Source organism: Hyla sarda, chromosome 2 (assembly GCF_029499605.1).
Source record: "Hyla sarda isolate aHylSar1 chromosome 2, aHylSar1.hap1, whole genome shotgun sequence".
NCBI classification, from domain to species: Eukaryota; Metazoa; Chordata; class Amphibia; order Anura; family Hylidae; genus Hyla; species Hyla sarda.
Window position 1 is genome coordinate 108,841,853 of NC_079190.1, and position 72,089 is coordinate 108,913,941.

General features: G+C 41.7%; 1 protein-coding gene across 11 annotated transcripts; it reads left to right on the forward strand.

Annotated features, from left to right (window-relative positions):
* Positions 1–24,899: 24,899 nt before the first annotated feature.
* On the forward strand, positions 24,900–57,423 carry SMUG1 (single-strand-selective monofunctional uracil-DNA glycosylase 1). Of its 11 annotated transcripts, XR_008889684.1 has the most exons (6): positions 26,526–26,592; positions 50,352–50,623; positions 52,894–53,417; positions 54,029–54,153; positions 55,941–56,047; positions 56,255–57,423. XR_008889684.1 is itself a non-coding variant. In XM_056562801.1 (4 exons), exons 1-4 carry the CDS (start codon positions 24,915–24,917, stop codon positions 54,072–54,074), a joined length of 861 nt encoding a protein of 286 aa, XP_056418776.1. In that variant the 5' UTR covers positions 24,900–24,914; the 3' UTR covers positions 54,075–55,161. The 11 variants fall into 11 exon arrangements, 7 of the variants coding, with proteins under 7 accessions (XP_056418776.1, XP_056418778.1, XP_056418777.1 ...); XR_008889685.1 differs by lacking the exon at positions 55,941–56,047; XR_008889683.1 differs by lacking the exon at positions 56,255–57,423 and having other exon boundaries at positions 55,941–56,182.
* The last annotated feature ends 14,666 nt before the right edge of the window (positions 57,424–72,089 follow it).

Sequence of the window (72,089 nt, forward strand, 5' to 3'; positions counted from 1 at the left end):
CATCAAGACACCTAAAGATGCAAACAAGACACTGCATTCTAGAACTCATCTCTTCATATGGAAGCTGTAGATGACGGGATGGCAGTAAATAATAATATGAAAACAGAGATGAACAAAATGATTTGGAATTTATCTTGTTCGATCGGATTTTTACATTAAAATTGGTTTGGACAAATCTATTTTTTTTGGGTCACACTTAGGGTCTATTCACACAGCAGAATTTCCGGTTGTGGAATTCTGCCTCAAATTAAAGCCCATAGACTTCTATGGGATTCTGCACTCCCATTCACACTTCTGAATTACCACAAGTGGAAATTCAGAATGGGAGTGAATGGGAGTGCGGAATCCCATAGAAGTCCATGGGCTTTAATTTGATGCAGAATTCCGCAAGCAGAAATTCTGCCTTGTGAATGGACTATTAGGCTAGGTTCAGACTACGGAATCTCCGGGCAGAAAATTTCCGCCTGGAGATTCCGAGTTCCGCCTGCGCCGACTGAATTAGTCGGCGCTAGGACCGTGCGGACACTGCAGTCTCCTATAGACTGCTATGTGTTCCGCTAGGATTTCCGCCTGAAGAAAGAGCAACCCCTTTCTTCAGGCAGAAATTTTCTAGCGGATTTCTCATCCGGATTTTCCGCTTCACAAATTCCGAAGTGTGAATTTGTGAACGGAAAACCATTCACTACACTATGAATTATAGTAAGCGGAATTTCTGCCGGAAATTTCAAAGCGAAAATTCCGTCGGAAATTCCGTAGTCTGCACCTAGCCTTACAATCACTGATTCAGGCACTCTACACCCAACCCAGCAGGTGTTCAGCAAGCAAAACAATGTATGCTTTTCTAATCAGTAGGCTGTCTCCATTGTGCTCTAGTGTGGATTGCCGCACAAACTAAATAGAGGAGCAGGAATTCCTGTAAAAAAAAAAGTAAGCAGCAATGCTCTATGCATTACTCACTGTCTTGGCTAAGTAGGGTGTAAGCAGTGATTCTGTGTTAGTATAGGGGGCAACGGAAAACTATATAGAGGAACAGGGACTACTGTCAGAAATCAATAATGCGCTACAGTAATCAGTGATGCGCTATGCCTTCTGCTTAATGTCTCTGGCTAAAAAGAGGTAACTGATGAGGAGGTAATTGGTGAGGAGGTAAGTGGCTGTTCCAGCATGTGTAGGGCCAAATCCAAAACAATTGTTAAATCCAAATGGAATTCTATGGGTGATTCCAGCCATTACTCCCAAAACAAATTTTGGAAGGTTTGCTAATCTTTAATGAAAAAACATAGTCTGAAAAACATAGTCTGCTATTCTGTCATTAAAGTTAAGTTTTTGCCGCATTTGCATGGACTTCTGCAGCCCCTTTGAGGTTAATCATACAGTTGCAAACATATCTGCGAAAAATATGGGCTTGTGAATATACACTAGCACAGCCTAAGAATTAAAAGGGTATTCAAAAGTATAATGATTTTCGTTGTATTTCGGCACCCATTGCTCACCTGCCTGCTTAGTGCTTAGTCAATTATAGCCCACAGCAGTGTCCTTGCCTCAGAAGCAGGGAGAAGAGACGAGCTGCAGCAGCAACTGCAGGGAACCATGGTAGGTATCGCTTTTTTTTTTCTTAATTTTAATGTGAGCCCCAATGAAATATATACAGTGATCCCTCAACTTACAATGGCCTCAGCATACAATAGTTTCAACATACAATGATCTTTTCTGGACCATTGTAACTTGAAATCAGACAGTCCAGATTTGCTAAACATGTCAATGGCTGGAAGAACTGACCAATAAGAATGGGCATTCACTGATATAATGCCTGTATTACTGAAGTGCATGCACTGAATTCCTGTCTGGTAGCGCCTCCCTACCGTACAGGGTGGCATTATATGTTCTGTACTACTCTTAACCTATGCCACAGTTAGCTGCTCCATGGCGGCTCCTTTTTACTTTTTTAGGACATTGTGTGTACTGTACAGGACCCTGAAGAAGCTCCTGTCCTCTACAAAGACAGTGATTTACATCTCCCAGCAGATCTTTCTTATTTTTAAATGTAAGGACTTGCTTTATCTATATTAGTTATCTACTTATTGTTGTTTAATCCTCACTTTTTCCTATTTTGGATGACGTTTTGGTGGCTTCAGAACCAATTACCAGGTTTAAAATAGAGTTATGGTCTCAACATACAATGGTTTCAACATAAAATAGTCATCCTGGAACCAACTAATATTGTAACTTAAGGGACTGCTGTATATATATATTTTTTTAAACAGAAAATGATTTCATGAAACTGCATCATCTACAACAATGGTCTCCAACCTGGGGTTCTCCATTAATATATTGTCAAGAAATGCTGTTATTAAGTGCTTTGCAGCTGCAGGTTAAATACCACTGCTCTACAATCATCATGGTGATGTATTTCACTGCATTTAGGTCAAAAGCTGTAAGGCCTTGATACACCAAAAGCATGTGTGCTTGGATTTGCTTAGCATGCATGTTTACTAGAAAATACATATGTAAGATACCAACATTTACTAATACAGAAGACAGGACAGCACTCACCATACAACGTAGCTTTATTCAGGCATTCCGGTTGTGACAGGCTGGTACAGTGGTGGAGGTGGGGGGCAAAACCGGGACAGACTGTTTCACGCTTTCACAGCGCTTCTTCAAGCCGGTGTGCGCACACCGGCTTGAGGAAGCGCTGTGACAGCGTGAAACAGTCTGTCCCGGTTTTGCCCCCCCACCTCCACCACTGTACCCGTCTGTCACAACCGGAATTCCTGAATAAAGCTACGTTGTATGGTGAGTGCTGTCCTGTCTTCTGTATTAGTAATTGTATTGAACTTTGTGGGGCATTGTACCACCGCTAATAAATGCAACCTGGGCGCTACCATCACACTCCTCCGTTAGTCATATCCTCGCAGCCTTAGTACTGTAGCTACCGGACCATCTTCTCTTCTTTCATTTAAAGATACCAACATTCTCCAGCCTTTCATCTCTCTACAGAAGACTTACACATTCAATATCTTACATATCCCAACCAAATTGATAGAATCTGACATCAGCACTGCTCTATCGAAGAGGGTAACTCTTATTATTTGGATGAACAAATGACAGATTTGAAACAAAACAATGATTGTGTCAACAATGAGTGTTTAGACCACGACTGATCACTAGAGCTGGGAGAAGATAGTGTAAGCCCGTTCTCTCTGGGGTCTGTGACATGGGACAAGACTACCTTGTAATGTAAGTCTATAAAGCCCTCTTGGAGCAAGTGAGCAGGGAGAAGGAGCACTTAGCTGTGAGCTTCTTCCCCTAGTTCTAGTGATGAGTCAGGGTCTGAACACTTGGTTACTAACTGATTAAAACTTCTGACATTTCCATTTCCACTGGCAGGATAAACAGTTGCTATTGACTATTTCATTGTAATGTCTGGTATTTTACTAGCATTACTAGGCTAGTATTTTTTGGAAAATCTGCAATGAAGGCTTACAATGGAATTCCCAAATCAGAAGAAGTCTTAGTCTGCAGTTACTAAGGAGTGCTTAAAGAACTTTAAAAATAAAAGCAACCATGGCCCCAACAACAACGTTGTCAATTAAAATAATAGAAGAGATAATAAAACCCATTTGAGATGGAAATCCAACAAAGAGTGTAGCAAAAGATGCTGGTTGTTGCCAGCAAGAGGTGTTAAAATTTGGTTCAAGAAAAAAACAAGGGGAAAGGTTATAAAAGGAGAACAAACAGATAGAACAAGGAAGGTATCAAATGGTCTGGAAAGAAAGCTCAAATAAATATGCCTTGAAAATGAAAAATGTCAAACGAAAATAGGAAAAATGGTAACAGAACTAACAGGATATAGGAAATCGTTTGAATGAAATGGGATTTACAAATAGATAAACAAATAGCTGAAAATCAGCACTAACACCTAAAAAACATGGCTGAAAGGCTAAAGAGAAGAGATCACGAGGTGTGGATGGTTTGATATGTGATATGGTTGGAAAGTGATATAAAGGAGCCTGAAGAAAACATCACATTATCCTCTCATTTATGATATGGGGTTACATGAGGTAAAGGACCGGGGGAAATAACAATCATTACCTCAGCAGCCACTTTACAGGTGAACACACTGTGAACAAACTGTGCACACTTCTCTTTCCATTTAGAAATAGATTTGGTGACGATGAAGTTGTTTTTAAGACAATTTGCCACAGAACAGAGCGTTAAAGGGGTTGACCACTTTATCTAATGATGACAAATGTGTTAGAAAGATGAATATGTGCAACTTTACTAATGTAAATGTTTTAGTTTTTAAAATTCTGTGCTGCTTTCCCTATTTCTAATATCATGCCCATTTGTTGACCAGGCCTTCTGTCTAACCAATAAGGCTGCTTTCACACTATAAAATTCATCCGTTTTAAAGATCCGTTTGATGTTCCGTTATGAAAACCCTGAAAATCGGCCATTAAACATCCGTTAGAAAATACCATTATAGTCTATGGGATTTTTACATTATCCATTTTAATCCGTTATAGTCCGTTATTAATAACGGCCGTTATTTTGTGACAGGAGAATGAACGGAAGAAATAGTGCATGCACTATTTCTCCAGTTACTATCTTCCGTCACAAAAAAACGGCCGTTATTAATAACGGACTATAACGGATTAAAATGGATAATGTAAAAATCCCATAGACTATAATGGGATTTTCTAACGGACTTATGGGATTTTCTAACGGACGTTTAATGGCCGATTTTCAGGGTTTTCATAACGGAACATCAAACGGATCTTTAAAACGGATGAATTTTATAGTGTGAAAGCAGCCTAACACTGCTGTCTAGAAAACAAACATACTGGGGGAGATTTATCAAAACTTGTCCAGAGGAAAAGTTGTTGAGTTGCCCATAGCAACCAATCAGATGGCTTCTTTCATTTAGGTCTCTGAAAAATGAAAGAAGCAATCTGATTGGTTGCTATGGGCAACTCATCAACTTTTCCTCTGGACATGTTTTGATAAATCTCCCCCACTGTGTTTGAGCTTGTTTCCGGGACATTCAGGACCTGCACAGTTGAAGATGAATGTATTACACTTTCAATGAAGGAGGTGGATGGATGTGTCTTGTCACCTGCCTCTCCCTCTCTGACTATTTTTTGGGAAGTGGGTTGGCTGTCAAGGGGGCGTGGTTTTACAAATAGAGAAAACAGAGCAGACCCGTAGCCAGACACTCACCGCTAATGACAGGCAGTGGCAATCCTGCCGATGCTTGTCATTAAAGAGGTTATCCAGGAAAAGAACTTTTTTTTTATATATCAACTGGCTCCAGAAAGTTAAACTGATTTGTAAATTCAGAGAATTTCAGAGAACCAGGAACCGGAAGATGCGTGGATAACGCGAAACGGTGCTGTTGTTCCTGACAGCCGCTCCTAGTCTCCTTGCCTGGAGCAGTTCCCCCTCCCTGCACTCGGGTGTTTTTGATACTGCTTTTATATGGAATTCTGAAGACTTCAATAAAGCATATTCGTTGTTACGGCATGGTGAGTGCGGACATATTTTCCTTCTCTCTGCTATGATTTGTAAGATTACTTCTATTAAAAAATCTTAATCCTTTCAGTACTTTTTCGCTGCTGAAGTTGAGTTGTTCTTTTCTGTCTAAGTGCTCTCTGATGACACGTGTCTCGGGAACTGTCCAAAGTAGAAGCAAATCCCCATAGCAAACCTATTCTACTCTGTGCAGTTCCCGAGATAAGCAGAGATGTCAGCATAGAGCAATATGGCCAGACAGAAAAGAACAAGTCAACTTCAGCAGCTAATAATTATTGGAAGGATTAAGATTTTTTTTATAGAAGTAATTTACAAATCTGTTTAACTTTCTGAAGCCAGTTGATATATAAAAAAAGTTTTTTTCCTTGAATACCCCTTTAACCCATTAGATGCCGAGATCAATGCCCATCATGGCATCTAAAGCATTAAGTTAGATATGCTGGTTAGTTCAGGGAGCTTGTCGGACCCTCGCTAAGTCATTGCAGGAGTCCAATGAGCTAAAATGTCAGCAAAGGGTCCCCTTACCTGCCTCCTGCTGATGGATTGCTGATGATGCAGCCTGGCTGCACTAGTGGAACACCGATCTCACTATATAATGCTATGCAATAGGCATAACATTATATATTGAATGCAATTTAATGATTGCATATAAAAGTCCCGTATGGGGCCTTAAAAAGTGTAAAAAAAAATTATTATCAAACCTCTCCCTCTAATAATCATAATGAAAAAATCACCCTTCTTTTCCCATTTTACAGAAGAAAATGTAAAATAATTATATTTGGTATTGCTGTGGGCATAATCATCAGAACTTTTAAAACATAATGCTTGTGATTCCGCACAGTGAATGGTGTAAACTTAAAAATACCAAACGCCAAAAAAGCTGTTTTTAGGTCACATCATATATAACAAAAAATACATAAAAAGTCCAATAAAAACTAAAGATCACAGCACAAAAAATTAGCCCTCATACAGTCCTGAGTATGGAAAAATAAAAGAGTTATAGAGATCAGAAGAGGACAATTTTAGCATATTGATTTTGTTAAAAAAAACGCATTTTTTCAAATGGAAAAAAGTAAAACTTTAGAAATTGGATATCGATTTAATCCAATTGACCTACAGAATAAATAAAACATGTCACTTTTATCATAAAGTGCACTGGGTAAAAACAAACCTCCCAGAAGTTTCAAAATTGTGGTTTTCTTTTCAGTTTTTCCCCACGAATAATAATATTTTTCTTTTCGCTGTACATTTTATAGTAAAACAAAAGGTGTCATGACAAAGTACAATTGGTTGCGCAACAAACAAGCACCAATATGGGTCTGAAGGGGGGAAAATAAAAGAGTTATGACTCTTAAAAAGTGAGGAGGAAAACGTGAATAAGCAAAAATGAAAATTGTTTGTGTCCTCAAAGGATTAAAAATGGAAAACAGAGGAAGATTGGCATTTTTATTATGGGGGATTTTTTTAAAACTCTTACAGGCTGTAATAGGAGATTTAACACGGTAGTCAGACAGAAATTTAGAAGGCTACGATCTACATGACAACTGTCACTTCACAATTCCGTCACTGTCATGTAACTCTCTCGATTGTGCTGTTGCTGTTGGCAGTGACATCTAGAGAATAAAACAGCCGGCATTAGTGTGATTTCCAATACCAGTCATGATGGCATATATCTGCTGCAGACAACAGCTGGAAAAATATTTTGGGGGGAAAAAAAAAACGCTAAAAAAAAAAAATCATTAATCAGATTGGACGAAAAAATAGCTTAACTTTGGCGCATATTTGGTGCATGCCATTACTAAATGGGTGAAATGCCTTTCCCTTTTTCTTCAAAATTTAGACTGAAAAACAATAGTACACCAGCCCCCATATGTAGGAAAGGGATTAATTATATTCAGGAAAGACATATCAACTAATAGCATGGCCACTGAAGGGTCATATTCAGATGCCATTAAACCCAAGGAAGAAGAACATAGTAAGAATTGGGATTTTTTGTTATTGTAATTTATTTCCTCTATACTGGAAAAAAAAAACTCTTTCATTCATTTCCATTTCTATGTTTACGGGAAGGTTCACAAAGCCAGACTGTCCACCTATTATACAAACATTGTTTGGTCTTATGTATTTGCCATCAAGTAAAAGAACACCTGGGTGAGTATCCTCTAAGTGTCCATAACCTATACCAGGGATACACTTATAAAATAAAAGTGTAGAAAAGTAAAATCCAAACAATGCTATATTTATTTTTAAAACCATTTAGAAACTTGACTGGTTGCCATAGACAATCTTTATATTTAAAACTCAATGTAAGTATGTTCCTCTATAACTTCTAAATGGCTGCAGATATTTAGATGAACCTTGGTACATGTTACTTATATGTCAACTAAAATATAGTCAACAATAAATATAGTGGAATTATATCAACTCTAACCCACCCTCATTTGCGAGGCTGGTGGGTATTTATCCGAAGTCTGATGCAAGTCTATAGGACTTCCGGTACAGTGCCTGATCAGGTTACTCTTTGGCTGCTGAGACTACCTGGGACTTTAAACAATGGGATATCAGGATGGGATATGAAGTCAGAATAGGAGGACTGGAGAGGAGGTCGAAATATGAGGATGGATGTAAGGTTGGTTAGGAGGATGGGATATGAAGTCAGAATAGGAGAACAGGAGAGGAGGTCGGGATATGAGGAGTGATGTAAGGTTAGTTAGGAGGATAGGATATGAAGTCAGAATAGGAGGACGGGAGAGGAAGTCGGGATATGAGGAGTGATGTAAGGTTAGTTAGGAGGATGGGATATGAAGTCAGAATAGGAGGACGGGAGAGGAAGTCGGGATATGAGGATGGATGTAAGGTTGGTTAGGAGGATGGGATATGAGGAGTGATGTAAGGTTGGTTAGGAGGATAGGATATGAAGTCAGAATAGGAGGACGGGAGAGGAGGTCGGGATATGAGGAGTGATGTAAGGTTGGTTAGGAGGATAGGATATGAAGTCAGAATAGGAGGACGGGAGAGGAAGTCGGGATATGAGGAGTGATGTAAGGTTAGTTAGGAGGATAGGATATGAAGTCAGAATAGGAGGACGGGAGAGGAGGTCGGGATATGAGGAGTGATGTAAGGTTGGTTAGGAGGATGGGATATGAAGTCAGAATAGGAGGACAGGAGAGGAAGTCGGGATATGAGGATGGATGTAAGGTTGGTTAGGAGGATGGGATATGAAGTCAGAATAGGAGGACGGGAGAGGAAGTCGGGATATGAGGATGGATGTAAGGTTGGTTAGGAGGATGGTATATGAAGTCAGAATAGGAGGACTGGAGAGGAAGTCGGGATATGAGGATGGATGTAAGGTTGGTTAGGAGGATGGGATATGAGGAGTGATGTAAGGTTGGTTAGGAGGATAGGATATGAAGTCAGAATAGGAGGACGGGAGAGGAGGTCGGGATATGAGGAGTGATGTAAGGTTGGTTAGGAGGATAGGATATGAAGTCAGAATAGGAGGACGGGAGAGGAGGTCGGGATATGAGGAGTGATGTAAGGTTGGTTAGGAGGATGGAATATGAAGTCAGAATAGGAGGACGGGAGAGGAGGTCGGGATATGAGGAGTGATGTAAGGTTGGTTAGGAGGATGGGATATGAAGTCAGAATAGGAGGATGGGAGAGGAGGTCGGGATATGAGGATGGATGTAAGGTTGGTTAGGAGGATAGGATATGAAGTCAGAATAGGAGGACGGGAGAGGAAGTCGGGATATGAGGAGTGATGTAAGGTTGGTTAGGAGGATGGGATATGAGGAGAGGATGTGAGGTAGGGAAATGAGGTTGTGATATGAAGACGAGATATGAGGATGAGAGTGTCATTGTTGCATTTCCTCTTTCACAAGGTGCAGACAGGAAGACCAGGTAATGCCAGATAATCTGCCAATTAAAAATAAAAGCAGAAATTTGACTGGTTGCCACTGGCTCTTTGCTCTAGTTTTGATAACTAGTCCAAAATCCCAAATATTTAACATCTGGGACAATAATAACAATATCATATTTTCAAAATATCTTCTTAAACCAATTTGGAAGCAAAAGGTCTTATAAAAATAATAGTAGATGTCGCTGGTGCAGAGAGAATCTCTCGAAGCCTGCAACTGCTTCCATTTTGCATATATTACAACACAGGTGGATCAGTTTTGACCTGTCAATCAGCATTTTTAGCATAATATTATCTGAGCATGCTCACTATACGAGAGTGCAAATTAAAGAGATTGCTGCCCTATGCAGAAAATACTTTAATTCTGAGCCAAAGCAAAGTAAATAGCACATAGAAACATACCGATTATTGCTTCTCAGGCCAGTCTCGCACAGCAGTCTGCAATCTTGCAGAGTCACTTCACAGGAGCAATATGGAGGTTAATTTCCTGGCAGGTGCTCTTTAATTGTAGATTGCATTTCTATATTTCTAAATAAAATGATTTGTTAACGTTCTATAATACTTGAATAAGAGAGGAATGTTTCCTCTCTCAATCGGCACTATCACTTCTACAGATGTATGGTGAGCATTGCATATATTTTCGATCGGCAATGAGATGTGTTTGTATATTGGAGTATCTTAGTTAAGCCATAATTTCCATTGTGTGTTATTTTTAAACCACATCGCTGAGAATCGTCACAGTTTCAGCTGCCAGCAGTAATTACATTTAGCACATTATAAAGAAGACATTATGCATGCTGGGGCATAATACAGCAATACAGTACATTACAAAAACATAAAGTGTATGACACATCATTGTACACTAGCAGAATGCCATTCCAGGCATGGCCAGAAGAGGGAGGCAGTTCAGCTAAAAAAAAAAAAAAAAAAAATGAACCATTTGGAAACCTTTGCATATTTTCTATATTGCGATCAAGTAATATCATCACAGCAACAGATATAGTAGACTTTTTGGTAAAGGAAAATAATACACCCTTGAAAAAAAAATTATTTGCATATATATATATATATATATATATATATATATATATTATATACATATATGCCACAGAGTTCTGTTTTTTAGATATAGCAGAGCCGAATTATTCATAATTCAGCCTAACTAATTCTAGGATGGGGTGTTAGTGTTATCTGTGGCTTTACATAGGACTGCAGAAAATCCTAGTGCATTATCTTAAAGAATTGACAAAATGCATAAATAAAGAATTCAGCTCTGCTATATCTCTTTATATATGGATTGATGGCTCATTATAAAATATATGAGTATATTTATAAAATATATAAAAATATTAGAAATAGGCACCTAAAAAATAAGTTATAATCCAGAAGAAAATTTTAAACCTAGCTTTATTTACAGTTTTATCTATGCAACAGTCTTCATCTCTTTACATTTCGTATCGCACAAATGTATTCTGTTTTAAAGCATCCATTTCCAACCAGGGAATATAAGAAATAAATTCGCTCTTGCTGGTCCCGGTCATATTTACTTATCATTAAAACCCTTCTTCATTACAGATAGTATTAATTATTTTATAATTGTCCAATCTGAACGGTAACTTTATTAGTCATTTTTAAAAAAAAGTCCCTCTTTGCTATTTGAAAGAATCCATCTTCGCGCAACCCGGCTTGTTTGTTCCTCAATATCTCATATATATTTGTCTCTTTCCTCTATTTGCCTAGTTGTTTTCCACTTACGCTATTGTGAACTCTCCCATCCCTTGTCTATTAGGTCTCGATCATTCTCTGTGACCTCGATGTGAACCCAGGTCCTGGTTCAGAGGTCAGCACTGGAGGGAGGATCCCCTAAGCAGACATGACACGTGCACAGCCAGTTACAATGACTTTTTACAACGCACTCGATGTCTGGCTGAGAAGGGGTTAATGACTTGTTACTGTATTCTATCAAAAAGATAATAATTGGTTCATTTTAATAAATTTGGTACAAGAAAAAAGTTAAAAAAAAAAAATTATTCAATCAGAGAAAGATAATGAGACAGTCGCCTCTCAATGTTCATTAATTATTCGCCGTAATTTCACCTCCCAGTGGCTTCGCACAGGCAGCCGGCATTAGCTGGTGACAGTGTGACAATGGTTTTAGAGTCAATATTTTGGAGCAATTGCCCATTTCAGATTTTTTTTCAGCAGGAGAAAAGTATAAGATGTTGCAGTACAAGGGAAATTTTGATAAATGTAGAATAAAGCAGGACTGTTTTGTGCGACGTTTTAGATTTAAGACCACTGAGAAATATACAGAGCATCCTCATTATGTCGAGAACTAATGCTGACAAAAAACAAAAACAATAACCCAAGAAAAATAGTTTAAGTTTATGTCTTAGTATAGGTAGAGATGTTTCATCCGCAGATGGTAACCCTCTCAGAATTCAGTTGCAATATCTGTGGAGTTGAACTCCCTTTTCCTGACATGTTTCCTACACTAGCTTCAGTAGGGTTCAAATTCTCCAGGGCAGGAAGTGCAAGATGTCGCTTGACAGCATGTAAGTGGCAAATCTAGCCATCAAATGGATCAAAGCAATTCAAGATTTGTATTTTTAGAAACAACTGTTTAACACACAAGCAAGAGATAGTAAAAAATAAAATAAAAATGTAAGTAAAAAAAAATAATTTTGTTTAGTACAGTAGCTAAAAACATGCAACAATTGAACACCAGTTCTAATGTTAAATTGCCGTACTAGAAATGCCGCAAAAAGCGCAAAGTTTAACTCTTTAGCTGAACAGACTGTTCTAGCTTTACCGATTGAACATGAAAATATTGTGTATTATAGAACTTTGTCATTTATCTCACTAGGCTCTATGCAAACTCTCCAGACAGACAAGTCCACTTCTGACTACAGTCAGACAGTTATAAGACTAATTGAAAGCTCCATGCATCTCAATGTGTCTCCAAATGACCACTGACTGATGGAAGACCTGCTTCATAGAATTAAAGAAACGGATGCTTAGCGATAACACATTTTCTGCCACTCATATTCATTTGACTGCTATAATTGATAGAGGGATAAAACAAACATTATAAACTTAAATAATCCATATAAATAATAGTAACAATGTATTTCTATAAAGGTGAAATACTTAACGTAACCATTGTTTCACAATGCAGTCACTTTGATTCTTGTTTTGTTTTTTGCCAAAATGTTGAAGGTTCTGAATAAAGATTAATCTAATAATCTTATAATACAATTGAAATAATATAATAAATATAAAACAAACATTATTTTGTAAACTTTATATGAAGTAGCGAATAGCATAATAGACACACTGATCCGCAGTTTGAGGTGTTAAGAGATTGTGGGTCGGAAAAGTTATACCTATGATAAAGACTTTAAAAAGAGCAATACAAAGATCTAATAATAAAACAAAATATAATAAATCCTCTGCTTCGAAGGATAAGTTGCGAAAAGTCAAATATGTCAGGAAGGTGGAGGGTAAATTCATGTTCAGATGGATCACAGCATTAATCATTTTCAATGGGCTTTACCTGGATTCTTTTATATCTGCCTAAATATATATTGTATTATATATGTTGCTATAAACCAGTCAATGTAATATGTAATATACTGTATACACCTTCAATAGAGAGAATGCTCTAAAGAACTCTAAAGTATGGAGATTGCAATGGTTGGCTGTACAATGGTCTGACAATATTGCTCCTCAAGTTTCATGAACCAAGTAAAGAGCAGACTTATCCACTTCACTTCTCAATTACCTCCAAAAAGTGATTTCACAAGGATTTCCATAATCTTGCACATGAGGATTAATCTGTTTGACTGGGTCAGAAATTAACCTATCTGTTCTCACAGATGGCAAGCCTCAAAATGTGACCTGTTAGGGGTACCTGGGGTCCGGAGATGAAAACTTCTGCTCAAAAGACCTAAACAGAGCGTTTGTCAGAATGGGAAACTAATATTTACAAGACTGGGGAAAGGAAACTGATCACAAAGTGACAAAAGAAGCCAAAATATTTATACTTCACGAAAAGCACAATAATAGCTATATACCACACACCTGTTCAAACTCTGCATTCAAGGCTATGAGGCGGCCAAAAATCAGCGCCCGATAGGACATGACTTTCTTGGACTTACACAATCACGACAACACAACACTAAGGGTCCATTTAAGGACATCTCATTTCTACAAAGTTTCAGAAAAGTTTTCAATTTCTGCTCTGAAACATCAACGCCTGATAGAGCCATTATACCTGTGGACAGCATCAACAATCTTTTAGCAGCATGAACAATGAGTTTCGCCCTCTCAAACATGTAATAAAGATCCAGTAATGACCTCTTAAGTGCTACTGTCATCATATATCATATTTGTTCTCTAATTTCATGTTGCACTGTCCACTAAACTCAGGCGAGGTGAGTAATATGTAGAGTGGAAGAATGATTGTGCTGCTCCATAAGGCTTTGTTTTCAGTCCAGGCACATTAAGGCAATGACCTGGAAGTCAATATTACATTATACCTACCTGGTAAAAACCCGGCAGGTGGATGTAAACCAAGCTACATAGTAGCGGCAATGTTGGGTCATATGACCAATGTAAGAAGTCTTTCACCTGTTCTATGGCGATATACAATCACATAATGAGCTCTGGCTAATTCTCAAAGCAAACAATGAATTTAAATGAATGGCCGCTTTACTGTTTCTGCTTAGTGTACGCCTTTAATTCAAGTTATGGAATAACCCATGTCCCTTCTTTAATCGACAGTAGTCTGCGTTAGCGGCACATTTTCCATTTTCCTTTCCACTGATCGAGATCGCTTGACAAATTAAAAAAGATTACTGCAATATCTACACCATGCGACAAGGAATTACTAATACATTCGAAACAACTACATTTGAATATATTGTAAGCACAAGGATGAGGGTCTTAAATGTGACAGTGTAATGCTTATTGGTTGTATTAGCTATGAATTCTGCACTGTAATCCTCCTAAAATTACGTTTTTTGTCAATCAACACAAAATCAAGAAAATAGTGAGATTCTATTTTGAGAATAGAAAGGATTAACAAGAGTATATGTGAGATGGATAAAAGAAGACAAAACTTGACATATTTACTCCAGGTCTAATTTTTGTACGAAGCAATTGTCGTCAATCGTTCCAATTAAAAGGTTAAAAATCACCGAAATTATAAAAGGGGAAAACATTTAGCATTGTACAGGGAAAATAGAAGAAACAGGAGGTAGAATGGGGGCCGCAGGGCCCTGTTTAATGGATCCAAGGAAGAAGAGTAATTAACCCCTTTGCTGCCAGAATTTACACGTTTATCCCTAATTAACCCCTTCCAGTCACACCGCTCAGCTGATACTCACAGCAACATTACACTTGTTCCCTGCTTCCCCTCCCATCTATTTCTGCTGAAATAATCCCCTCCAGGGGCAAAGCGAGAGAAAAATGAGCAAGAGAAAGAAGCAGGAGCGATGGGTCCCTGTACCACTCACTTATCTTCTGTCGGTTCAAGAGTTCAGTCATGGCCTCGGTGCAGAGACCCATTCCTCTCCATTGGGCAAACACATGGGCACTGACATAAGAAAGAAATCAGGGCAAAAGGGGACAAGAGATACTGTACCCAAGGACTTTGGGGAGATGAGAAAATAAAGAACAGAAATTTAATTATAAAAGGAAAAGGCAGCAAAATAGTAATGTCAAATAAAGGAAAAGCAGGGAGAGGCCAACACACCGCAGACACAGCCACATAATAACAAGAGGGCAAAGTCATAGACACTGACTATAACTAAGATGGATGAATATAAAGCGATATCTTATTGTTTATATTTCATACACATATATTGAAGCAGTGTTCCTTCATACACCAGATAACACAAGCCATGAATGATACCGTTATACATTGACGTCTTATCAATAGATTCATACTCAATTAATAATGTTGATTGGTAGAATTCATTTACAATGGCAAAGCACCAGAGATTATACTTCTGGATAAAGAGAAAAAAAAGAAAAAAAGAAGAGAATGAGAGAGAGAGAGAGAAAGAAAGAATGAAAGAAAGAAAGAAGGAAGGAAATAAAGATGGAAAGAAAGAAACAAAAAGAAGAGAATGAGAAAGAAAAACAAAAAGAATGATAAAGAAAGAGAGAGGAGGAAGGAAGGAAGGAAGGAAGGAAGGAAAGAAAGAAAGAGGGGATAGAATGAGAGAGAAAATAAGATAGATGATAGATATAGATAGTTAGATGATAGATAGATAGATAGATAGATAGATAGATAGATAGGAAGAAAGAAATTTCTAATGACCTTTGTGGCCTCTGCCAATTCTAAACATTGCAAAATATCACCGAGAAATTCCTAAAAACAATTGCTACATCTTTGGCGCATGACTTACGCCTAATGCTAAGTATGATGCCTATACAGAAAACATGTCTCAGCTGAAATTCTGATTATTACACGTCCATCGATTTCTTCTGAAAAAATTTCAGAAGGTAAACCATGTGATAGGAGAGTTCTAGGCATGCTTAGCTAACATGTCTGAGCCATGGAGACACATGCCCAGGCTATCAGTCAGTTTGTGCCACCACAACTATATGCCCTAATTGTTAACCCTCCCCACATCATCTACAGATGCACTTTACACCCATTATGGCACAACAAAGATTATCCCCTGATTTAGTCATTTTTGCATCACTGTAATATTTGAATAGGAAAGGGCAAGAAGGTCTGAGGGTGAGCAACCATTGAGAAGTCACTTACTTAAATCCTGAACCCAGCGCTGTTTTGCAGATTTTAAGAAGGACACCCACTAATGCAGTGCCTCAGTGCTGTGTAGTGTCTTAGTCACAAATCTGCTTAACAGTGCCTTGACTCAGGGAATAAGTGGGTTAGTGCTTGATGGCCTTTAAACCCTAACAATCTAACAAAGCTTAAATACCAAAAAAAGGGGGGCAGCGTGCCCCAAATGCAAAAGGGTGTCCATGGGTAAACTGAAGAGCGGATCTGTTCCCTCCGCCCTCTGAGATATAAATGAGATTTGGAGGTAGGGGAGCAGCACCTCAGGGAAGCGCAGGGACGTGTGTTGACTGATGAATCCTTCATAACTTCCTCCGTGTTGCCGGGCGGGTTCATCTGCAGGACAAAGCTATCCATCTCCTTTCCGCTCTCCCTGCAGCGCTCACCCCCACCTCTCCTGCTTTCCTCCTCACTTCTCCTCTTCTGCTTTCCTCTTCGTTTTTTCATTACGCTCATCTCTCCCTCTACCAACTTAATTTTCTCACCTCTTTCTCAATTTTCTATCCCTGCCCTCCCTCACTCTTTTTTTTCTCTAATCAACTTCAATGAAGGCTCCTCTGTATAGCAATCAATGGAAGACAAAATGACTGGAGCTGCAGAGAGTGATGCTCTGTATTGTTACCGCTGCGAATGGGTTATCTGTGAAATGCTCTGCTGTTCCCCCTTCAGAGCTTTGGATGAAATATGTAGAGTGTGCTATCCAATACATATGCATTTCAATTTTTATGAGGCACAAAACACATTTCCAGACACTGGCCTGTTCTTCAGATAAGTCATGGACATGTTCTCCTCATTCCACCTACAAGGACACATCCTCAAAGTGTACCTGAGTCCCTACCAGATCCATCATTACATGGTCACACCCAGGGTGCACACAAAGTCTATATCCCCCTTAAGTACACACTGGAGACACAACTAATTTCTTTTAACCCCAACACTAAAACGTTCACTCAGATGACAGCAATGATGTTGAACTTGACAGACACTTGTATAACTATAATTTACACCTTTCCCCCAATACCAGCAAGTGCCTCCTCCATTGGTATGCCCATGACCTGCTAAACACTCAACTGCCCTTCTTTTTTCTAAAGGGGTCACATAGTTTATGATAACTGCATTGGCATGCTTTCTTAGGAAGACTGTCAAGGATATATTCATATTAGTATTTGGCCTAATAGCCTATTAAATACCATCCACACCGTTTATTTGCCCCTTAGTTATAATGGCTATATACTACTGTACGTGAGGAGACAGTACAGAGATAACCATTAAAGCCAACGTCTGCCATGGACCCAGTGACACTGCTGGAGTTACATTTTACATGACCTTCCTTGACTATGGACCTTCTCAGACCCATCACTAGCTTAAAATGGGGCTGCACTACTATTTTCCTTATTACTATTATTACAAGTGTTTAGTGGCAATAATGGTAAAGCAGAATGTCTCCGAGAACTGAACACAGATAAACCATAACCTCGTCACCCTCCAAGGTCTCTGGATCTATTGGATCCTGCTTTATGTTGGCCCTTTGCAACTGCGCCCTTGATGGTACCTAATGCTTAGAGATGGGCAGTAAAAGGGACAAATGCCATGACAGAGACAGGGACAATACATCGTAATGAATACATCTTCCCATAATATCACTCACAAGTAGGCACAGTAGTTCTTCAACAGAGTGCTCAACAATGCCACCACATATCCCATAAATATTCAAATAAATATAAAGAAAGCTACTGATCAATTATCAATAGAGACAGTAGAAGTGACTTGCTAGGTCTTGGATTTGCAGACGGAGAATAGAATTTTTAAAGGATTTGCTTTTTACACTTATTATATGTGTCAAAGACAGATTAGATGTTTTTTAGGAAGAGTCCTTTACAGGGCAGCCACCACACCATCCCCTAGCCTTTCTCAGGCAGAGGTCCCTGTGATCACTTGCATACAGACGATTCACAAGCGCCATTAAGATTTTTACAGCTCTGTGCTGCTAGTCAATAGATGGCGCTCTATGCACAATGCAGTGTCTCACTGTTCATTGCATCTGTAAGTATAGTGTGTAGGGGGAGGGGTTAACCCTTCCTCTGTCTTTCTAGATAGTAACCAATTGCATTCTAGGACTGGAAGATAACCTGCAAACCACCCCAACACATTACATTCAGCATTATACAAGTACGGGTACTGTACGCTTCAGTACAAACTGTTACCTTGCTAGGTAATGCAGTATGTCAAGGAATTCACCACAGAAAAATAAGTTTGTTTTAAGAATGTCCTGTCACCTAATTTTTGTTCACATCTAAGAATAGTGCATGACAGTGTATGAATGTAAAACAGGAATACCTGGAAAGACTCTTTAGCGATGTATACACTGTATTCGGGGGTACTATGAAATTCCCTGTAGTACACACTAGGATCCTGTAATAATGGTACACAAAGTATTGCAAGGTGCAATGTATTATTTCGTATGGGACAATTGAGCATTTTAAGTGTTATGCTCTGAATGGACACTCCCCACACCTGCTGTATTTTTTGATAGCGTTGGATATTAGCGCTGCAGTCTTTTATGTCCGATACCTAAATAACCGTTTTTATCGTATGCTTAAATTTCCATATAGTCACATGTCATTGCTGAGACTATTAAACACATCTTATAACATTTGTTTAAGTTTCACAAAATTGGCAGGAAGACAACACTTTTTCCAAATGTTTTTTGGAGCGTGGCAGAAAAAGCAAAGAACCAAAAAAAAAAAGCCCCATAAGCATGATATTGCCCCAAGGGAATTTTAACCAATATTATGAATTCAATATAATATTACAAAGTATATATAGAATTATACAAAATAATAAAGAAACCCTTTATATTGAATAACGACATATACGAAATATAACAGCATTCCACTGTCACAGACTTTTATATGAATACTGCAGACGCTGGGAAACAAAACAAGTCAAAATTCTGTAAGATCCTTAAACAAGACAGAAAACTAGCCTTAGGTAGAACTGTATATGCAATATGAATAAAATGGGCTATGACTTTCGATGAATTCACTATACCATCCTGCTAACGAAAGAAGGAATTTGGGTTCACCCTCCAGCTATATTACACAAATCATCTCCAATTTTAGTAGAAAATGTTGTTTCAAATGCAAGGTATGCCATCAATAAGAGGCGAGACAATTTGGAAACATCTCTTCATTCTCGTAGTCCAGATATTGATACATTCGTATATGTTCAGGAAATGTCACAGGTTATCTTCTAGTTTTTTTTTTGCTTCTCATGCCCTTCTTGGAAATTTAGAGGCCAGGTCAACACATTGAACTCTTCGTCAAGTTCTTCAAACCATTCCGGAACAGTTTCAATTTCTTTGTGGCAGGGTGCATTATTCTGCTGAAAGAGGCCATTACCATTACCGTACCATTGGCATGTATTTTCTCTGTAACAATGTTTAGGTAGGTGACTATGAGTAAGAATTTAAGTTTGAAACATGTGTCTTTTCGGATCTGTAATGGATTTTATGATTTACTTTACTAAAATCATGTTGGAATTGGACCTTGCCATGGTGCTGGACATTCCTCAACTGTGATTTGCTTTGCTTGGCATTATCACGCCTCTGTGCACCAAAGCAGAGGGGAACATTGGACACAGATGTTGTGAGCTAATTTCATGTTTTTCAATGTTTAGGTTGGTGCTACATGCCAAAGTAACATCCATATGAATGCTAAAAACCTAGGTTTCCCAGCAGAACTTTGCCTAGAGCATCACACCGCCTTTATTGGCTTGTTTTCCTATTGTGCATCCTAGTGCCATCTTTTCACCAAGTGATGCCCATGCACCCAGCTGTTCACATGATGTAACAGTAAACATAATTCAATAGACCAGGCCACCTTCCCATTGCTCCATTATTCAGTTCTGATGCCCACATGCCCATTGAAGGCTTTGTACTACTGGGTAGGGATCAGTATGGTCACTCTAACCGGTCTGACACTACACAGCCTTAGACACAACAAGCTATTATGCACAGTGTGTTTTAACATTGTCCAAATTAAAGGGTTTTCCAGGCCTATCCAGAAACCATCAACTTGTTGATCGGTGGGGTTCATACACCAGGCATCCCCACACGCTGATCTGCTATTCTGCACCCAACACTATATAGTGAAAATGCTAAATGCCCTGCGCTATTAATCTGTAGTGGTGGGAGCTGAGCTGCAATTACCTGAAGCCAGCACTATCCAATAAACAGCACAGGGCTTCCAGCCTTGTTTACTGTACAGTACAGGGCACCAAACAGCAAATCGGTAAGGATTCCCTGGAAAACCCTTTTACATCGGCACATTGGTTGACACATGACCAAGCAAAAGAAGTATCATGATTACTGTACATGCAGACATACTCTTTAATATTCACATACAATAAGAATATCTATAATTTAAAAAGAATCACACAGTAACATGTTTCATTTCACAGCTCACAGGTTTACTGGATGGCCTAAATATGGGACTGTCCTGTAAAGCATATTGGACATTGCTGTCAGCTCAGGGAGTGAAGTTGCTGCCTGTTTCTCCATGCTCTTACGTTCAGTGGGGGTCTCAGCGCTAAGACCACGACCGACCTAAACTTTCAACATGGCTCTGTGACATGTCAAAATTTTATTTTAAAATCAAAGGGACATTTTAATTAGTAATGTTGAAAACATACAGTGGGGCAAAAAAGTATTTAGTCAGCCACCAATTGTGCAAGTTCTCCCACTTAAAAAGATGAGGTATCATAGGTATACCTCAACTATGAGACATAATGAGAAATAAAATCAATGAAATCACATTGTATGATTTTTAAAGAATTTATTTGCAAATTATGGTACAAAATAAGTATTTGGTCACCTACAAACAAGCAAGATTTCTGTCTCTCACAGACCTGTAACTTCTTCTTTAAGAGTCTCCTCTGTCCTCCACTCATTACCTGTATTAATGGTTCCTGTTTGAACTTGTTATCAGTATAAAAGACACCAGTCCACAACCTCAAACAGTCACACTCCAAACTCCACTATGGCCAAGAACAAAGAGCTGTCGAAGGACACCAGAAACAAAATTGTAGACCTGCACCAGGCTGGGAAGACTGAATCTGCAATAGGCAAGCAGCTTGGTGTGAAGAAATCAACTGTGGGAGCAATTATTAGAAAATGGAAGACATACAAGACCACTAATAAACTCCCTCAATCTGGAGCTCCATGCAAGACCTCACCCCGTGGTGTCAAAATGATCACAAGAATAGTGAGCAAAAATCCCAGAACCACACGCGGGTCCCAGAGAGCTGGGACAAAAGTAACAAAGGCTATCATCAGTAACACACTACCCCGCCAGGGACTCAAATCATGCAGTGCCAGACGTGTCCCCTTGCTTAAGCCAGTACATGTCCGGGCCCATTTGAAGTTTGCTAGAGAGCATTTGGATATTCCAGAAGAGTATTGGGAGAATGTCATATGGTCAGATGGGACCAAAGTAGAACTTTTCTGGTAAATACTTAACTCGTCGTGTTTGAAGGAGAAAGAATGCTGAGTTGCATCCAAAGAATATCATACCTACTGTGAAGCATAGGGGTGGAAACATCATGTTTTGGGGCTGATTTTCTGCTTAGGGACCAGGATGATGGATAATGGAAAGATTTGCACTTTTTATGTATTGAACCCACTCCTGGTTATGGCTTAAAGTGTACAAAAAAGAAAGTTGCAACAGAACTCTAGGTCAAAAAATGGAGGCTCTTAGCGCACTTTTTGATGAAAATGTGTCCCCCATCCACCACGCGGAGGTGTCCTCATATCGGATCGGACCCTAACATGATTACTCTCTGCTGTGCATATAGCCTCTGACTGTGTGACATGTTGAATCAGGCATTGACTAAACCACCTCCAGTCTGAGAGGGGTGGGGTGCACGGCTAAAGAGGGTGCCACACCCCCCAACTTACAAAGTAAAAACAAAAGGAAAAATAGCCAGCACAACAACCTAATACACAGGTGCCCGCTGCTGTGGCAAATACAAAATGTACAAAAAAGAAAGTTGCAACAGTACTCTAGGTCAAAAAATGGAGGCTCTTAGCGCACTTTTTGATCAAAATGTGTCCCCCCCATCCACCACGCGGAGGTGGTCTCATATCGGTTGGGACCCTAACATGATAACTCACCTCTGCTGTGCATATAGCCTCAAGACTGGAGGTGGTTTAGTCAATGGCTGATCCAAAATGTCACACAGTCAGAGGCTATATGCACAGCAGAGGTGAGTTATCATGTTAGGGTCCCATCCGATATGAGGCCACCTCCGCGTGGTGGATGGGGGGACACATTTTGATCAAAAAGTGCGCTAAGAGCCTCCATTTTTTGACCTAGAGTGCTGTTGCAACTTTCTTTTTTGTACATTTTGTATTTGCCACAGCAGCGGCCACCTGTGTATTAGGTTATTGTGCTGGCTATTTTTCCTTATGACTTAGCCCCTTAAGGGCCCGGGCTTTTTCGGTTTTTTCATTTTCAATTTTTCCTCCTTAACTTTAAAAAATCATAACTCTTTAAAATTTTCACCTAAAAATCTATATGATGGCTTATTTTTTGCGTCACTAATTCTACTTTGTAATGACATTAGTCATTTTACCCAAAAATCGACGGTGAAACGGGAAAAAATCAATGTGCGACAAAATTGATGAAAAAACACTATTTTGTAAGTTTTGGGGGCTTCCGTTTTTACGCAGTACATTTTTCGGCAAAAATGATACCTTATCTTGATTCTGTAGGTCCATACGGTTAAAATGATACCCTACTTGTATAGGTTTGATTTTGTATCACTTTAGAAAAAAATCATGAATACATGCAGGAAAATGTATACGTTTAAAATGGTCATCTTCTGACCCCTATACATTTTTTATTTTTCTGTGTTCAGGGTGCTATGAGGGCTCATTTTTTTGCGCCGTGATCTGAAGTTTTTAGGGGTACCATTTTTGTTCTGATCAGACTTTTTGATCACTTTTTATTCACATTTTGTTGTGGTATAAAAAGTGATCAAAAATGCGCTATTTTGGACTTTTGAATTTTTTTGCGTATACGCCATTGAACATGCGGTTTAAAAAGCGGTATATTTTTATAATTCGGACATTTCCGCACGCGGCGATACCACATATCTTTATTTTTATTTACACTGTGTTTTTTTATTTTTGGAAATGCCGGGTGATTCAAACTTTTATTAGGGGAAGGGATAATTGAAAGGGGTAATGATTTTTTTATACTTTTATTATGCAATATTATAGCTCCTATAGGGGGCTATAACATTGCATTAACTGATCTTTTACACTGATTGATGCATCTCCATAGGAATGGATCAATCAGTGTTTTCGGCGATTGAATGCTCAAGCCTGGATCTCACTGCAGGAAGGCGATCGGACTGCAGGAAGGAAGGTAAGAGACCTTCCTCCTGTGCTACAGCTGTTCGGGATGCCGCGATTATGCCGCAGCGATCCCGAACAGCTCCCTGAGCTAGCCGGGCACTTTGACTTTCGTTTTTAACCGCGATCAGTGCCGCACGCTATTAGAGGCGGGTCCTGGCTTCCCTATGACGCCGGGCCCGCCGCGATATGATGCGGGGTCACCGTGTGACCCCGCGTTATATCGCAGGGCCGGGACCCAGGACGTACCCATACGTCCTGGGTCCTTAAGGGGTTAAAGTGTGCCTGTTATATCAAAGAAAAAAATAATGCTTATCTATGTTACTCACTAGGTCATGCAGATGCTTTATATGTCTTTTTTATGTGTCTAGCGGCTGTAATTGGCTCACAAATCCCTCTGTTCTGCTGCTCGCTCATTCTGACATCCACTATTCAGGAATAGGCGTGTCCAAGGTAAGCACTGAGCCCGCCATCATTCGCTATGCATTCACTTCCTCCCTTAGTCTGCTGTGTCTCTTTACCCAATCACTGCAGGGTGCTCTGTAACTCCTTCCTCCCCTTCCTGTTTTTATACAGCAGTCTGATACACTGGACAGGAGTGAGCACAGAGAAGTGCTAGTCACACCATCTCGGACTTTGTCCCTTCCTGTGCTTCAACTGAGACAAAGATGATGCTGCAGCCAGACAGGATTATGTTCCGGTTGGTATGGGGACCCCTAGTGGTCTTTTCTTTGAAGCCATGATTTCTATAAAAATGAAATCAAATTTTCTTATGAAGTATATTAGATAGGGTTAATGTTTTGCCAAGATGTCCAACATATAAAAGATTTTTGAATCTGACAGTGCCCACTTAAAGGGGTACTCCGCCCCTAGACATCTTATCCCCTATCGAAATAGGGGATAAGATGTCAGATTGCGGGGGTCCCGCCACTGGGGACCCCCGGGATCTCGGCTGCAACACCCACCTGTTGCGGCTTCCGGAAACTCTGGAGGCTTCGGCTCCCGACCACGATGACTTTGTGAGTTTGTGACGTCACTACTCCGCCCCCGTGTGATGTCACGCCCCGCCCCTCAATGCAAGTCTATGGGAGGGGGCGTGGCAGCTGTCACGCCCCCTCCCATAGACTTGCATTGAGGGGGTGGTGAGTGACTTCACACGGGGGCGGAGTAGTGACATCACGATCTCCCGTCACCGTGGTCGTGAGGCGTTAGGATGAGAGCCTCCAGCGATGCCGGAAACCGCAACAGGTGGGTGCTGCAGCCGAGATCCCGGGGGTCCCCAGCGGCGGGACCCCCGCAATCTGACATCTTATCCCCTATCCTTTAGGGAGTGAGAAGCAGCACACGATTGTTGGATCATTTGTGGGGTCGTTGTCTTCCATTATTATGTATAATGTTTACATGGGAACATGTGCTCGGATAACAGATGATTTTTGATGCCACATTAAATTTCAGCCAACATGCAAGGGGGCCTTCTTAACTAGTCAACGATCCTACAAATGTTAAAGGGGGTTTCTCACAAAGCTAAGTTGGTAAAAAGAGATGTGCATGGCATACATATATGTAAAGGAGGAAAATGTGCAGTTTTTAGGAAATATGACCTACACCCCAGTACTGTTTTTCTCCTCATGGATCTGATCACTTCCTGGTTTCCTCTCTGAACTCCGACCTTGCAGTTGCCAAGCAACAGAGCTCACACTTTCCCACAATTTCCTTTGCTTGCATACACCGTAGAGCAGTGTTTTCTAAACAGTGTGTCTCCAACTGTTGCAAAACTACAACTCCCAGCATGCCCGGACAGCCAAAGGCTGTCCGGGCTTGCTGGGAGTTGTAGTTTTGCAACAGCTGGAGGCAAACCATTAGGAAAACACTGCCATGAAGACTAACAATATGCCATATCCCGTATACGTTTTGAATTTGAAAACCGCACGGAACCATATTGAAAACTGTATGCCAAAAGATGCATCCACTTGTGTCCGTTTTGCATTCTGTACGGTTATGTCCGTTTTTTTCCTGTATCCAAAACTGTAGCCTACCACGGTTTTTGGTCCGGGTGAAAAAATGTATTGAAATGTATGTTTTTTTTTTGTTTTTTTTTTTAACATGGGAGGCAAAGTACAGAACCGTATGTGCGTACGGTTCCATCCAGTTTTCACCATAGGGTTTTTGACTTTGCAGTTTTTTTTTTTTTTTGGAATTTCAATAAAACAAGTGAAACTTTATTCATAATGGAATAAAATGTTAAAAACATGTTTTTTTTCTTAAAAAACGGATTCAACCAGACATCGGTTTTCAACCGTATACCGATTAAAATTTGTACACACGTTTTCATACAGTTTCAGGTAATGAGGAATCCGTTTTTTTAAAATAAAAAACCTGATATGGGAACTGTATTGCGAAAACGTGAAGCCTGCTGTGAATATTACACTCAACCCTGCAACATGCATGGTCTATAGAACACCCATTCATACAGCTCAGCTAAATACACTGAAAACCAGCCTGCTGTACAGATTACACAGCTCTGCTACACGTACAATGAATCTGTGCAACATGCATCCTCCCAGTCCTAGGCTTCTGTAAAGTACATGCTCCGCCCCCTCTTCCTATGTCACATAAAGGGCGGGAACATCTTTCTGCTCATGTCCTGACGCATCCATCACGTGACCCAGCCTTCGAGAAAACTAAAACCCACACTCTGACTCCTCCTCCTCCTACATGTGACTGGTCACATGGTCATGACGTCATCAAAGGTCCTTTTGTCTTTCCAGGTTCGAGCGTCTATCTGAGGTAAATAATAACTCGGGCAGCACTGCCAGTATTGTGCTCAGTGAGGATGCAGCGTGAGTGCAGGGAGCGGCTCTGTAGTGTGAACAGTCCCCAGGTGTATGCCCACAGTACTCAGTGCTGGTACAGCGGTAGACATTTCCTCCGACTGCTTTCTAGTGTTTAGCTGAGGTGCATCATGGGAGGGCGGCTACGCGGTGGTGAGGTGAGGGTTAACAGGATGTAGACGGGGAAGAGGTGGCGTCATTGTCATGTGATCTAGATCCCGCCTTCCTTGATACGTCATCGTCAGCCCTGTCCATGGTCGGAATGGACAGTATATTTTTCATAATATTTTCAGTCTTTGACGTTTTACCAAAATTTTAATTATTTGCAAAAATAAAAAAAACTTTATACAGAAGATGCAACTGGTTACTAGCGATGCTTTAACCCCTTCCTGACATGGGGCGGGCTTAGGGGTATGGTGGGTGCCAGATAGCACTATGGCAGTGGCTGAGAGCGGAGATAACTCATAACCTCAGTCATCCAAATGGCCCCCTTATGAAGCTATCATGGGTTGCAGTTGGGTTGTCATTAGAGATGAGCGAACTTACAGTAAATTCGATTCGTCACGAACTTCTCTGCTCGGCAGTTGATAACTTATCCTGCGTAAATTAGTTCAGCTTTCAGGTGCTCCGGTGGGCTGGAAAAGGTGGATACAGTCCTAGGAAAGAGCCTCCTAGGACTGTATCCACCTTTTCCAGCCCACCGGAGCACCTGAAAGCTGAACTAATTTATGCAGGAAAAGCCATCAACTGCCGAGCAGAGAAGTTCATGACGAATAGAATTTACTGTAAGTTCGCTCATCTCTAGTTGTCATGACAACTGAAGGCTTCCAGGTCCTCTTATGACTCCTAGAGCAGTGATTCCCTAACAGTGTGCCTCCAGCTGTTGCAAAACAACAACTCCCAGCATGCCCGGACAGCCGTTGGCTGTCCGGGCATGCTGGGAGTTGTAGTTTTGCAACAGCTGGAGGCACACTGGTTGGGAAACACAGTCCTGGAGGCATTACTGTGATTTATCACTATTGGCTGGGTTCACATGTAGTATTTGATCAGTATTTGTAGCCCAAACCAGGGGGGGAAGTGCTACAGAGTAAAACTATTATAGAAAAAATATGAACTTTGGATTAATTCCTGGTTTTGGCTAAAAATACTAATCAAATACTATGTGTGAAGCCATCCAATAGTAATGAATTATAATCCTGCCTCTCCAGCAGTGTCTCCCAGCCAGCGTGCCTCCGGCTGTTGCAAAACTACAAATCCCAGCATGCCCTTGTGGTGGAGAATTCCATTGTGGAAGTTAAAATTCCGGACTAAAAATATTCATTCTTTAGGCTGATCCGCTAAGAAATGCACTATCATTTCGAGGGACGGCAGCGCAGTCCTTGCGGTACTAGCACCAGTGCCAAATTGGAAGGGGGGAAAAAAACTCAATTTTTTATTTTCAACTTTTTTTGGGGGGGGGGGGGGGGGGGGGGTTGGTTGGTTATGCAGTGCACTTTGCAGTAAAACTAACATGTTCTCTTTGTTCTGTGGGCAAAGGAACAATGAAAAATCCCCCACTAGGCGCAACCTCTCTGGATAGAATCAGGCAATGAATTTTTCAGGATACATTTAAGTTTTTTTCATTTGACCATATTGGTCATATATATATATATATATATATATATATATATATGTTAATAATAATAATTTATCCTGAAATATTAATTTCCTGACTCTTTCCGGAGAAGTTGCGCCTAAAGGGGGATTTTTCATTGTTCCTTTGCCCTAATGTTTGTGGACAGACCCCGGCCTGCTTCCACATCCCCACGGCTCTGCAGCACTCCTGGGAATTTTTTCTACCTTTTCTAGGCGCCTCGTGTGGTCTTGTTTTTTTTTCGTTTCTTTGCTCTCTTTGTTCTGTGGATCAATATGACGGCCACCACACCCCCTCCCATAGACTTACATTGAGGAGGCGTGGCTGTGACATCATGACCCCCGCCGCCCGCTCCGAGCGCTCTAAACGAACAGTGCATTTTGCACAGAGATCGGGCGGCCCCCTCCCCCCGCGATCAGACATTTTTTTCCCTATCTTTTGGATAGGGGTTGAGATGTCTAGGGACGGAGTACCCCTTTAAAATAATATGCATAGTTACATAGCTTTTCTATTCTTGTACTGCTTTTTAAAAAAAGTCAAACTTTTTAAATAAAATAAGTATGTTTTAAAATTGCCCTACTCTGTCCCCCTATAACCTTTTTATTTTTCTATATACGCTGCACCATGATCTGTATATTTTACCGGTACCATTTTTGCATACATGTGACTTTTTGATCACCTTTTTTTCTGAAATGTGATGTGACCAAAAGTCAGCAATTTAGGGCTTTGGTATTTTTTATTTTATTTTTTATTTTTTCCTGCCATTTACCATATGGGATCATATCGTATTTTAACCAGTCCACGTCCTCGAGCTCTTGTACTTAACCTCTTAAGGACCCAGCCATTTTACACCTTAGGACCCGGCCATTTTTTGAACATCTGACCACTGTCACTTTAAACATTAACTCTGGAATGCTTTTAGTTATCATTCTGATTCCGAGATTGTTTTTTCGTGACATATTCTACTTTAACATAGTGGTAAAAAAGATTGTAACTTGCATCGTTTCTTGGTGAAAAATGTGAAAATTTTATGAAAAATTTGAAAATTTTGCATTTTTCTAACTTTGAAGCTCTCTGCTTGTAAGGAAAATGGATATTCAAAATATTTTTTTTTTCTTTTCACATATACAATATGTCTACTTTATGTTTGCATCATAAAGTTGACATGTTTTTACTTTTGGAAGACACCAGTGGGCTTCAAAGTTCAGCAGCAATTTTCCAATTTTTCACAAAATTTCCAAACTCACTATTTTTCAGGGACCAGTTCAGGTTTGAAGTGGATTTGAAGGGTCTTCATATTAGAAATACCCCACAAATGACCCCATTACAAAAACTGCACCCCCCAAAGTATTCAAAATGATATTCGGTCAGCCTTTTAACCCTTTAGGTGTTTCACAGGAATAGCAGGAAAGTGAAGGAGAAAATTCACAATCTTCATTTTTTACTCTCGCATGTTCTTGTAGACCCAATTTTTGAATTTTTATGAGGGGTAAAAGGAGAAAATGTATACTTATATTTGTAGCCCAATTTCTCTCGAGTAAGCACATGCCTCATATGTCTATGTAAAGTGTTCGGCGGGCGCAGTAGAGGGCTCAGAACCGAAGGAGCGACAAGGGGATTTTGGAGAGTATGTTTTTCTGAAATGGTTTTCGGGGGGCATGTTGCATTTAGGAAGCCCCTATGGTGCCAGAACAGCAAAAAAAAAACACATGGCATACCATTTTGGAAACAAGACCCCTTGAGGAACGTAACAAGGAATTAAGTGAGCCTTAATACCCCAAATGTGTTTCACGACTTTTGCATATGTAATAAAATAAAATGTTACTAAAATGTGTTTCCCCCCCAAATTTCACATTTTTGCAAGGGTTAATAGCAGAAAATACCCCCCAAAATTTGTAACCCCATCTCTTCGGAGTATGAAGGTACCTCATAAGTTGGGGGGGGGGGGGGACCTCCAGCTGTTGCAAAACTACAACTCCCAGCATGCACAGTCTATCAGTGCATGCTGGTAGTTATAGTTTTGCAACAGCTGGAGGCACACGGGTTGGGAAACACTGAGTTAGGAAACAGACAATGTTTCCCAACCAGTGTGCCTCCAGTTGTTGCAAAACCACTACTCCCAAACATTCTCAGGCATGCTGGAAGTAGTAGTTCGGCAACATCTTTAGAGCCAGATGTTGCCGAACTACAACTCCCAGCATGCTTGGAGTTGTAGTTTTGCAACACCTGGAGGACTACAGTTTGCAGACCACTAATACAGTGGTTCCCAATCTGTGCCCTTCCAGATGTTGCAAAACTACAACTCCCAGTATGCCCTTACTGTCCAGGCATGCTGGGAGTTGTAGTTCTGCAACATCTGAAGGGCCAGATGTTACAGAACTACAACTCCCAGCATGCCTGGACAGTAAGGGCATGCTGAGGATGTGTAGTTTTCAACATCTGGAAGGGCACAGTGGTCCCAAAACTGTGGACCTCCAGATGTTGCAAAACTGCAACTCCCAGCATGCCCAGACGCCAAGGGCTGTCTGGGCATGCTGGGAGTTGTAGTTTACAGGGTCCCATTATAGCAATGCATGTCGCTTTACGGCGACGTGCATTGCTGTAAAGGGCCCGACCGCGGCTGAAGATCAACTCGCCTGTCGCCGCCGCCGTCTTCATCGCCGGGATCCGGGTCTTCAGGGACTAGGTAAGTGCCGGGGCCGGTCCCCAGCACTCCCCCGTCCCCCGCCGCGTCCTCTCCGGACTTCCAGGGGCCAGGCCGGACGGGAGGAAGTAACCAGTCCCCCCCCTGCGATTGGTCGGTTAACTAACCGAAGAATCGCAGGGGATCGGAGGAGGTGGCAGGCTTGCCACCTCGCTCCTAGTCTTCAGCATGGTCCTGGCTGTCTGTGACAGCCGGGATCATGCGAAATTACCGGGCGGTCGGGCCCCAGAGATCCGATCAGCCCGGTATCGCCGCAGATCGTAAGGGAAATCGCCCATGCATGGCCCCCCTTGGCGTTTGCCCTGGATGCCTGCTGAAGCATTTCAGCAGGCATCCGGTTCCGATCTCTGCCCGGCGCGCGTCAGAGACCGGAAAACGCCAGGGCGTATGGATACGCCCTGGGTCCTTAAGCCGCCCGGAAATACGCAGTTAGCGTTCCGGAAGTTGGGAATTCTGTCTGCCGGGCAGCACATCTTGAGATTGGCTCTATTAACACATGGGGGGCAATACTTTATTATTCTGGTACCATTATTGGATGTTTAGCTTGTCAGTCTAAGGTGGATGTATGTGATTCGATGGCTGGCTAGATATAAGGTAGGCTGTTTTGTAGAATAGCCACACCCCCTGAGGAAGCATTTTAGAAGTGAAACGATCGTTGGGGTTGGTAGGTATGGTCTGGCATTCTTGATAATTTGCTTGGGCATTGGGCTATGTTCTTTTCATTTTGACACACGTCTGTTACAGTCTTATACTGTGGTTTTCTTGTATCCTTAACCCTTATTGCCATATATACATGTGACTATTCCTGCATACTATATCACATACAGACCTATACCTGCCTTTCTATAGTGATCCAGTGCCTCTCATTTTATGTATTCTGTACTTTTCTATGTATGCTTTAACTTTGTGAGTTCAATTAAGTATATGGGATTTATAATGATTTTATGCATTTGTGTGCACTGATTGGTACACGTCATCGGGGTTCTAGTTTAGAAAGTGCACACTCACTTACTTTTCATGGTAAGGTGTCTTTTCTTCTTTTCGGTGTTAAGATTTTAAACATACTAATTTTGGTGCATCTAGTTAGGATTAGGAAGTGAAATAAAATAAAACCTACATAAATTGGGTATCCTTGTAACCATTTGGACCTGCAGAATAAAGATAAGGTGTCATTTTTACCGTGTAGAAATGGAAGCCCTAAAAAGTAACAAATTAGCTTCTTTTTTTTTTTTTCAATATATATTTTTTGGTTTTGTGGTAGATTTTATTAAATGATTGATGTCATTACAAAGTACAATTGTTGTCACAAAAAACAAGCCCTTATATGGGTCTGTAGGTGCAAAATTGCAAGCGTTATGATTTTTAGAAGGAGAGGAGGAAAAAACGAAAATTGGCCTGGTCTTTAAGGGGTTAATAGTTCCGCCATTTCAGCATACGGTGATACCAAAATATGTCTATTTTATTTTTTGATTTGTAAAATGGGAAAAGAGGTACTTACATTTTTATTGGGAGGTGCTTATTCGCATTTATTAAAAGTTTTTCACCTTTTTTTTTTTTTACATTTTTTTAATCCCCAAGAGGGACAATTTATAGCAATCTATTAATTACTATTACTGATCAGTGCAATACATAGACAATGTGGAACTTGTAATGGCACTGCTGTACATTTTATGGTTATAGTGATGTCATTACTAAATACAATTGGTCTTGTTAAAGGGTACCTCTCATCAAATAAACTTTTGATATATTTTAGATTAATGAATGTTGAATAACTTTCCAATAGCATGTTAATGAAAAATATGCTTCTTTCTATTGTATTTTTCCCGATCAGTCCTGTCAGCAAGCATTTCTGACTCATGCTGGAGTCCTAAACACTCAGAGCTGCCAGCCTGCTTTGTTCACAGCCAAACAGGCTGTGAACAAAGCAGGCTGGCAGCTCTGAGTGTTCTCCTTTGTGAACAAAGCAGACTGGCAGCCGTAGTGTTTAGGACTCCAGCATGAGTCTGAAATGCTTGCTGCCAGGACTGGTAGGGAGACCCCTAGTGGTCATTTCTTCAAAGTGGGAAATTAAATAGAAAGAAGCATATTTTTTAATAACATGCAATTGGAAAGTTATTCTGCATACATTAATCTATAATATATCAAAAGTTTTTTTGATGAGAGGTACCCTTTAAGTAAGTTATGGCTTTTAGAGGACGAGGAGGATAAAAAACGAAAATGCAAAAATAAAATGAGCTATGTCCTTAAAAGACAACTGCAGCCATAACAACTTATCCCCTATCCACATGGGGGATAATTGTTTGATCGTTGTGGTCCGACCGCTGGGACCCCCCACGATCTCCCAAACAACCCTGGCATTGCCGCTCGGTGAGAAAGACTAATACGTGTAGTGTCGACCTCACTCCCTATACAGCTCTATGGGAGAGGCGGGGAGGCACGAATGCTGCCTCTCCAATAGAACTACACGGAGGAGGCGAAGCTGGGCCCGTGCAGGAGATCACAGGGGGTCCCAGTGGTCGGACCCCCCGCGATCAGACACTTATCCCCTATCCTGGGGGATAAGTTGTTATGGCTGCATATTTCCTTTAGGGTACGTTCACACATACAGGATCCTGTGCAGATTTGATGCGCAGGATTTGTGACTGCAGATTAGAAGTCATTAGTTTATCAAATCTGCGTACATGTGAACGTACCCTTAAGGGGTTAAGGAAAGCTTTCTGTCTACCATTGTTTAAAATGAAATCCCCCCCCCATATGTAGATGTGTATTCTGCAGCAGGGGCACAAAACTGTATAATAAATATTTTTTACATGTGAATGGAAAAAGTACTATATATGTTTTACCACTGAAAGACAATTTTTCGTTTTGTTCTTTAATGGTCTATTCACACGTAGAGTATTCTGTGCAGATTTGATGCGCAGGATTTTCTGCTGCAGATTTCAATGTAAACTGAACACAGCTTGAAATCAAATCTGCGCAGAATACTGTACGCGTGAATAGACCCTAAGGGGTTGTTTGCATTGGAAAACACTTTTTTAATATCCTGATAGGGACTATTGATTGACTAGATGGGTTTCTATTAGAATAGAGAGTGGCTCCTTCTATGTCCTTGGCCTTTGATTGCAATTGAAACTGTGTAATGCTTCATTTCCCCTATGGTGGCGCTGTAAGGAATTGAACACTTGATCACTTTTTTTCTTGCATGTGATGTGACCAAAAATGAGTAATTTTGGACTTTGGTATTTTTTTTTTTTACATTTATGATATTCACTGTACAGGATTATCAGCATAATTTAATAGTTCCGACATTTCCCTACATGGCCATATCTAATATTTCTATATCTCTAGGGGGGGGGGGGGGGGGGGGCTGAATAATGCCAAAGCGCTCTTCCATAGAGATATATGGGGGAGGGGCGTGGAGCGCCAGGAGAGAGCAGGAGACCGTGGGGGGGCCCCAGTGGTCGGACACCCCGCAATCTTACACTTATCCCCTATCCTGGGGATAGGGGATACGTTTTTCAGTAATGTTTAGGATGAGACATCTCCTTATAATAGGGATTTTTTATTAGTTGGACACATCATAAATGTCTGATTGGTGGGAATGAAGCCACTGCGATCCTGACTGCTGCCTGTTCTAGGGATTTTATCACATCTGCATCCCTATCACTCACTTATTATTTATATTTATAGCCCCCTCTAGTTCAAGGGCATTGTACATTGCACAAATGCTAGTACAATAAGGCTATGTTTACACAGCGGAATTTCTGTGCAGAATTCTGCTAGAAATATCTTCTCAGAAACTCTGCAAAATGTAATGCACACTGCATTAAATGGCGTTTTGCTGTCCCATACAGACAGCAGAATTTCCACTGCGGAATTCCGCTATGTAAATTGTGCCTCCCATATTCTGCAAAATTATTGAACATGTCATCACATTTAGCAGAATTCAGGCAGAATCCCATTGAACCCTATGGGGCTTTAAATTTCGACAGAATTCTGTGTCTTAAACACACAAATTCCACCAAAATTTCTCTCAAATTGTGTAAAACTGCAAAAATTCCACAGCAAGCTTTGCAGAATGTAACTTAAGTGGGATAGCAGAATTTCAACAATAGACAGCGGAATATTCGCAGTTCCACACAAATTCTGTGTTCTGAAAACGCAGAATTCTACTGAAATTCAAAGCCCCATTAACTTCAATGGGATTCTGCCAAAGAATTCTGCAAAATCAAAGACAGCGGAATGCCATTAACTCCTTAAGGACCAAGGACTTATGAGTACATCCTTGGTCCCGCTCCCGTGATATAACGCGGGGTCCCAAGGTGACCCCGCATCATATCATGGCAGACCCGGCGTCATAGTGAAGCCGGGACCCGCCTCTAATAACGCGCGGCACTGATCGCGGTGCCGTGCGCTATTAACCCTTTAGCCGCGCGCTCAAAGCTGAGCCATGCGGCTAAAAGTGAAAGTAAAAAGTGCCGGTTAGCTCAGGGAGCTGTCCGGGATCGCCGCGGCATCCCGAACAGCTGTACTACAGGAGGAAGGTCTCTTACCTTCCTTCCTGCAGTCCGATCGGCGATTGAATGCTTCAAGCCGGAGATCCAGGCTTGAGCAATCAATCGCCGAAAACCCTGATCAATGCATCCCTATGGAGATGCATTGAACACTGTTAAAGATCAGTAAATGCAATGTTATAGCCCCCTATGGGGGCTAGAATATTGCAAAAGAAAAGTGTAAAAAAATCACTAACCCTTTGAATTAAGCCTTCCCCTAATAAAAGTTTGAATCACCTGGCATTTACAATAATAAAAAATAAAAAAAAACAGTGTAAATAAAAACAAAAATAAACATATGTGGTATCGCCGCGTGCGGAAATGTCCGATTTAAAAAAAATATACTGCTAATTAAACCGCATGGTCAATGGCGTAAGCGCAAAAAATTCCAAAGTCCAAAATAGCGTATTTTTGGTCACTTTTTATATCATGAAAAGATGAATAAAAAGCGATCAAAAAGTCAAATCAATGCAAAAATTGTACCGACAAAAATTAAAGATCACGGCGCAAAAAATTAACCCTCAAAACGCCCTGAACACGGAAAAATAAAAAAGTCATAGGGGTCAGAAGATGACAGTTTTAAACGTATATGTCAAGATTCGGCAGGCTGGGGGTGGATCCTCTTGTGTCAGAGAGGGATTGGCGTGGACCGTACCGGTAGACCGGTTCTAAGTTGCTACTGGTATTCACCAGAGCCCGCCGCAAAGCGGGATGGTCTTGCTGCGGCGGTAGCAACCAGGTCGTATCCACCGGTAACGGCTCAACCTCTCTGACTGCTGAGACAGGCGTGGTACAGAAGGACAAGGCAAGAGCAAGGTCGGACGTAGCAGAAGGTCAGGGCAGGCAGCAAGGGTCGTAGTCAGGGGCAACAGCAGAAGGTCTGGAACACAGGCTAGGAACATACACAAAACGCTTTCACTGGCACAAGGCAACAAGATCCGGCAATGCTGGGAAGGGGAAGTGAGGTTATAAGGGCGTGGAGCAGGTGGGAGCTAATTACAGTGATTGGGCCAGGCACCAATCAGTGGTGCACTGGCCCTTTAAATCTTAGAGAGCTGGCGCGCGCGTGCCCTAGAGAGCGGAGCCGCGTGCGCCAGGACGTGACAGCCGGGGACCGGGACAGGTAAGAGTTATGATTTTTTAAAGGTAAGGAGGAAAAAATGAAAGAGCAAAAACCGAAAAACGCCCGGTCCTTAAGGGGTTAAAGTCAATGGACAGTTCATTTCGGCAGAATTTCCAGCAGAATTCTTCCCCGAATTCTGATGGGATTTTTCTGCACTGTGCACTATTAGATTAAAGGAGTCACCCTCCATAAGGTGATTTTAGTACGTACCTGCCAGTCAGTAATGGACATGCTTAGTAAGGATCCGTGCTTGCCTTGGGGCTAAATAGCTATGTTGTGAAATTACCATAAGGCTGTGGCTTCTTTTTTTTTGTGTACTGGGTGGCTCCAGCTGTTTCAGAAGTACAATTAGTTGCAGAATGAACTCTCACCCACCCAGCGGTCGCTCCACCAATTGACGCTGAGCAGTCTCCCTCTGATCACCTCACCTGACTAGTGATGTATTGTCTTGGCCACATTGCAACCTGGGAAAGCCTGAGATCTGAGTAATGTTGTATGCTGTTTAAAATAAATATTTGGGTTAAAATCATTGAAAAATTGTGAGCCCACCATCACACACAGGTACAGACACTATATTATGAACTACACTAATTTTACAGCCCCTGTAGCATAGTCAAATAAAAAAAATCCTGGAATACCCCTTTAATAGTGAGGTGTATGCTTATACCAGTCAGTTTGAAAAAACTGAACTGCAGTGTACACCAGTATCAGACAAGCATAACATGGATGCATTTCTGTGTCAGTATTACAGCTTTGAGCTCCCTATGATGCTCTCAGTTTGGGTCATAAGATTTGTAGTCCCTTCAGGACTTGCAGCTCTATTACACTCATCTGAAAGTGGCCTAAAGCAGGAAGGACAGAGCAACAGCATTAGGAAAAATGCACACTAGAGGGATATGGGGAGGATTTTTTTGTGCAGAAATTCGAACAGCAGATTATAATACCAGCAAACCAGATGTCGTTTTATAAATTTCATCTGCACACAGCAGGAATTTTTTGATTTTTTAATCTGCAGAATGTCAGTATATGTTAAGTATTTACAGTATTGTGAAATCAATATGGAAATTCAAATCTGTACCAAATCCTCCTCCACCATTTCTTCACCAAAATCTCCAGGTTTTCATGTCGATGTGCTCCATCTACACCCTGTTCCAAATTATTATGCAATTTCTATTTAAGTGTCACAAGGATTAAATATTTAGTTTTTCAGTTTAACTCATGGATGGCATTGTGTATCAGGGCTCTTTTGATCCCTGAAAACCATCTCCAACATCTGTGAGAATTAGATTGCCAGGTGAGCCCAATGTAAGGAAAAATTATTAAGCAGAGCACCATTTTCAAGCAATATAGGGAAGAAAAAGGATCTCTCTGCTGCCGAAAAGAGGGAAATAGTTCAATGCCTTGGATGAGGTATGAAAACATAAGCGTGATCATCGCACTATTAAGAGATTTGTGGCTGATTCAGAGCACAGACGGGTTCGTGCAAATAAAGGCACCTTGAGGAAGATTTCCACCAGATCAATGCATCGGATCAAGAGAGCAGCTGCTAAAATACCATTACATAGCAGCAAACAGATATTTGAAGCTGCTAGTGCCTCTGGAGTCCCACGAACATCAAGGTGTAGAGTCCTTCTATTTGGCCACCTCTAACCAATGCTCACAGGCAGAAACAGCTGCATTGGGCAGAAAATACATGAAGGCTAATTTTCAAACAGTCCTGTTCACTGATGAGTGCCGTGCAATCCTGGATGGTCCAGATGGATGGTGGACTGCTATCCTGTTCCAACAAGTCTTCCATGTCAGCAAGGCGGTGGTGGAGTCATGTTTTGGGCCAGAATCATGGGAAAAGACCCTTTAGGGTCCCTGAAGGTGTAAAGATGACCTCTGCAAAGTATGTGGAGTTTCTGACTGACTACTTTCCACCCTGGTATAAAAGGAAGAACTATGCTTTCCATAATAAAATCATCTTCATGCATGACAATGCACCATCTCATGCTGCAAAGAATACCCCTGCATCAATGGCTGCTATGGGGTTAAAAGGAGAGAAAGTCATGGTGTGGCCTCCATCCTCCCCTGACCTCAATCCTATTGAGAACCTTTGGATCATCCTTAAGCAAAAGATCTATGAGGGTGGGAGGCAGTTTACATCCCAACAGCAGCTATGGGAGGCTATTCTGACATCTTGCAAACAAATTCAAGCAGAAACTGTCCACAAACTCACAAGTTCAATGGATGCAAGACTTGTGAAGCTGCTATCAAATAAGGGTCCTATGTTAAAATGTAACGCAACCTGTTCAAATGTTTAAAAAGTTAAAATGTTGTTCAAAATTTGATTGAAATAGCTCTTGATTTCAGTAAATATGCTGCAAACACAACAAATGACAATTTTCAGTTCTACCTATAAAGTGCTTTGAAACTTACTGGCCCTGATTTACTAATGTCAACCTGACTCTCTTTTTCTCGGGTTGTGTGACCAAATTTGTGTTGCATAGCCCATGCAACACTTTGTGCAACACAATTTCCAACACAAAATACCATCACTCAGTGTTTTTTAAACCTGTCAAAATAGGTGTGGGTAGCCGAAAAAGGGGAGTGTTGCCGACAAAAAAGAAAAAACACTGAGTTTGATACAAAACTCGCAGGAAAACTTGTGAATTTTGCTTCACCAAAACCCAACAGCTCTGAGCTGTCGGGAAATTACTCAAAACTGAGTGAATCCTACACTCCTTCATGGAACAGGGTCTGTTCCATGTTGGGGGCGATAGTAAAAGGTGCTGAGGGATTGATTCGCACCGGGTCTCACTTCTGAGACCCAATCCGATCAGAATTTATTAAGCAGGGAAGCGGGCGGCACAGTGTACTTTCACTTTCATTTTTAAATTCCCCGCCAGGAGCCCTGCATGGCCAATACTCAGGGCTCCTGGCGGGGTTTTCAAATAGAAGCGCTGCGGTGGGGAAAAAAAAAAAAAAATATATATATATATAGAATCGCTGGGGGGGGGGGGGGTATATGTCTGCCCCCCTGCTGCGCTTCTATATATAAGTCCTGCTCCCTGCAGCGCATATATATAGTACCGGCCATTCAGGGATCCCTGCGGGGAATTTATGACAGTAAAAGTACACTGTACATCGCTGGGGAGGAGCATGCCGCCTGCTCCCCTGCTTAATAACTTCTGATCGCGTCGGGTCTCAGAAGTGAGACTCGGTGCGATCAATCCCTCAGACCCTGTTCCATGATGGGGGTAGTAGTATGAGCACTAATGTAGTCTGAATTTACAGAGACAGACGGCTGTGTGAATGCAGCCTTTCAACATGTTACATTGTACAACTTTTTAAAATTCTTTTGGACCCATATATCTTAATCTGTTCTGTGTGTTTGCTTCTCACTTTCTTATCTTTAATTGGATGTTTCTGTAATCATCTTGGCAATACTGCCTGTCGGGGCAGAATAAATTTTGTGCAACAGATTTAAACCCATGCGACAAAAAAAAACAGACGGGTGACAGATTAGTAAATCGGAGGGAAAAAAAAGAAGATAAAAAGAAAAACACTACACATTAAACACTCGGGTTTTAGTAAATCAGGACCACTGTGCGTAATAATTTGGAACAGTGCATTGTAAGTTTATGTTTAACCCCTTAAGAACCAAGGGCGTACAGGTACGCCTTTTCTCCCTGGTACTTAAGGACCAAGGGCGTACCACCGTACAGGGACCGGACCGGGGTGACTGCTGATATCGATCAGCAGGCATCCCGTGCAAATGCCCAGGGGGGTCATCAGACCCCCCCATGTCGGCGATCGGCGCAAATCGCAAGTGGATTCACACTTGCGATTACAGGTCTATGGTGACCCGGAAAATAAGGGGGATCGCGGTTGTCCAAGACACCCACGATCCCCCTGAAGGGATAGGAGTGATGTGGTAGGGGTGCCACCCCTCCATTCCCTGCTATTGGTGGTCTAGACGCGACCACCAATAGCAGATCGGGGTGGGGGGGGGGGTTAACTTTTTTGTTTTTCCCTTTCTGCCCACCCACAATAGGCAGGGAAGGACGGGGAAATGAAGGGGACCAGCACCGAAGATCCACTTACCCTGCGGGCGAGGATCGGTGTCGGAGATCGGCGCGGGTGGCATGTCGTGCGGCAGAAGAGGACGGCTCCCTGGATCCGACGGAAGCCGGTAAGTTGCTTAGCAACATCTAGGGGACTACAGTTTGAGACCACTATACAGTGGTCTCTACACTGTTGGCCTCCAGATGTTGCAAAACTACAACTCCCAGCATGCCCAGACAGCTGTCATGCAGGGATTTGTAGTTTTGCAACAGCTGGAGGGTCACAGTTTGGAGATCACTGTTCTGTGAACTGTGGCCCACTAGATCTTGCAAAACTACAACTCCCAGCATGCCCACATAGCAGTTTACTGTCTGGGCATGCTGGCATTTGTAGTTTTGCAACATCTGGAGGTCCACTGTTTGGAAATCACTGTGCAGTGGTGTCTAAACTGTAGAACTCCAGATGCTGCAAAACTGCAAATCCCAGCATGCCCAAACAGCTGTCTCAGCATGCTGGGAGTTGTAGTTGCGTACCTCTAGCTGTTGCATAACTACATCTCCCAGCATGCACTTCGACGATCAGTACATGCTGGGAGTTGTAGTTTTGCAACAGCTGGAGGCACACTGGTTGGAAAATACTGAGTTAGGTAACAGAACCTAACTGAAGGTTTTCCAACCAGTGTGCCTCCAGCTGTTGCAAAAGTACAACTCCCAGCATGCACGGTCTGTCAGTGCATGCTAGGAGTTGTAGTTTTGAAACAGCTGGAGGTTTGCCCCCCATGTCACACGGATGGGTTTACAGTGAGTTCCCTGCTTCGAGTATGAGCTGCGGCAAATTTTTTGCCGCATCGCAAACTCCTAGCGGTAAGCTCACTGTAACCCACCAGTGCGAATGTACCCTAAAAACACTACACTAACGCATAATAAAGGGTAAAACACTACTTATACACCCCTTACACTCTCTTCCCCCCCCCCCCCCCCCCCCCAATAAAAATGAAAAATATATTGTTCAGCAGTGTTTCCAAAACGGAGCCTCCAACTGTTGCAAAACAACAACTCCCAGCATTTCCGGACAGCCACTGACTGTCCAGGCATGCTGAGAGTTTAACAACAGCTGGAGGCACCCTGTTTGGGAATCACTGGTGTAGAATACCCATATGTCCACCCCTATGCAATCCCTAATTTAGTCCTCAAATGAGCATGGTGCTCTCTCACTTCGGAGCCCTGTCGTATTTCAAGGCAACAGTTTAGGGCCACATATGGGGTATTTCCGTACTCGGGAGAAATTGGACTACAAATTTTGGGGGGCTTTTTCCCCTTTTACCGCTTATGAAAAAGAAAAGTTGGTTAGCCTGTTAGTGTAAAAAAAAAAAAAAAAAACATTTTACACTAACATGCTGGTGTTGCCCTTTACTTTTTATTTTCACAAGAGGTAAAAGGGAAAAAAAGACCCCCAAAATTTGTAACGCTATTTCACCTGAGTACGGAAATACCCCATATGTGGGCGTAAAATGCTCTGCGGGCGCATAACAAGGCTCAGGAGTGAGAGCGCACTATGTACATTTGAGGCCTAAATTGGTGATTTGCACAGGGGTGGCTGATTTTACAGCGGTTCTGCCATAGACGCAAAAAAATAAATACCCACATGTGACCCCATTTTGGAAACTACACTCCTCACGGAATGTAACAAGGGGTATAGTGAGCCGTAACACCCCACAGGTGTTTGACAAATTTCCGTTAAAGTTGGATGGGAAAAGGGAAAAAAAAAAAAAAATTTCACTAAAATGCTGGTGTTACCCTACATTTTTCATTTTCACAAGGGAAAATAGGATAAAAGCCCCCCACAATTTGTAACCCCATTTCTTCTAAGTATATAAATACCCCATATGTGGATTTAAAATGCTCAGAAGAGAAGGAGCACCATTGGGATTTTGAAGAGAAAATTTGTCCGGAATTGAAAGCCACGTGTGTTTACAAAGCCCCCATAGTGCCAGAACAATGGACCCCCACCCACATGTGACCACATTTTGGAAACTACACCCCTCATGTAATGTAATAATGGGTACAGTGAGCATTTACGCCCCACAGGTGTCTGACAGTTTTCCGGAACAGTGGTCTGTGAAAATTAAAAATGTAATTTTGCATTTGCTCTGCCCACTGTTCCAAAGATCTGTCAAATACCAGTGGGGTGTAAATACTCACTGCACCCCTTATTAAATTCTGTGAGGGTTGTAGTTTCCAAAATGGGGTCACATGTGGGGGTTCCACTGTTCTGGCACCACGGGGGGGGGGGGGGGCTTTGTAAACGTACATGGCCCCTGACTTCCATTCCAAACAAATTCCCTTTCCAGAAGCTCAATGGCGCTCCTCCTCTTGTAGTGCGTCAGTAGAGCACTTAACGTCCACACATGGGGTACTTCCATACTCAGAAGAAATGGGGTTACAAATTTTGGGGGTCATTTTCTCCTATTACCCCTTGTAAAAATTTAAAATTTGGGGGAAAAACTGCTTTTTAGTGAAATTTTTTTTTTCTCATTTACACATCCAACTTTAACAAAAAGTCATGAAATACCCTTGTTACATTCCTTGAGGGGTGTAGTTTCCAAAATAGTATGCCATGTGTTTTTTTTTTTTTTTTTTGCTGTTCTGGCACCATAGGGGCTTCCTAAATGCGACATGCCCCCCAAAAACCATTTCAGCAAAATTTGCTTTCAAAAAGCCAAATGGGACCCCTTCTCTTCTGAGCATTGTAGTTTGCCCGCAGAGCATTTTACGTCCTAACATGGGGTATTTATATACTCAGAAGAGATGGGGTTACAAATTTTGGGGGGCATTTTCTCCCATTACCCTTTATAAAAAATTGTAAATTTGGGGAAAAAAACTGCACTTTAGTGAAAAAATTTTTTTTTTTCATTTACACATCTGACTTTAACGAAAAGTCATCAAACGCCTTTGGGGTGTTAAGGCTCACTGGACCCCTTGTTGCGTGCCTTGAGGGGTGTTGTTTCCAAAATGGTATGCCATGTTTTCTGCTGTTCTGGCACCATAGGGGCTTCCTAAATGTGACATGCCCCCCAAATACCATTTCAGAAAGACTCACTCTCCAAAATCCCATTGTCGCTCCTTCCCTTCTGAGCCGTCTACAGCGCCTGCCGAACACTTGACATACACATATGAGGTATTTCCTTGCTCGAGAGAAATTGGGTTACACATTTTGAGAGGATTTGTCTCCTTTTACCTCTTGTAAAAATTCAAAAACTGGGTCTACAAGAACATGCGAGTGTATAAAATGAAGATTTTGAATTTTCTCCTTTATTTTGCTGTTATTCCTGTGAAACACCTAAAGGGTTAACACACTTACTGAATGTCATTATGAATACTTTGAGGGGTGCAGTTTTTATAACGAGGTCATTTATGAGGTATTTCTAATAGGAAGTCCCTTCAAATCCACTTCAAACCTGAACTGGTCCATGAAAAATTCCGATTTTGAAACTTTTGTGAAAAATTGGAAAATTGATGCTATACTTTGAAGCCCTCTGATGTCTTCCAAAAGTAAACATGTGAACTTTATGATGCAAACATAAAGTAGACATAGTGGGGGAGATTTATCAAAGGATTTAGACAGTTTTTTCCTGTCTAAATTTGTCGCACAGAAAGTCGCAGTCTAAATATGTGCGACTTTTCTGCGACTTTTGCTGTAGAGGATTTTTAGAACATGATGCATGCAAGTATATTTTAGACGGAAATGCATTGGAAAATGCATTGGTGCTGAATTTATCAAGTGCGACTTTTGTGCGACAAGTCGCATCTGCCCAAAATACGCTGAAATGTCAGACCATGTTGGAGCAGGTCTAAATGCAGTTTAAGCTGTAGACCCTGAAGTCTGAGCACAGAATTTATCAAGGGCTGTGAGACCTTTGATAAATTAAGAGCACAATAGACAGGAGACTACCACATGCGCTGGTCTATAAGCATACCCAGAATAGACTAGATTAGTAAATATCCAGCATTGTATTTGTGAATCAATACATAATTTATTTGGCCTGTCTATTTTCCATTACAAGTAGAGAGCTTCAAAGTTAGAAAAATGCAAAATTTTAAATTTTTTCATCAAATTTAGGTATTTTTCACCAAGAAATGATGCAAGTATCGACAAAATGTTACCACTAACTTAAAGTAAAATATGTCACGAAAAAACTTTCTCGGAATTAGAATGAAAAGTAAAAGCATCCCAGAGTTATTAATGCTTAAAGTGACAGTGGTCAGATGTGCAAAAAAACTCTCTGGTCCTCCAGTGAAAATTGGCCTGGTCCTTAAGATTAAAGAAAATTCTGTTATCATTTGGAGGTTTGTTCAATAACATTTTAATTGTACTCTTAATAGTTGATAACATGAGAATGATGCTGACTGTTCTTTCCATAAATGATTTAGGTAAATGAGAAAAATGTCATTTGCATAATAATTTGAAACCGGGTATAGAGTACGTTTACACTTGGCCACTGCAAAAAAAAGTTGGTGCTTTTTTAGGAAGCCAGTGTAAATCATAGAATCGTGTGGGGAAAAGTTGCTTTATAAAAAAGTTATGTGGGAGATTTATCATAGTTGGACCATTATAATCAGATTGCTTTTTATGCCTGAAAAATGAAATAAGCAACCTGACTGGCTGTTTTGTGCAACTGCTCTGCTTTTCATCTATGCAGGTTTTAAGTCCCCAAAGGATAGAGAATAAGGGTGTTATTTATCATTGTGGTCCAATGCTTTTTTGGTCTACATTTGCAAACTCTTTTTATTTTTGCGCTAATTGCAGGAGTTTTATTGCGTTTTTAATTTTTTTTTAAATCAGTCATTTTGACCTTTTGGTGTTGCTAGACCATTTTTTTAAGTGACGGATCCTGTGGTCACGAAATTATTATCTGCATGTTTTTTATTTTTGCACAAATTTTGACGCAAATGGAGCAAAATCTACCCGCACATCTAGACCACCTCCTGACCAGGTCTAAAAAAAGATTACTACTCCTGTCTGTTTACCAAAAATAAAAAATCATCAGCCAGAGTGAAAGAGAGGGAGAAAGGAAGGGATTGAGAAAGAGAGAGAGAGAGAGAGAATAAGGTAGAGAATAAGAATGTTTAAAGACATAATAAGTAAAACATTTTAAAAACATGCCAAGGAAAAAGAAAGCAGTTGTCCATATGAAACAATCAAATATATGTTTTAACCTCTTCACACTACTGAATCTCCGCTCGCTGAATTCCACGAGTGGAGATTCCGCCTGGCGGGCGCCGCCGGAGCTGCTTCGGCCACCATTGACTATTATGCATTGCTCGCATATCCACGCAAATAATGAACATGTTCTTTCTTTGTGCTGAACAATTTTAGCGGAGGAATTTTCCACCGCGGAAATTCCGCAGTGTGAACGGGTCTCGCGGGAAATTCCGTAGTGTGATCGCACCCTTAAGGACCAAGCCCATTTTGGCCGTAAGGACCAGAGCATTTTTTGCACATCTGACCACTGTCACTTTGAGCATTAATAACTCTGGGATGCTTTTACTTATGAAGTTGATTCCGAGATTTTTTTATTTTTTTTTGTGTGTGTAACATATTCTACTTTATCATAGTGGTAGAATTTCATCGATACTTGCATCATTTCTTGGTGAAAAATTAAAAAATGTCATAAAAAATTTGACATTTTTGCATTTTTCTAACTTTGAAGCTCTCTGCTTGTGAGGAAAATAGACATTCCAAATAAATTATATATTGATTCACATATACAATATATCTACTTTATATTTGCATCATAAAGTTGACATGTTTTTACTTTTGGAAGACATCAGAGGGCTTCAAAGTTCAACAGCAATTTTCCAATTTTTCTAGAAATTTTCTAAGTAGGAATTTTTCAGGGACCAGTTCAGTTTTGAAGTGAATTTGAGGGGCCTTCATATTAGAAATAAGACGTTTTTCTAGAAGGATTTTGGTTTCCTCAAGTTCATTTTGGCAAAATATAGTCTTGCTTTTTTATGTCTCTGTGTCAGCAGTGGGGTCCTCCTGGGTCTCCTGCCATAGCGTTTCATTTCATTTTATTGTCGGCAGATAGTTCGTGCTGACACTGATGCTCCCTGAGCCTGCAGGAAAGCTTGAATATCTTTGGAACTTGTTTGGGGCTGCTTATCCACCATCCGGACTATCCTACGTTGACACCTTTCATCAATTTTTCACTTCCGTCCAAGCCCAGGGAGATTAGCTACAGTGCCATGGGTTGCAAACTTCTTGATAATGTTGAGCACTGTGACATTGTCCCTCATTTACAAAGACTGGAGTGTCGGTTAGGTTTTTTTTTTTTCAGTGTACTCGTCCTTTTTTTTTCCCTGTGATTTACTAATCTGTCGCCCAATTTCCCTTTCTGTCGCAGGTTTTTTTCTGTCGCACAAAATGTATTCTGTGCGACAGAAGAAAGTCTCTGCAAATTCTGACTACATTAGTGCTTGTACTACTTCCCCCATCATGGAACATGGTCTATTTCATGTTGGAGGTAGTAGTACAGGGGCTGAGGGATTGATCGCAACGGGTCTCACTTCTGAGACCCGATCCGATCAAAAGTTATTAAGCAGGGGAGCGGGCGGCATGTTCCGATCCCCTGCAATGTACTGTAGACTTTCATTTTTTAATTCCCCACCAGTCCACCAGGAGCCCTGAATGGCCGGGACCGAGGAGCCAATCAGGGCTCCTGGCAGAGATTTAATATAGAAGCGTTGTGGGGGGCAAAGATGTATAGAATCGCTGGGGGGGGGTATATATCTGGCCCCTCCAGCGTTTCTATATATCTTTACCCCTGCTGCGCTATATCAAACTTAGTGCCCGCTGCGCTTGAATAAATGTACTGCCCCCCCAGCGCTTTTATATATCTATACTGACCCCCACTGCGCATATACTGACCCCTACTGCGCATATTGAGAGATATATATATATATATATATATATATATATATATATATACTGCCTACCCCAAGCTGTGCATATTAATCTTCATCTTCTCCCTCCCCTGGCTGCCAATGAATGAAAACTCTATTAGCGGGGGAGCGGAGGGCTGCTGCCCGCTCTCGCTGCTAAGAGTTTGTCATTCATAGCGGGCAGCAGCTGCATATCATGCTGTGGGGGTCAGACATATGGATATATGTCTGACCCTCACTGCATACATATACAAATGCTGGCTCACCGCTATGAATGACAAGTAAGCTATTGGCAGCAGCAGCGAAGCCTCCGCTCCCTGCACTGCTTTACTTGTCATTCATAGCGGTGAGCCGGCACCTGTATATATAGATGCTGTGAGGGTCAGACATATATCCATATGTCTGACCCCTACCGCGCATCTATATATACAGGTGCTGGCTTACCGCTATGAATGACAAGTAAAGCAGTGCAGGGAGCGGAGGCTTCGCTGCTGCTGCCAATAGCTTACTTGTCATTCATAGCGGTGGGCCGGCATTTGTATATGTATGCTGTGATATGCAGCTGCTGCCCACTACGAATGACAAACTCTTAGCAGCGAGAGCGGGCAGCAGCCCTCCGCTCCCCGCTAGAGTTTTCATTCATTGGCAGCCAGGGGAGGGGGAAGATGAAGATTAATATGCGCAGCTTGGGGGAGGCAGTATATATATATATAAATATGCGCAGCGGGGGTCAGTATAGATATATAATAGCACTGGGGGGGCAGTACATTTATTCAAGCGCAGCAGCCACTAAGTTTGATATAGCGCACCAGGGGGAAATATATATAGAAACGCTGGAGGGGCCAGATATATACCCCCCCCCCAACAATTCTATACATCTTTGCCCACCACAGCGCTTGTATATTAAAACCCTGGCAGGATCCCTGATTGGCTCCTCGGCCCGGCCATTCAGGGCTTCTGGTGGGGAATTTAAAAATGAAAGTTTACAGTACATTGCAGGGGATTGGAACATGCCGCCCGCTCCCCTGCTTAATAACTTTTGATCGGATCGGGTCTCAGAAGTGAGACCCGGTGCGATCAATCCCTCAGCCCCTGTACTACTACCCCCAACATGGAACAGACCCTGTTCCATGCTGGGGGTAGCAGGATTTACTCTGTCTTGAGTAATTTCTGTGAAGCAAAACTCACAGGTTTTCCTGTGAGTTTTCTTCACACTCGGAGGGTTTTTTCTCTTTTTGTCGGTAACATGCCCCTTTTGTCGGGAAAAACGCCCCTTTTGTAGTTTTTTTTTTTTTCACTCTGAGTGATTTTGATTTTGTCGGGTTGGCGCAAATTCTGGCGCAGATAGAATTCTGGCGAAAAACCCGACAAAAAGTGTCGGGATCCTGTTAGTAAATGAGGGCCATTATGTCCAATTTGCTATTATTTTTCCTCCCTTTTTTTGGTTTAGTTCCAATACACACAAAGGGATTAAACAAAACATGTAACATATAGCAAAACATATAGCAAAACATGTGTTACGGCAATCCTTTTCTGTGAGAAATACTTCATTTTCTTGAATATTTATTTAGAATCAGGACTATGTGCCATTGCATAGCTTGGAAGATGTTCTGTTCAGGAGTCTCAGAAAACTGTGTGATGATAAACAATGTGGAAGCTATGTGGCCATATTTGTTTTTAACTTGCTCTCCCTGTTACAGACAGTGTTTTTCAAACAGTGTGTTTCCAGCCTTTGGAGAACTACAACTCCCAGCATATTGGGAGTTGTAGTTTTGTAAGAGCTGGAGACACACTGTTTAGAAAACACTTAAAGGGTCACTCTCATGAAAAAATGTTTTGCTATTGCACTCCTTATGGTAAATGAAAAATATTTCTAATACACTTTGTTTAAAAAAAAGAAGTTTTCTATATTTTATTTGTGCTTAAAGAAGCTGAAGAGCACATTTTCCCCCAACTCATACACAGACTTTGGACCAAAGTCCGAACACAGGAAGTGCCGCCTGGAATGCTGAGGGGGGGGGGGGGGTGTCCAGCCTCATCCAATCATAGCTCCTCTCACACATAACTGCCATATGCTGTTGGTTGGACACCCCCCCCCCCCACCTCAGCACTCCAGGCGGCACTTCCTGTGTTCGGACTTTGGTCCAAAGTCTGTGTATGAGTTGAGGGAAAATGTGCTCTTGAGCTTTTTTAAGCACAAATAAAACATAGAAAACTTCATTTTTTTTAAACAAAGTGTATTAGAAATATTTTTCATTTAACTAAGAAGTGGCTTAAAGCGTACCTCTAGAGTGTTTTTCACAAATGACTATCGTGCAGCACTCTGAATAACTATTGTGCATCAACAAAATAAAAAGAAATACTAGTACAAATACCAAATGGTAAGGATCCAGTGGGACAGCCAGACTAATCGCCTAAGAGCACCGTATAAGGAAATATGTATAAGCTTTATTTTTTTATCATTATTCCAATTATAATAGTAAAAATCACATGAGGTATAGAATAGGAAAAAGAAAGGTGGGTACTGGGGAGGGGGTGGGGTGGGTACTCACCTGCACAGAATACAAATGTCTAAATGGAATCTCCGTTTCATATGGCACAGCTAAATACAGCTGAAATCAGCCAAGAGATAAGCTTTCCATTCAGCCATTTAGGCGCCGTTTTTAAAATGGCTTATATTTAGACAAATGGCCATGGTGCACGCTGTTGCGTCATTTGTTCAAATAGCTCTAGAGGTACAGTGTGGTGTAAAGCAAAAGTTACAATAAAATACTGTAAAACCTGATGAGTGAACATATCTGCTAAGTGTAGACCTTTGTGTTCTTTAGGAGAAGGAATGTATGTGGCTCAGCCCCAGTCTGATGTACCTAAGGAGCAGTATGCCGAGGAGAGTCCCGCTAATGGCTTCCTACAGGTAGAACTAGAGTTGAACTTGAAACTGGGGAATCTGCGATTTCAGGATCCAGTGAAGTATGTGTACAACCCCTTGTTGTATGCCTGGGACCCACATGAGAATTATGTCCGGACATACTGCCAATCCAGAAAGGAAGTGCTTTTCTTAGGAATGAACCCTGGACCGTTCGGCATGGCTCAGACAGGGGTAAGATCCTCAGTAAATGAGGTTAACATGTACCAAGGGGACAAATTGATTGATTTTTTTTTACATTTAATTGCATTGGTGCCATATTAACCTGCATAAAATTGCTCTATTAAAAAGTGTCTTAAGGATTTTGCGCCATTAACTCATCGCTGATACAGACACTTGTTACGCATTTGTTCATCCATTTCTTCCCTGTAATAAATCTGTCACGGTTTACTTCATTATGACTATACCTGCCATATACCAGTTCTGCCAACATTGCCCTACTCACTTGTATCCACAGCTCTATAAATACCAGGCCTGACACAGAGACTGATGCTCAAAAAAAAAAAAAAAAAGAGCAAGAAATGTGTTAATGGCAGATGGAGAGACTGACTGGGAGTGGGAGGAATGACACTATATGAAAAGGTCAGACAGTCTTGCTGGCTGTGATAATTGGTTACACCTCTCTGCCCCATTCCTTTATTAAGCTGTGTGATAATTTTGAGATCATGCCAAACTGCGTCATACCTGAGCTTAGGGGAAGAATTATGTGGCTACAAGTCGCTAGCAATTGCTAACCAAATTGTAACAAGTGGTTTTATCCCATTGCCCTAATTCCTTAATAGGAATATTATGTAAGGATCCCTAAGTCTATTTTTCACACAATAAACCTGAGGAAAAAAGTTAGTTTTAATGATGTCGTATATCAGAGCTGCAAGTAGCGCATAAAATATTACAAACATTTTACTTCTCAAAATGTTCAACATCACCTCAGTCATTGGTTTATTCTTAGACAACTATCTTCTAAAAACATATTAGGTCATAAACTGATCAGCCATAAGATTAAAATCACCTGCATAATAGTGTACAGCCACCCCCTTGTGCTGCCAAACCAGCGCCGACCATTAATGCTTGGACTCCACAAGACCTAGGAAGGTGTCCTGTGGTATCCAACACCAAAATCTTTAAAGGGGTACTCTGTCCCTAGGACACCTTATCCCCTATCCAAAGGGGGTTTCGCCGCTGGGGACCCCAGCAATCTCTCATGCAGCACCTTCCTGTCTCAGCTGCACACAGCGCTTTAGGCTCAGAGTCTGAAGCCTCATGACCACGGGGCCGGAGTATCGTGACTTCATGACTCCGCCCCTTGTGATGTCATGCCCCGCCCCCTAAATGCAAGCTTATTGGGGGGATAAGATGTCTTGGGGCCAGGGTACCCCTTTAAAGTCCTATAAGTTGTGAGATGTGACCTCTATGAATCCCCTGGATGCTCTATTACCTTGAGATCTGGGGGATTTAAAGTTAAGACCTTGAATTCTTTGCCATGTTCTATATTCCTGAACATGTTTGATTTGTAGCAGGGAGCATTTTCCTACTGAAAGAGGCCACTGATATAAGGGAATACCGCTGCTATGAAGGCATGTATCTGGTCTAAGGTATGTGGTATGTGTCAACATAACATCCACATGAATGCCAGGGCTCAAGACTTCCCAGCAGAACATTGTCCAGAGCATCACACAACCTATGCCAGCTTGTCTTTTTCCCATAATGCATCCTGGTGCCATCTCTTCACCAGATAAGTGATGCGTGCACACCACTGTACCCATTGCTGTTTTTTTTTCAATGGTAGACAGGTGTCACATATGCACTCTGACCAAGCTGTGGTGCACTGTTTGTTCTGAATTTTTTTTATTATAACCATCATTGACTTTTTTTTTAACAGTTTGTTCTATAGTAGATTTTTTTCTGGGATCAGACAAGCTAGCCTTCACACGCCATCAGTGAGTCTTGGATGGCCGTTATCCTGCTGCAGCTCACAGATTGTCCTTACGTAGACCAGTTTTAGGCATTGAGCACGGCTAATGATGGCCGCTTCACCATACCTTTAGTCATTTCCTGACAGGTGCTATTGTAATGAAGAAAAAAAACGCTATTCACTTCACCTGTCAGCAGTTTTCATGTTATGGTTGATCATTGTATTTATCAGTGCATTGTGCCAGTTTTCTGGCATCTTAAAAAAAAATGGCAATCAGATTGTAGTTATTGAACCATTTTATCTGACACTTGTGAATGCAGGGGCATGCAGTGTGACTTTGTAACAAAGGAAACTTGCAACTTGTCATAGAAAACTGGAGATGACCTATGACAGATAAGATATCCTCGAGCAGATTACGTACTAGTGTACTGCTTGATAGCAGCATTGATACAGGACAATGGATGAAACATGCAAAGATTACTGACGTGAAAAAAATCTATGTTTATGTAATGTATACACCATATTTTCTCAGGTTCCATTTGGGGAAGTTAAGCATGTACGTGACTGGCTTAAGATTGGTGGAAATGTCTATAAACCAGAAATAGAGCATCCAAAAAGACCTATACGTGGCTTTGACTGTCCCAACAGTGAAGTGAGTGGTGCTCGATTTTGGAGTTTCTTTAAGTCCATCTGTGGCCAACCTGAAACCTTTTTCAAACACTGCTTTGTGCACAACCACTGCCCTCTCATATTTATGAATCAGTCCGGAAAGAATCTTACTCCAACAGATCTTCCTAAAGCACAGAGGGACTCGCTCCTAGAAATTTGCGATGAAGCCTTATGTCAAGTTGTCAAAACACTTGGGGTCAAAATGGTGATTGGAGTTGGAAGGTTTTCGGAGCAACGAGCAAAAAAAGCCTTGGCTGGAGAAGGGATGGAGGTGACAGTGAAAAGTATCATGCATCCATCCCCTAGGAACCCACAAGCCAACAAAGGATGGGACGGTGTGGCAAGGACACAGCTCCAGGAGCTTGGAGTATTGCATTTACTGACTGGGTAATTAGACTGGATATTAGTATTTGACAGAATAGTTCCAGATACACTACAGTAATATTTACCATGCTCATTCCAGTTGTTCACTTGGTAACATGTGTATGTGTATGTGTTATAGTGTGGATCAGATCATGTATGTTATAGCCTGTTTGTTTTGTGTATATGTAATATGTACTGTATTTTTAGAAATTAATTTTAATGTTGGAACTGTTCACAGATGAGGTAGAAGTGACTCCTGAGTTGCTTGTAAAAAAGCCTCTGCCGCTCAGAACTGCCAAGTGACTCTGGAACTTAACAAAGAACAGATGGAGGGTTCATTGCGTTACCGCTTCTTGTGTGACCTTCATACTCCATGTAAAGCAAAAGCTTCCAATGTCCTAAAATCACACCTGTGCTTTCATGAAGGGGTTTGGATGAAGCTTTTAGTTGCTGCAAATCAATTTATTTCCTAATTTATCACAATATCTTTCACCTCAGCACTAAGGACTCGCAAGTATATGTAATATCACACTATGTTTTAATCACTTCAGTTTACACATAAAATTAAAAGTTTAAGGGTTTAGTGGGTTCAAAAAAATAAATATAAAAAATAACATATACACACTTGCCCCAAGGCCCTGCAGCTGGTACCCCGATGCTCCTGCTCTTCCTGGTTTCTGATGGCATGGTGTCTCCATAGGAACTGTCCAGCTCAGCCAATCACTGATCACAGCATAACTACAGCCCCTTTCTTCAGGAGGTAAATTGTAAACAAATAATTGCTTTACTGCGTACTGTAATATTGTTACCATGTTGTTTGCTTTATGCACTGATTTTACATGTGTAACACATCATGCCATCATGCAGCCAGACACTGCTGTGTCATTGTAGTGTTAAATGGCTACTGTTCTCCTGTAATATGGTGTAAAGAAAGAGTCGGATGGGGAAAGGGAGCACCAAGACTTGGTAGTGGCCCAGTGCAGGTTTTCTTTTCATGTTTTATCCATGTGGAAAATGTATTTAAATGTGTTGATTAAATTTTTACCCATTTTTATCCAATACTGACCTCCCCTGCAGCCTTCCTCAAACTGCAGACAATACATCATAAATCCACTCGGCAAATCATTGGTGGAGGCAGGACACCTCTGCGGCCAGTGATTGGCAGTGAGTGTCAATGTGACCTATGTCTGCAGCCTCGGGAGTGCAGCTCCAAGACGCTGCTCTCAGTCAGGAGAGTATGTCGTCTACCAGTGAACAACATTCATTCCTATGGGAGCGCCGATGATGCCTGAGAGCTGTACTCGGGTCTTTTCGGCACTCCCATAGGAATGAATGGAACGCAGCACACGCTCCTCACTGAGCGCCTGTGTCCTGTCCCGGTGATCGTGGGGGGCCCCCATCGGTCAGACCCCCCCGTGATCAGCTACTTATCCCCTATCCTGTGGCTAGGGGATACGTTTTTTTTTGCTGTAGATCTCCTTTAACACTGCTGACTTTTTTTTTTTTTTTTAAAGCTCTCCAAAATATTATATTGACAAAAGGCATTATTGGTAATATACACATGAGCATAAGTACAATAAATGTTGTAAAAACGTAAAATAGCAATCCAGGTCCTCCAAAAGAGGATAAAGTATGCCATCTGACTATTTTTGTTCATACAAAAACAAGAGAAAAAAGGAAAACCTATCAGAAGAGCATACACAATAAACCAATGGTGTCATAGCAGTAGAACACGAAAACATAAAATCGCTTTGTAACCACATGACCTTCTCTACTTTTAATGCAGAGGAACTTTCAAGACACCAAGAGACCTCTAAGATCCTCAGTGCACATAGTATATAAAATGCTTCATCAAATGGGTCCTTTCCCCTGAGGCTTTTCAATAAAAGGACACCAGTTACTAAGGAACGTTTCTGTCCCTGTATCTGCATCTTTATATCGATACTGTCTAGGAACATTCAATGGGTCAAGGTAGAAATAATCTCCTCTAAGGATGGTGGTAGTGGCTGCAGCCACAATACACTTTACAGCTGCTAATAAGACAACATCTATACCCTTAGATGTGATCATGCTGAACACAGAATCAGATATAGAGAGTAGCAAATAATGGAAAACACAACCTATAGACAATGTATAAGTCTTTAGTCTATATTGTTGAGCTTTTTATCGTAAAGGGAAATTCCCACTATTACCGTAGGTTCTTATAATGTATAGCACATTAAAAAATAAATAATAGGTGTAATGTTTCAAAATTTCAGTATACTCCATAAAACAATCTCCCAGATCCTACTACTTTTTGCTATGGTTTACCATTGTAGAAGTACTGTAATAGTTCACTTAGTACAAGGATGGGTATGCACATTTTCATTCCAGTCCTATGCAGTCAATCAGTTTTGTTTTGCACGATTGACCAGTAGGTCCTCCTGGGCAGGGCAGGCATATGTGTTAGACTCCTATTCTGCTTTCACACACATGTGCAGAAGTCTCTTCAGCTGTCTTATAAAACTCAGTATTGAAAATGTTGAAATAGCTTTCTCCTTTATGTAGGCCCAGCAGATGATAGCACTGAGTGGTCATTGGAAATAAAGTAGCTCCTGTCTGAATGGCAATCACCTGACAAGCTTTTGTGGACCACCAATTAAGGATTCTGCAGGGTAAAAAAAATTCTGCAGCTATATACTGTATGTCAGCAGAAGAGGAAGGACCATGCAGTGATAATGAAGAACCATACTGTAGAGAGGATTCTAAAAGATTTTGAAAGTTGTGGGACTTAAAAAAATAAAATAAAAACTTTTAGATAGTGGAAAAAAATTTAAAAAACTGATTTTATACACAATAACGCATATCCATTTTTTTTATAGGCAGATTCCAAAGCCACATATGCAAACGTCTAATTTTGTATGGCGCAGAGCTATGGCTTCCAACAGCACCATTATCTTTTTTAGATGAACCTACCAGTGTACCTTACTACAAAGACGGAATACTAGATAATGGACAAGTAAAAATAAGATGTCATTGTAATTTCCTTTATGTAAAATTAGTTTTCCAGCCTTAGTGAATTAAACCTTCTTTATTACTCCTTATATCCTATTAGTTTGGCTTTCCTGAAAGTTTTTTCTCCTTCTCCTGAAATTTTTATAGCATCATTTCTGCTGCTTCACTAACCACCGCTGTGTGGTGGGAGAGACTTACTCATTGGTAGCAGGTGATTCCAGCTCTGCTGTTGCCATATGCTGTGCTGTTGGCATCTTCTGTTTTAGAACCTGGTGTGCACAGGGAAGAGCCTGGGTAGCAATAAGATGAGGCGGATGGCTTGTTACAAGTCCTAATGTATGTCTAGAAGGTGCAGTGAGGCAAGGGGCACAAGCAGACTGTTTTATTGCACTAATAAAGTAGCCCATCTAGCCTCATTGCTTATGTAAACCGTTCTCTCCTAATTAAAGGGAAAAAGATGACTGTTTTGTCACATCTCATTCTGCCTGCCACGACTAAGTTTGTGTCCGTATCAGCAAGTGCTGTGGCTACGATCGAGCAGAATTCTTTAATGCAGGTTAAATTTGTAGTGCCCATGAGAAATACAATCTTCAATTACATCAACTTTTATGATTATTTCAAAAATAAATAACCTAGCGTAGCTTATGTATAAAAAAAAGGGACCAGGCCAATTGTTATGAAGCAGCTCCATTGAGTGCATCGAAAGCCCAAGCCCGATAATGGCTGCCATTCTTGGTTATTGCTTAATGTTTACTCTCTATATAAGAGAGTAAAATAATTTATAAACAGCTGACCAACTCATTAATATGATTGCTGTTCGCCTAGTGAGGGGCTCACCGGAGGTCATTCATGATCACCAAAGTCAAAGCACAGGTATATGTTTTGCATGGTTCTTGTTTCTACAAATGACAAAGTATTTCCCTGTATACAGCCGCAGTGATCATCCAAGATGCATGAACACATACCATATGAAAACCTATTGACCTGTAAAGCTCATCAATCTATGTTAACATTTTCCTGTACAGAGAGCACCTCATAGAGCACAAGGTTACGCAGGTTGTTTGCTTTACTTTATCCCTAATGTCATTGCAGTAACCAAGAAGAATAGGACTATCACATCCTCCAATACAAAGAAGCTATATCCGAGCCATAATCTAATTTCCTGTGTTTCTCACCACTTTCCCGACTTGCAGGGACCAGGTGGGCTTCTTTATGCTAGATGTGTCTAAAACTTTTGCCTGTGGTATATGCACATGGGTTACTAATAGCATTTTTGTGAGCAGTAATGCTGCTGCCCGGTGCTGCACCGCTATTCCTGCCACTCTTGAGTGCTGTCAACAGAAGTGATGGATGGCCTTTGGTGCAGTGTGCTGGTCAGAGGCAATCAGCAGTCCCTGCTAACCTAATTCACTGCTTCATAATCTACCATGGGTCCACACAGAATTGACTTAACCCCTAAAACGCTGACAATCTTTTTAGAGTTTTTTTTTTTTTTTTTTTAACAAGGTGATTTGAGGAAGCATTGTACTTACTACTAAGATTATGTTGCCCTCAGACCAATAGAAAATTGTAATCGAAAAATCAGATCTTGTAGGCTAACGGGACTTGGCATATTAGATGACTAGAAAGGGCTTCAAACAGACCAAATGGGAAATGAAGGATGAAGGAGACCAGAAAATGCAGTTTAAGTGATAGCTGAAATACAGACTTTATGGTAACATTCCTTTTATCTACCAGCCATTGGACCAGACAGGTGAAGAGTTTGATCTAAAGAAAAATAATAAAAAATCCCTATCACAAGTATATGGGGCCATCTAAAATGAATGTGCAGCATTCCAGAGTTAAATATATCCACTTGAATTAAAATGGATAATCAAATAGGGACTAAATGGAATTTATTTATTGTATTATGTCTTGACTGGGTTTAGTACATACAGCTATCAGAAATGTATAAAGTGCTTCCCAATCAGAACAGAGCCAGAATGTGAGGACGGTGTGGACGCGCGATCGATGACATTCTTAAACAAAAGTTGCAGCTCAAATCTATTACAAATTATCAAATGCTTGGAGGCACATGACTGATCTGGGAGCAGGTTACTGACAATGCAATCATTTATCGATTTCTCGGTTTCATTTGATCACATTCGCACAGATCTGTGACAGAGCAGCTGGAGGGAAGCCGGAGTGCGCAACTAACCATTTACTAGGATGATTTTGTGTTACAGGTCAGGACTTGTGAAAAGCACAGGGGGATGTTTACGAAAAAAAAATGGTGCAAAGGTGACAATAAAAAGTGGTTTAACCCATAAGACACAATATGAGGTCTTTAAATGCTTTAATATAACATACCCTGCTTCTTATAGGTTAAAACAGTTTATTTACATTTAACTTTTTTGTACTCAGTAGGATATCTCTGCCTTATGTCTATACACCTAAATGGGGATTTTTTTTCTAATATTTATACATATTCATTAGCTTTGTGCAGTCGGCATATAGGGGAAAGGTTCTTTGGACGGTTTTAACAGGTTTTTTTTTTCCCTGCAAATGCTTTTAGTAGTCTTCCATTACCCGGTTTCCATATACATCACTTAAATGCAAGAATTGAAAAACATTCCTGTGTCGATTTAAATTTGTGGACGTTACAGGAAATATAGAGCGGTAATAGCACATAGTGGATAGTATTTAAAGCATGTGGGATAGGCTATTTAATAAGGGAGAATATCCAGTATGACTTAAGTTAAAAATGGGGAAAATTATTTGTTGCATTTTACATTTTCTTTGTGCTGAAGAGACAATATAGCACCGCCAAAACACCAGGGATGGAGAATGATCTGACAAAAAAAGTGGTCTTGGAAAGCACAGTGTAGCTGTGTACTATGTCAATGAGAATTCCAAACAATTCTCAGTTGTTTTTTCTGCACTGTCGGGTTAGTGTGATATTTTATAAGTAAAATATCGCACTAGACAAGTTCCCTGGATGAACCGAGCCTGTGAAGTTAGCTGCCCGCTCTTCTAAATTCCAGACAGAGTGACGCTTTCTGGAGAGCAGATGTATTTATATTGCCTTTTCGATCACCCTGTTACTAGCCTTTCTTGGAATCCCATTGTACCAATCTGCAGTTGGCTCATTTATGGCGCTGGTCTTGCTCCTGTAGCCTGACCAGTACTAAATTACTCTAGTCCACCAAAGCCTTTCCTAGAGACCCCAGTCACATGTAAGAGTCTAGTGTGCAAAGGCACTGGCTATATTATATTCTATAGAATTGTTAGGCAGCAAAGTATCTTGCTTTCATACCCGCCATATGCACCTGTTGAAAATAAATGTACACGCATGCACAGACCTATTATGAACTCCTATTTTTGATTATTTAGATTTGTTAGAATATATTTTTTTATATACCAGGTGCACTGTCCCTTTTAAATTCTTAGCATACGACACTGCTGTCTCAGCTGTAATACACAACATTTTAGCCAGCAGGTTACGTGTCTAATACCGAAATATTCTGGTGCCATTGAACAACTCAGTGCAAAAGGGTTCAAACATTGCAAATGTGTCACAGCTACAACTTGGCATGATTGAAGGTCTGTAGACAGGACAAACCTGTCTGAATAATGCTGACTGGGGAGGGGGATTCCACCTCCCTTGCTTATGCTATTAAATGTCTGTTTGGAAATGCACAACTTGGCATAGAAATGCATGTTTGGAAAGATGAGATACTGGAGTTTAATATGCAGCCGCTCTCTGTGTAAACAAAGCCACCAAATAAATGTAATTCAGGCTGCATTCTAAGCACTTGATCTGAAAATAAGAGAGAATTCTGGGATGTGCCAGTAACGCAGAGCGGAGCGGCTGGCAGCTGGTTGCAGGAGCCTTGCTTAGCATGCATCTCACCTCCTCTCTGACTCGTTTGGAAGCAATGTCTCTACAGAAGGAGTGTGCACTGAATTTCATAGGTACGGGGTGAAATTCAGGTCACAAGCAGCTATTCCACTTCTTTGCCAGAGGAGACTGTAATGCTCTGTTCTTTGATATTTAGCAAAAATCCGACACACTATAGCGGTTAACTGGTTAGCGTCCAAATGAGATCCGCCGGCCAGAATTATAGGAAAACCTTAGTGCCATAATGGCCAACATTTAATAATTCATCAATCTTATCATGGTCCTTTATGTTTAAAACAGGGGATTTATTAGACATTTGTGACTTACATTAAATATATAAAATACATATATATTTGATTCTTCTGCTAGGTAAAATAAACCCAATAAAGCCATACTGGCTTGAATTCTATATTATTGATATATTTATGTCACGTTACAGACATGAAATGTCATCAGCTTCAGTTCATGCATAATCTTCACAATCGCTTTGTTTGCATTACAACGTTTTTTTTATTAACAGGAGGTTAAAATCCCTATTAACGAAAAAAAGCGGCATCATCAATGGAACGTCCCTCCACAGATGTCTCTTTAGCAGGTGAAACAATGAAATCTGTGCTTGTCCCTCACAGTGATGGGTTTCTCGGATGGGTTCATGGTGCTGAAAAGACCCTCCAGGGCTGTGGTAACGAAGGGTTAATTTTGCGCTGGAATAAAATGGGATCATAGATGAAACGCAGAGCTGGCAGTGGCTGGCCGGTCTGCAATCTGCACCGCAGCTCGTTACATGTTTACAATTAACAGCCAAGCTGTCTCCGCTAATGAGTATGCAAACCCCACAACAACTCCGATTAACTATATCCTGTCCACAAGTCTCTTGCCATTTACAGCAAGATGCTGCCGATGTGTTTAATGGCCACAGGGCTGAGCCATATGCACTATTCATATTGACTTGGTTAAATCAAACATAAATAATATTATAGCAGATCTGGCTGGCTGGTGCCCAGTGAGGTCATTATTAACACCGCATACCTCTCTGGAGAAGGAATGGTATATTACTTCTGACCCTTTACTAGATTTAATGACTGTCTGAATCTGTTTTGATAGATAGCTTTTACTGCATAGGAAAAATACCACAATTCCTATCCTTGTTGTGGTAATAACTTTCTAATCTCAACAGGGTTGCAACTAGTACACTTTTCCTCCTTTTTTAACATTGGTTTCAACCAAAGTCCTAAGCTCGTGTTATATACATATAATGGAAAATATGCTGTCAGCCATAACATTAAATCCCAATAATTGGTTGCTCCCCATGGTGCTTAAAGAGCTCTGACCTGATAGACTGTGCAGAATATGTGTTTGGGGACTTTTAACTCTTTGTATAATGCCCTTTACCTGTAGTAGCACCACCACCTTTAATGTTGTTTAGATCCGCTTGTGCTGCCAAAATAACTTTGACCCATTTGAGACATGTGCGCAGCAAGACCAACACCTTACCTGACCCTTAAGTTACATGGTGGGGCCTCCAGGGATTGTTTTTCTATCACATCCCAAAGATGTTTAATTAGATTGAGATCTGGAGAAGTCTTTGCCATGTTTGTCAAACCATTCCTGAACAATTTCTAAAATGTAGCTGAAAGCATTATCCTGCAGAAAAAGACACTGCCATTATTTAATACTCTTGCCATGAAGAAAAATACTTAATTAGTGGCAATATTTGGAAAAGTATTTGGTATCAAATTAACATCCATGTGAATGTAAAAACCCAGCAGAACATCGACCAGAGCATAGCACTGCCTCTGTTTGCTTGTTTTCTTTCCATAATGCATCCCAGTGCTATATCTTTGTCAGCTAAGTCAAACACATGCACCTATCTACACCATATAAGAGAAAACATGATTAATCAGATCAGTTCACCTTCATCCATTGCTCCATGGTCTAGTTGTGGTGCTTACATGTCCGGTGTAGAAGTTTTCAGCAGTAAACAGGGATGACTTGGGCACTATGGCCAATCTGTGGCTTTGCAGCCCCAGATACTTTTCAATCATAGCCATTATTAACTTTTGTGCTTTAGTAGCTTATCTTCCCACAAGAATTTATTTGTCATCAATGACCTTCTTGGAGCTTGGCCTTCCTTGGACCATTTTGGATAGTTACTGACCACTGCATTCCTAAAACATCCCTCAAGCTGTTTTAGAGATGCTCTGACCCAGTTGTCAAACTATTTGAAGTGGCCCTTGTCAAAGTTGCTTAAATCTTTATGCTTCCTCATTTTCCCTACTTTCAATACAGCAACTTTAAGAACTGATGGTGCAGCTGTTGCCTAATATATCCCAATATCAGACAAGTGCCATCGTAACAAGATAATCAATGTTATCAACTTTCGTTTTAAAACCTTGTGGTCACAGTCTTCAGAAAATAAATTTAGTATTTTCTTTACCCTATTCTAAAAGCCAGCATTTTTTTTCCATCAATGTAGTAGTGTGAAGGTTTACTTTTGTTTTAGGTTCCTATAACTTCTTTAGTAACTTTTATTATGTTTTCTGGGTGGGGGAAATGGAAGTGGAAAGTCTTCAGTCTTTTCTGGTCCTTGCTCTCAACGGCCCATTTTATAGCGTTATAAACTGCTTTCTAAGAAATCTTTAACCCAATGCTTTGTCTTAGTCTCCATCTTCCATTCTCTTTGGTACCATAAGTGCTGATGGGTGCTCCAGTTTTATTGAATGAATACTTATTATTTTCAATGACCTGCAACCATGTTGGTGGTAAACATTTTCATATCGAATTGTATATTAAAAACTCTGTCACCTTTCAAAACCCTCCTTAACCCCTTAAGGACTCAGCCCATTTTGGCCTTAAGGACTCAGACAATTTAATTTTTACGTTTTCATTTTTTCCTCCTCGCCTTCTAAAAATCATAACTCTTTTATATTTTCATCCACAGACTAGTTAGTATGAGGGCTTGTTTTTTGCGCGACCAGTTGTCCTTTGTAATGACATCACTCATTATATCATAAAATGTATGGCGCAACCAAAAAACACTATTTTTGTGGGGAAATTAAAACGAAAAACGCAATTTTGCTAATTTTGGAAGGTTTTGTTTTCACGCCGTACAATTTATGGAAAAAATTACATGTGTTCTTTATTCTGAGGGTCAATACGATTAAAATGATACCCATTATTATATACTTTTATATTATTGTTGCGCTTAAAAAAAATCACAAACTTTTTAACCAAATTAGTACGTTTATAATCCCTTTATTTTGATGACCTCTAACTTTTTTATTTTTCCGTATAAGTGGCGGTATGGGGCCTAATTTTTTGCGCCATGATCTGTACTTTTTTTTGATACCACATTTGCATATAAAAAACTTTTAATAAATTTTTTATAATTTTTTTTAAATAAAATGTATTAAAAAAGTAGGAATTTTGGACTTTTTTTTTTTTTCGTTCACGCCGTTCACCGTACGGGATCATTAACATTTTATTTTAATAGTTCGGACATTTACGCACGCGGCGATACCAAATATGTCTATAAAAAATGTTTTTTACGCTTTTTGGGGGTAAAATAGAAAAAAACGGATGTTTTACTTTTTTATTGGGGGAGGGGATTTTTCACTTTTTTTTTACTTTTACTTTTACATTTTTTTACATTTTTTTTTTTTTACACTTGAATAGTCCCCATAGGGGACTATTCATAGCAATACCATGATTGCTAATACTGATCTGTTCTATGTATAGGACATAGAACAGATCAGTATTATCGGTCATCTCCTGCTCTGGTCTGCTCGATCACAGACCAGAGCAGGAGACGCCGGGAGCCGCACGGAGGAAGGAGAGGGGACCTCCGTGCGGCGTTATGAATGATCGGATCCCCGCAGCAGCGCTGCGGGTGATCCGATCGTTCATTTAAATCGCGAACTGCCGCAGATGCCGGGATCTGTATTGATCCCGGCACCTGAGGGGTTAATGGCGGACGCCCGCGAGATCGCGGGCATCGGCCATTGCCGGCGGGTCCCTGGCTGCGATCAGCAGCCGGGATCAGCCGCGCATGACACGGACATCGCTCCTATGCCCGCGGTTATGCTTAGGACGTAAATGTACGTCCTGGTGCGTTAAGTACCACCTCACCAGGACGTACATTTACGTCCTGCGTCCTTAAGGGGTTAAAGGGGTACTCTGCTGCTCAGAGTTTGGAACAAACTGTTCCGAACGCTGGAGCTGGTGCCAGGATCTCGGGACGTCATAGCCCCACCCCCTCATGATGTCACACCCTGCCCCCTCAATGCAAGTCTATGGGAGGGGGCAGAGTACCCCTTTAACTATATTAATGAATACATAACTCTAAAGATCCTTATTCCAAATCTCATTTTTAGCTTCCTTCTTACTTGCATTCCTTCCAAGTCCACAAACTCTAGAGTCCGCTCCATTCTTTCTTCAAGCTAAGTAGTTCAAGACACAAATAAAATCTTATAGTGGGGGAATGTGAGAAGAAAGATAAACGTTACAGATACAAAATCAGAATCTTTTAATCCTATTTAATAATAACTATAGTTTTGAAGGGGTTTTAGGAGCGTCACCTCCATTTGAAAAGGTATTTTATTTATTTTACTATATACATTTCTACAGTGTCCATATTTCGCAGTGCATAGGAGAAAATACAATGCATGAAGATACAATATTTTTTGCCTTTTTAAGTCTTTAAAATTCTTATAAGACTTAAAATTAAAGGGGCTTCCCTATGTATAACGTCAGGCCTGTGGAACCCTAAAAAACTCTGAGAATGATGAGGTCTTTCCCTGCACAGTGACACTCTGACCACTTGGCAGTGCAGTGAACTGCAGCTGGTTCTATTTAACTTAATGGATCAGGGTTGCTGTTACCCCGCAGAGTGGGTGGCCAAGGTGCCACTTTGTAGGGAAAGACGGTAAATGAGCTACAGCACCAAATAAGTACTGCAGCCACCTCAGGATCAGAGGTTGTCTCAAAGTTTGGTCCCCCACTGATCATAAAGTTATAGCATATTCTAGATAATATTAAAATTTTTAAATTTAAAATGTGATGACCTGCGAATACATCAGAACTAAGCAGCAGAATACGCTTGCGTGATGCTGCGCTATTCATTCTCTATAGGAACACTGTTCTTGGCTATCTCCAGTAGCTCCCCGTAGAGGACAAATGAAGTAGTAACGTGCATGCGCCTTCCAACACTTCATTCTAATGGGAGACTTGGAACTTCATTCTTAAAGGGGTACTCCGGGTGGTCAACATGTTTTTTTTCCGTTTTTGACTTACCCTATTTGTTTTGTTTCATTTCTATTCTTGTTGTTTAGCCTACTCTATTTCCGTTCTTTGTTGTCTTTTTATCCCCCACTTTGTTTTCCTATCTTTGCTTCTATTTTCTGTTTCTTGCTGTGCTGAAAACTACAAATCCCAGCATGCCACGTGCCTTACTGGTTTGGGGCGGCTCCTTTTTATTTTGTTTGTTTGTTCCGCCCTTTACCCATCCTACTATTTTCCCGGATCAGCCCCCTTATACACAGCACACTAATATAATCAGCCTTGGTTGGGATACACTGGCATACACACACAAAAGGGACTACAACTCCCAGCATGTGTCATTCAGGAGTCTTCAGTCTGTGGTATAACACCAGCATGCTGCCTCTGTAGTCTCCTGGGGGTTGTAGTTTACCACACCTCTGTAGGGCACACACCAATGTTTCCCAACCAGGGTGCCTCCAGGTGTTGCAAAATTACAACTCCCAGCATGCCCTAACAGCCTTTGGGCATGCTAGGTGTTGTAGTTTTGCAACAGCTGGAGGCACACTGGTTGGCAAACACTGGTGTAACATGATGTGTATGCTGAATAGGCTAGAACAGTGTTTCCCAACCAGTGTGCCTCCAGCTGTTGCAAATCTAAAACTCCCAGCATGCCCAAAGTCTGTCTAGGCATGCTTGTAGTTGTAGTTTTGCAACAGCTGGAGGCACACTGGTTTGTAAACACTAGCATACACACACATAACAGGGACTACAACTCCCAGCATGTGTCACTCAGGAGTCCCCCCCCCTCCCCCTTCACATATAGAGATCATTCCCAGTATGAGATTTATTCCCGTGCAGTCCATACATCCCCAGCCCGTGCACATTGTCATCCTCCCCTTCAGATAACACTTATCTTCTCTGTGAGGTCTTTCTCCTGTGCAGACCTGCGTCCTTAGAAAACAGAGCAGGGGGGAGGGGAGGTGAGGAGCTGTGTACTCAGATGAATGAGATGAGGGGGCAAGGTTTATTTTTCTCATGCAGACAGAGAAAAAAAAAAAAAGCTGTGACATATTGTCCACAACAGACTCAGAACTGTGGACAACAGTAAAAGAAAACCCTCTGAACTACAGAACTTCCTGCCCAACAAACAGGTAAGAAAAACACATACATGCTACCAAAACATATAACACATGTATATTGCAAAAAAACTAAACTTACAAAGAAGATTCCATATAGTCAAAAAAATTAACCACCGGAGTACCCCTTTAAAACCTTGTCAGTCCCAGCCGTCAGAGAGCCCCTGCGATCAGGTGAGCATAGGGGAATCATGGCACAACTCCATTAAAGACAATGGAGTTATCTTCTAACTGTACTTACATATTCTGCATATATACTGTATTTATCGGGGTATACCACGCACCGGCCTATAACACGCACCCTCATTTTACCAAGGATATTTGTGTAAAAAAAGTTTTTTACCCAAATATCCATGGTAAAATGAGGGTGCGGGTGTATACCCCGATACACCCCCAGGAAAGGCAGGGCGAGAGAGGCCGTCGCTGCCGGCCCTTTTCTCCCCCTGGCTATCGGCGCCGCTGCCCGTTCTGTCCCCCTGACTATCGGTGCCGGCGCCCCATTGCCGGCGCCAATAGCCAGGGGGAGAGAAGCGGCGCCGACAGCCAGGGGGAGAGAAAGGGCAGCGGCACCCATTGCCGGCGCCGCTGCCCCGTTGCCTCCCCCCATCCCCGGTTGCATAATTACCTGTTGCCGGGGTTGGGTCCGCGCAGCTTCAGGCCTCCGGTGTGCGTCCCCTGCGTCGTTGCTATGCACGGTGCGGCGCACTGACGTCATGCGCCGCGCCGTGCAGCGCATAGCAACAACGCAGGGGACGCACACCGGAGGCCTGAAGCAGCGCGGACCCGACCCCGGCAACAGGTAATTATGCAACCGGGGATGGGGGGAGGCAACGGGGCAGCGGCGCCGGCAATGGGTGCCGCTGCCCCTTCTCTCCCCCTGTCTGTCAGCGCCGCTGCCTCATTGCCGGCGCCGCTTCCCTCCCCCTGGCTATCGGCGCCGGCAATGGGGTGTCGGCACCGAAAGTCAGGGGGAGAGAACGGGCAGCGGCGCCAATAGCCAGGGGGAGAGAAGGGCCGGCAGCAGGGCTCTAGACCCCAGGGCAGGCAGGGGCAGAGAAGCCGGCAGCACTGGCTGTCTCTGCACCTGCAAAGCCGCTGCAGTTCGTTGATTTAAAGCGCCCACTTTAAATCATTGAACTGCAGCGCTTTATCGGCGTATAACACGCAGGTAGACTTTAGGCTAAAAAGTGCGTGTTATACGCCGATAAATACGGTATAATATATGTTTTACCACTGTCCAACCTTCCTGAAAGACAATTTTTCGTTTTGTTCTTTAATGGTCTATTCACACGTACAGTATTCTGTGCAAATTTGATGCGGAGGATTTTCTGCTGCAGATTTCAATGTAAACTGAACACAGCTTGAAATCAAATCTGCGCAGAATACTGTACGTGTGAATAGACCATAAGGGGTTGTTTGCATTGGAAAACACTTTTTTAATATCCTGATAGGGACTATTGATTGACTAGATGGGTTTCTATTAGAATAGAGAGTGGCTCCTTCTATGTCCTTGGCCTTTGATTGCAATTGAAACTGTGTAATGCTTCATTTCCCCTATGGTGGCGCTGTAAGGAATTGAACACTTGATCACTTTTTTTCTTGCATGTGATGTGACCAAAAATCAGTAATTTTGGACTTTGGTAGTTTTTTTTAACGTTTATGATATTCACTGTACAGGATTATCAATATAATTTAATAGTTCCGACATTTCCCTACATGGCCATATCTAATATTTCTATATCTCTAGGGGGGGGGGGGGGGCTGAATAATGCTGAAGCAGTTATTAATGCTTAAAGTGATAGTGGTCAGATGTGCAAAAACTGCTCTGGTCCTTAAAGGGGTACTCTGCCCCTAGACATCTTATCCCCTATCCAAAGGATAGGGGATAAGATGTAAGATCGCCGGGGTCCCGCTGCTGGGGACCCCCGGGATCCCCGCTGTGGCCCCCCGATATCATTACAGCACAGAGCGAGTTCGCTCTGCACATAATGACGAGCAATACAGGGGCCGGAGCATTGTTAAGTCATGGCTCCGCCCCTCGTGACATCACGGCCCGCCCCTTTCAATACAAGTCTATGGGAGGGGGGCGTGGCGCTCGTCACACCCACTGCCATAGACTTGCATTAAGGGGAAGAGCCGTGATGTCACGAGGGGCGGAGCCTTGACGTCACACTGCTCCAGCCCCTGTATCGTCCGTCATTACGCACAGAGCGAACTCGCTCTGTGCTGTAATAATAGCGGGGTGCCGCAGCGGGGATCCCGGGGCTCCCCAGCAGCGGGTCCGCCGCGATCTGACATCTTATCCCCTATCCTTTGGATAGGGGATAAGATGTCTAGGGGCGGAGTACCTCTTTAACCCCTTCCCGCAGAATGACTTGTATAAACGTCATGATATGCAGTTAGTTCGCACATGATGATGTTTATAGAAGTCATTCAATTAACCCGGCGATGCGCGGCATCGCACGAGTTAACTGGCAGAAATCCCGCTGGTACTAGCGAGGGACAACTTCTGCAAACCCCCCCAGGACCAGCTGTGTATGGTCCTGGTCACGATGGACCAATCACAGTGATCGCTGACTGGGGGGTTAAAGTTCAGATCCCCACTCTGCCCGTCCCTAGAAGTTGGGCAGAGCTGGGGAAGAGGATCCTGGGAGATGCGGGGGGACCGCGGAATATACCTGGGGGGGGGGGGGACTGCACGCAGTAAATACCGGGGACCGGCGGCTGGCACATGTGGAGGCGGCGGCAGGCAAGTGGAGGCAGCAGTGAAAATTGCCGTAAAGCGATATTCACTGCTGCTTCTAGGAGTTTCAAAACTACAACTCCCAGCATGCCCAGACAGCCAAAGGGCATGCTGGGAGTTGTAGTTTTGCGACATCTGGAGGGCCGCAGTTTGTAGACCACTGTGCATTGGTCTCCAAACTGTGCTCTTCCAGATGTTGCAAAACTACAACTCTCAACATGCCCAGATAATCCAGGCATGCTGGGAGTTGTAGTTCTGTAACATCTGGCCCTTCAGATTTTGCCAAACTACAACTCCCAGCATGTCTGGGCATGCCTGGAGTTTAAGTTTGCAACATCTGGAGGGCTACAGTTTGGACACCACTACTTAGCGGTCTCCAAACTGTTCTCGAGTTGTTGCAAAACTACAACTCCCAGCATGCCAGGAGTTGTAGTTTTGCAACAGCTGGAGGTTTGACCCCCCCCCCCCCCATGTGGTACATTCACACGGGCGGGTTTACAGCGAGTTCTGCTGCAAGTTTGAGATGTGGCAAATTTTCCACCACAGCTCAAACTCCCAGCGAAAAACTCACTGTAAACCTCCGCCCGTGGGAATGTACCCTAAAAACACTACAAAAAAAAAGTCCCAAGAGACAGCACTGGACCACTCGGCTGTGCCCGTACCTATCCGGAGGGCCAACCAGAGTAACAACAATCCAAGAAGAGATGTACAGCACAAGCCGGAGACTCCAATAGCAAAGGAAAGTGACTTTTATTGGTTGCTACCCAGATGCAACGTTTCGGCAAACAAAACTGCCTTTTTCAAGCATAACAAAGTGACGAAGTGCATATTTATGGGAGAGCAAGAAACATACAGATTGGTTAACACACAAGTGTAACATATCATACATTAATTAGTGATACAGCACCCATTGGTCAAATCATGTTGTCATGGTAACTGTTATATATACAAAGCTGTTACATAGTGAAATCATATTTCCAATGTGTTGTATATAAAACCATACAGAAGAGGGGCCTCCTTATACTTCACTTACATGTCTCCATGCTTCCGATCCAGGCCATCCTGTACCGATTGTACATAATTCTAATATTAACTTGCGCCGTCCGGTTTCTAAACAAACCTACTGCGCATGTCTCAATCACCACATCACTTCCGGAATAACCAATCAGCGGTAAGCCCATAACCAGTATAGCTATGATGGTGTGCGCAAGCGGCGGCGCCTGCGGAGTACCCGCGCGTCAAAAAGTTGGTGCACGCGCACTGACGCCTCAAGGCGCCCGAAGCCGGCACACGCGCACACAAAATAACATTCAGCACTCCCGTTGTCCGGCCAACGGGCAAATACATGCCCAATGTCAGGACAGCGCTGTCACGATGCCGGCTGGCAGGTAGTGGATCCTCTGTGCCAGAGAGGGATTGGCGTGGACCGTGCTAGTGGATCGGTTCTAAGTCACTACTGGTTTTCACCAGAGCCCGCCGCAAAGCGGGATGGTCTTGCTGCGGCGGTAGTGACCAGGTCGTATCCACTAGCAACGGCTCAACCTCTCTGGCTGCTGAAGATAGGCGCGGTACAAGGGAGTAGACAGAAGCAAGGTCGGACGTAGCAGAAGGTCGGGGCAGGCAGCAAGGATCGTAGTCAGGGGCAACGGCAGGAGGTCTGGAACACAGGCTAGGAACACACAAGGAAACGCTTTCACTGGCACGATGGCAACAAGATCCGGCGAGGGAGTGAAGGGGAAGTGAGGTGATATAGGGAAGTGCACAGGTGATAACACTAATTGGAACCACTGCGCCAATCAGCGGCGCAGTGGCCCTTTAAATCGCAAAGACCCGGCGCGCGCGCGCCCTAGGGAGCGGGGCCGCGCGCGCCGGGACAGGACTGACGGAGAGCGAGTCAGGTACGGGAGCCGGGGTGCGCATCGCGAGCGGGCGCTACCCGCATCGCGAATCGCATCCCGGCTGGAGGCGGTATCGCAGCGCCCCGGGTCGGAGGATCTGACCGGAGCGCTGCAGTGAGGAGAGTGTAGCGAGCGCTCCGGGGAGGAGCGGGGACCCGGAGCGCTCAGCGTAACAAGCGCATTCGCAGATGTATAATCTCACGAGTCTATATTAGACTTCTATATGAAATACAAAAACAAACTGGTATGGACTTATATGCAAACAAAGTGGGAATTTTATTATGTAATAATGACAATCAAAAACAAAACTTTTTAAGAATGAAACGGAGGCCTAGATACATAGATGAACACATGTATTACAATACTTCATAGGGATATGATACAAGTACATATTTCTTTGTTTGAAGTTCGGCCCATCTTCTGTTCCAAACCAGGATAATTCATCGAAAGTGATGAGTGACATTTAATATAAAGTGCCTAAAAGGATAAAAACAAAATTTAAAATCGCATATAAAATATGATGTATCCAATTTTGCCTACTATTGCAAACCTACACTAAGCGTGTATCATAACATTGACCAAGAAAGAAAAAAAGAATAAAAAGATAATAATTAGAGAAAACAATGAAAAAATAATGAAAAAAATAAGAAGATAAAGATGATTATGAAAAATATATAAAGAAAACATAATAAATAAAGGAAAAAATAAAAAAATAAAATTAAAAATAAATAAAATTAAAAAATATGAAAAATGAAATTTTTTTGAAAAAATAGATCAAATAAAAAA

What these genes read in the sequence shown, in the direction of transcription:
- SMUG1 (XM_056562800.1), top strand. Translation starts at nt 26,571, where the DNA reads ATGCCCACAGTACTCAGTGCTG. An exon ending in GCCCACAGTACTCAGTGCTG is followed by an intron (nt 26,593 to 50,351) that starts GTACAGCGGTAG and finishes TGTGTTCTTTAG; the next exon opens with GAGAAGGAATGTATGTGGCT. An exon ending in TCGGCATGGCTCAGACAGGG is followed by an intron (nt 50,624 to 52,893) that starts GTAAGATCCTCA and finishes ATATTTTCTCAG; the next exon opens with GTTCCATTTGGGGAAGTTAA.